At 40.9% G+C, this 56,434-nt stretch overlaps 2 protein-coding genes across 2 annotated transcripts; one reads left to right on the plus strand and one right to left on the minus strand.

Moving 5' to 3' along the window:
* Positions 1-4,018: 4,018 nt before the first annotated feature.
* LOC137236410 (uncharacterized) lies at positions 4,019-31,412 on the plus strand. Its single transcript, XM_067758988.1, has 6 exons — positions 4,019-4,226; positions 14,889-15,023; positions 23,669-24,004; positions 24,066-24,266; positions 30,843-30,956; positions 31,022-31,412. The coding sequence occupies exons 2-6, from the start codon at positions 14,895-14,897 to the stop codon at positions 31,139-31,141; spliced, it is 900 nt and encodes a 299-aa protein (XP_067615089.1). The 5' UTR covers positions 4,019-4,226; positions 14,889-14,894; the 3' UTR covers positions 31,142-31,412.
* A 6,475-nt stretch (positions 31,413-37,887) lies between these two features.
* Positions 37,888-56,074, minus strand: LOC137237064 (uncharacterized). The gene is made up of 10 exons (XM_067760258.1): positions 55,928-56,074; positions 52,071-52,271; positions 51,701-52,009; positions 46,689-47,073; positions 46,421-46,603; positions 46,184-46,356; positions 42,607-42,754; positions 42,092-42,333; positions 41,540-42,026; positions 37,888-38,463 (listed from the first exon to the last, which is right to left on the minus strand). Exons 1-10 carry the CDS (start codon positions 56,072-56,074, stop codon positions 38,336-38,338), a joined length of 2,403 nt encoding a protein of 800 aa, XP_067616359.1. The 3' UTR covers positions 37,888-38,335.
* Positions 56,075-56,434: the final 360 nt, after the last annotated feature.

Here is a 56,434-nt window from a genome sequence, read left to right on the forward strand (position 1 = left end):
TCAGCATCGGCATCCCATAAATGGCAATGATGCCGATTTGCGTACAGAATCGTGTGCATGAACATAATAGCCGTGCTTTTTTTTACACGCGTATAAGTTTCGTTTGCGCGTGAAAAAAACGCCTATTCTCGCTTAGATAATGCTTGGGAGACCCATCTAGCGACAGTGGTTAAACAACTAGCTACAGCTACAGGGTGTACCGAAGAGCGGAGACACAGCCCTCTGTTGTATTCCTGTGTATAACATATAGCTGAATCAGTTGTGATAGATAGTGGACGCGCATAGAATACATGAAATTAGTGCAGAGGGTGAAACATGGACACATATTTCAGTTACATCTGACTATAATGCGTATTGAAATTTAGTAGTACACATTTTATGCGTAGCAATTTCAGAGGTGTTTTTAAAGTTTGTCGCTTAGCAGTCCATATAAAGATTAAGCGTAAACGTATAGACTTGAAAAAAAAAAACACAGCTAATATCAATTATTTGCCGAGTACTGACTTTAATTCGTATACTTTGGATAATATCCCCATAAGTAAAGTTATACCACTCCGCCAGTGTGTATGTTTGTAAATAGATCGTATTTTTTGTATTACACCGGCCAGCCGTCTCCCACTTTTCGTATTTTCGAAACATACGCTCAGCGCTGCTGCAACGTTATAACGCAAACGCTACGTTACGTGGTCTACATATTTATAACGGGTGATCCATCCAAGCGAACGGCTGAATCGATTCTGTTAATGGTGATTGTTTGTGTGTTTCGCTGGACCATGTTTTTGCCACTCCGACTCCCTAACGCGCGATTTATAAAATATTTTTGCTTGAGAATATAGTTTGAGAAGCATTAATGTATATAATCTTAGAATGTTTTTCATATTGGCACCGAAGGTGACTTATAACCATATAACCATAACCAGATTAATGGTGCCATACCATAACGCTAACGCCATAACCATACCATAGCCAACCAATTGGTTTTTGGTTTTTCGCCGTATCCATAACCTAAAAATATTTGAGTTGGAGAATTTATTAACTTTTTGTATATTTTGTTTATTGTTTTGGATACGTTACGAATAAGAGACTTATTTTTTGTGGAATATGTTTGTAATTTCTTACGTTTTCTTTATTTTTATGAAATTTTCACGATTTTTAGGTTAAGGCACCATTAATCGATCACATTCCACCATCCCCGGCTATGGATATGGGTACGATTACGACTTTGGCCTGAAATTAGCTATATAGTATTGGCTGTAACAAACTGAGTGGTTGGTTGGTTGCTGTGCCGCCCAGATACCAAAGATCCGCGCCCCGGACGCCATTTTAATGCACATTTCTCCTAGAACCAGTGGCTGCTGATTTCCTATGGCTAGTCGGTTTTCCGTTCGAACCATTTCGAGCGGACGATGAACCTGCTGATATATTTTACAGAGCATTTAGCTATTTTCTTAAGTTTCGGCAGTATATAACTGCCCATAGTTAGAAACCTAGTGTGTGCTAGAGCTGGGCATTCTTACTGGGTATTGCGCGACTATTTCTTTGCTGCCCTAATCGCCGCAACTCCTGCAAATGCTGTTAAAAGGCATCCCCATTCTCTCAGCATGCAGCACAAGAGGCCAGTGGCCCGTTATTGTGTCAGTGATCATAAAGATTTCTTTTCTTGACCTATTTAGCAGGTCCTCTGGTCTCTTACTGTCGTACTTCGGCCAGGTTTAGTTGGTTATCTTTGCAGGTGTCGGAGTAGTACCAGTTGGAGACTGCCCTTTGAATCTGCTGAATCTTGAAAGTTTGTCTGCCTTCTCATTGTCCTCGATGCTCCTGTGACCAGGTACCCATATAAGGGTTATGTTTGCGAAGTTAGCGACCTTGAAGCAAACTCTTGCTGTTATAGAGTAGACAACCATAGCTTTTCTCTCTTGAAGGAGATGATTTGGCTGAAAACTACCTGCACTAGGCCAGGCCCATTCCCTATGCCTTGTGTTGTTGAATGATTATATCTCCGCTGCAAAGACCGTGAAAACTCAAGGATCGTGAAATTAGTTTCGATATTTCAAGCATAAAGTCTCCTTGCTTTCATATTATATATATTACTAGGATTCCGATATACATATGCATTTGGAGGGGGTGAAATCGAATACAAGATCGATTTTCATTTGATGCTGTTAACCTAGATGTTGATATTATTGGCTCAAGATTCGTGCTGAAAGCTTCACCTTGGTTAGAATGGTTAAATAGGCAAATGATCTGGTTGCGAATGATTGCACTATGGAGTCCCGCTCACTATCGCAACATTTGCGCATATGCATATTTACCATTTCCATGTTCAACCTCTGACATTTTTTAGTTCTGGTATGCTCTCGAAAAGGAATTCAACAAACAATTTCATTCTATTTCGGCGATGCACTGAAATGGCGTTCCAAAAGACATGCCGAATCGATAGGTTCATGATCTACTCACTCACTAATCTTGATGGTACCGTTACTATGGAGTCCCGCTCACTATCGCAACATTTGCGCATATGCATATTTACCATTTCCATGTTCAACCTCTGACATTTTTTAGTTCTGGTATGCTCTCGAAAAGGAATTCAACAAACAATTTCATTCTATTTCGGCGATGCACTGAAATGGCGTTCCAAAAGACATGCCGAATCGATAGGTTCATGATCTACTCACTCACTAATCTTGATGGTACCGTTACTATGGAGTCCCGCTCACTATCGCAACATTTGCGCATATGCATATTTACCATTTCCATGTTCAACCTCTGACATTTTCTAGTTCTGGTATGCTCTCGAAAAGGAATTCAACAAACAATTTCATTCTATTTCGGCGATGCACTGAAATGGCGTTCCAAAAGACATGCCGAATCGATAGGTTCATGATCTACTCACTCACTAATCTTGATGGTACCGTTACTTATTCTAAAGCACGAAGAGTCACCTAGTTATCGGAGTAAAAGATTATCCTATTATATAATAGTACAGAGCATATTTTTTCTCCCACTCTACAGACCATTTTTCATCATTAATTGGGGACATGCACAATTCGTCAGCTCCTTTGACTCTACGCTACTTAGCTCTTAAAATCAAGAAAATGTAAGTTAAAATGTGGCATTTTCATACAGTAAATAAAGCTTTCTAGTTGTGTTTCACGCTTAGTTGCACTGCCTACTCCCATCCACTCAGCTATCTCAGTGATGCCGCTCACCATACAATGGCGTAGACCACATACCGATATTAATATGTCATTCGCGTAGGCCAACACTTAAACTATTTCTGTAATGGGAATTTCTATATCACCGAAGTATTATTGAAGGCTCCCTCCATCTCCAATAGTTCTGAGTTAACTTTTTGCTCTCAAGAGATGCCTCCAGCTTGCGAACCACTTTATGTACCGCTCGCTTGAATTTCTCTTGCGACTAGCAGGTTTGACTGCTAAGATGCTCGAGGTATACAAGCTGATGCCAACCTTTGAATTGGAGACTCATACAATGCGATACTTCCCCAGGGTATCACAAGCGAGTAGATTTTCTGTACCACATCTGGGAGAATTCCTCCTCTGTGGATTGTTGGAACTACGGCCTGGGAGGTGTGTTTCTACAAGCACCTAAACTGTCTCTGATGAGCTAACTAGCTGTCCATTATAAATCGTCTTTTCTTAAAACAAAAAGGGCAAACGTTTTTTTGGCTCAGAATTTTTCAATTTCTAGAAGATTCAGACGAGGAAATGTCCTGCCAGCATTTCAATTTAGTCTTTCGAACTGCTTTTTTATAACACATACGGCACAACGCAGGCTTCCTTGTTGTTTTGAATTATCGTCAGTTGTGCTGATGAGGAAATACATTTGGCATTTAGTTCGGTTCTAAGTTTAGAAAAGAGGTTAAAATGGATCACCCTTTATTTATGTACATACATATTTGTGTATGTAAGTATTTACCGAATGTGGCGAAATCGTTTCGGAAAAGTGAACGCTTACGTGATGAATTTTGCCGATCTACACTCGTGCTCGAAATGCTTTGGCAAATTGAAGTTTCTTTTCGAACTGAACGGGTGCTTTTCGGGATCGTCCAAGTGTTCTATTAAAACTGGATACAAAATTTTAAAAGTATATAAATATCAGTTATAGATAAAAAACAAGAAACAAAAAAAAAAAAAAAAAATAACGGAACAAAACAATTGCAGTGAAGTTTGTAAATAAAATTTCTCAAAAACTGTGCAAAAAAAGTGAGTGATATGATAAAATAAGTTAAAAATATAAAATAATGGAATAATATTTATTATTTTTAAAACATAATAAAACAATTTCAAAAGAAATTTAAACACATTTAAATAAACTAAAACAGAATGTCTAAATTTTGGAAAAAAAAAGTTCTAAGAATAGTCTGTGAAATCAGCGGCGCTAACCGCGCAGTAACGCAGAAATTGCGTACACATTGCATTTCCCCCATTGTATTTGTTGTTGCAACTTTACGACACGAAAAAAATAGAGCAAATACCAACGACAGAGCGACGACGAGCAAGTGGACGTTGACAATTTTTCCCACTTTTTCATCTATAAATACAAATTCTATTTTAAGAAATATTCGCTTTTTACTGACGAAATTTATTAAATTTATTCCATAGATGTAGGCGAACTGTGGAATCATACCGTTAGTTGAGAAAGTGGTGAAAGTAAAGTGATGTACTGCATCTGTTACATATATGCATATATGTATGTGTGTATTTTCCACTTGTGGGGAGAGACGCGATCGCTAGTGCTTTTCCATTCTGCTTAACGACTCCCTTCACACGCTACACGGTACACGTTTTCGATGAACTGATGGAGGAGCCGAAGAGCATTTGTTTATACTTGGAATTATTTCCACATTGCAACATCTTCAATTTATCACAATTACCAAAATAAATGCTTGTTACAAATTCGATTACAGTGGCGTGGGAGGGATGCACCAAATTAAATGGGGTTACACTGAAATGACAGCCCTTGTTCGGGGGAAAAAAATCCCGAGTCGCTCCGGTATGAAGAACCGGCTGCCGTGGGAAGCCATTAACACTCAGATTAATTACGGATTAAATCAGCAAAACCCCATTATAGGACGGTGCTCGTGGCACTTGACCTGTCAATAGCTTTTGACACAGTCAACCAGGGCACGCTACTCCAAGGCATAGAAGGCACACACCTTCCTGCTTGTCTAAAAAGATGGATCGCTAATTATCTGAGTGGTCGGCAGGCGTCGGTTGAATTTAGAAACGGAATTTCTAAACCTAGAGAAATTAAACAGGGGGCTCCACAGGGTGGTGTCCTATCCCCGCTTCTGTTTAAATTTACATATCAAAACTCCCTTCCCCACCAGAAGGAGGCACAATTATTTCCTATGCTGACGACAGCTATCTCCCCGATCTTTCCGGGTTCTTCACCTCGCGCAACTTGACATTATCACCAACAAAATCCACGGCCACCCTTTTTACGACGTGGAAGGAACAGATGTCGCAAATATTGGACGTACGCGTTGATGATGTCACACTATTGACTGTCAGTCACCCAAACATCTTAGGAGTAACGTTCGATAATACTCTAACCTTCAAGGCTCATGTTACCGAGATTGTTTCTAAAGTACAAAGTCGCAACAAAATCCTCAAGATAAAGATAAAGAAACGTTGCTAACCACGTACAAAGCAATTGGCCAGCCGCTCATGAGCTACACGTCACCAGTCTGGTCTTAAAAATACACACTGGAGAAGGCTACAGGCCTGTCAAAATGCTGCAATCAGAACTGACATAGGATGTCTCCTTATGATCCCCGCCACCGACATAGTGAGACCAAAGAGCTCAATATTAAAGAGCACAACGAAATGCTGAATAGTCAGTTTTTGCTAAATTGTCACAAACCAGGACATCCTAGCAAACAAAAGCTTGGTCTAGCACCGCCTCCACGGGGATTAAGGGAACATCTCCATAAGCACTATGGCGATATCCGGCACCTGCCAACACAGCCGTTTGAACCATACAACCATAAGCAGGTCCTAAGCCAAATCCACACAGAATCGGTAAACGCTTTTGTCAGGACGAGCCCGGTGAACCCCGTTATTAATATGCAATATCCCACCCTTACAGAAGAAGAAAGCGCACTACTAAGGGAAATACGAGTCACCCTGGCCCAACTTCGTTCTGGATACTGTAACAAGTTAAACTCTTACTTTCCAGAATCAACCCCGACATACGTAATGTATGTCCGCATGTTATGTGTCTCCACATAACACCAACCATCTTTTCAATTGTAATGTGGAACCTACGCCTCTAACACCTATTTCCGTATGGTCCGCCCTTTTGAAACAGCCAGTTTCCTTGGATTCCCGTTAGAGGATTTGTGAGTGATCGTGCCCATTGAATGGGGCGAAGCTCTGTTGATACAACAACAGCAACAACATTATAGTGGCGTGAAAACAATTCTATGAGAAGGAGATTGCGCATGGTTGCTTATTTCGTTGATGGGTGGCGCCAACAATTACCGCTGATGCACCGTTTCGATATCACAACTTATTATAATTATACTGCGACTTTATTTAGCTCTATGGTGCTTGACCTTTCACTCAATTACTGTATTTCGAGGCTTCTTCCCTATATCAAGAAGGGATTAAGAATCATGCCACGAATGTGGGAGAGTCTCTACATTGGCAGAATGACGCAACCGCAGAGAATGCAGACTTGGCGTTTCTAGACTAAAGTGTCTCGTTCTCTTTGCTTAGATAAATTTGGTTGGTAGTATCGTTGCTGGGAGTATACAAAATTTGGCACGCCTTTGCTCTAGGCATTCAATCCAGTGCTGTTTGAACTGCTTTGTTTAACAGTTACTAATGGTGTGTGTGTGTGTGCGCCTTTGTGAATCCACAGGAGTGTTCATAGAATGCTGCTAAAGCACCCTGCTTGGCTAGGTAATCTGCTGTTCATTATCTTCATACCTCTGCTGCCCGGGAACCCATCCTAACAAAATATTGTTTGTGGCTTCCATATCATTTAAGATTACAATGCATCATCCACGAGCATACAAGTCACTATGTAGGACTGCAAGGCAGATAAGGCTGTCTGACATAAGGAGGAAACGCCTCGAGAATATGCTAACTCGTAGAAATTACCGCAAACTTCTATTGAATGGATTTCGGTCTGTAAAATAGTAGGGTAGCATCTGCCATGTACAGTGTATCGGTTTCCTGAAGTCCGTTCCATAGATGGCAGGTCCCGTTTCTCCGTCATAAAAATGTTGATCCATCCGTGAACCGGACCTCTGAGTCAGAGTGACTATATTTAATTCGCAATCCAAGTCAAACACCATAACGCCTTTTAATGCATATGGAAGCACGACAGATTGCTGTTTTCATACTGCGCGTACTTGATTCAGAAATAAGAAGATCCTACAGGCTTCAGACGTAAACTACAGCCGCGAAAAAAGTAGCAGAAATTGTGCGTTCTTAAGCTGCAGTCGCATCGATATATGTACATATATATTGATAGTCAGGCGGCGAAAAGGGCAATTATGTTATTGTTGTAGTGATAAGGACACTCCCCGAAGACCTTGGGGAGTATTATCGATGTTGACGGTCCTTCGCCGGATGCAGATTCGGTACGTTCCGGTACCAAGCCCGACCATCTCGGGAACGATTTGTTAGGACCACATGCGACATACCGCCCTCCCATCCCCTAGATCCATGAGGAGTTCGGGGTCGCCAGAGCCTCGGTTGTTAATGTAACAGGATTCGCCACGGATAGGTGAGGTTGGAGAAGCTATATATTGCGCTGGCAACCTGAAAGGGTTTTAGGGTTTAAGGGTATTTTAGTCGCCTCTTACGACAGGAATACCTACCGCGGGTATATTCTAACACCCTAACCCGCTGGGGGAAAAGGACAATTATCTTAAACAGTACGTCATCAAAAAGTATCCTGAAGGCAAAGAGCATTGGAGACATTTGGCTTAGGCTACACCAGACATCTATACTGGATTCCTGGTTATAAAGGAATAGAAGGTAACGGAGAGGCCAATGAGTTGACAGAAGGTAAAATCAGAAGGAGTTTCATATTGACATTGAAGCTTCATTTCCAAACATGTTGGCAATTTCTTTATCGTTTGCCAACTGGCGTCCCATGAATTTATAATGTGAAACAACGCGAAATATTAAAACTGGTTGTGAAATAAATTAACATAAAATTTGAGGTTAGGTTTTGACCACACACTGTTATATTTGTCATAACTGCCTTTGAATACAAATGACCATTGGATTAGTTTAAGACCGTTTTTATTGTCAGTCATTTTGACCTAAGGAAACCCAAGCACTACGGTATCCAAATTGGATTTCAGCTGCGTGGATGTTTTGCCGCTTACGAAGTCGGCTATCTCCATGATCTTTCTAGTTAGGCCTTTGCAGTCAGTTACACAGCACGTGGGTGCCGGCCCAAGATCGTCGTAGTCTGTTCAGTAGTCTGTTCATGTAGAACACGAAATTACACAGTGCTCTTTCACTTTTGCTGAGGTTTGTACACACAAACAATTTAATTTCCCCTTAGCTGCCCCTAGGAGAATACGTACTTTGATGTGGCTTATTACCCCATTTCCTTCCGCTGAGCCCCTACATATCAGCTTATCAGCTCATCAGCTATCTCATTTCCTTCACTTCCCCTATGACCCGGAACACATATAATGGATATTTCTACAGTGTCGGTTAGTGCAGCTAGAAGTTGGTTCATACCCCTACTAGGTTTGAGCTAGTATAGTGCATGTAGAGTTTTTATTGCTACTTAGTTGTCAGGAAAGATAGATACCTTGTCAATAAATTAAGGATACTACTATGCCCTTTCTGAGCATCCTTTCAGATTACTGGAAGCAGGTTGAATATGGAATGCAAAGCCACCGTGGGCAAGTGCGACAGGCTCCGGTGGCACCAACACACGCAGTGCGTTAAACCTTCTATAGGCTGTTGAGATTGTAGCTTTCACTTAAAGCTTCCCACCTCACCACTGTTCGTATCACTGCCTTATACAGACATAGCTGCACCAGGCGTTGAAAGCGATATAGGCTTTCGGTACTCTCTTCTCAATGCACGCTTTCCAGTTCAGTTTAAAATCGATTGCTAGTTCCAGATACTAGGTACTATTTGACAAGTGTAATTGCTAGCCGTTAAGCTTTGGTAATTCAAAGGTAGGTGATTTGTAGATCCTTGTGAGGAGCAGTAGATCTGTATTCTCCAGGTTAAGGCTAAGGCCACATGTGCCCACCTACTTAGTTCTGCAAACATTCTTTTAACGATCTCACTCATCCCGGAAGGTAATGGACCTTAGATCAGGATCGCTATATTGTTAGCATACGTCACAATCTTCATACTTCATATATTTCTAGGATATTATTTACATATATGATATACCTTGCGGTGTGCCTCTACATACTTGCTTACTAATTTTCGCGGTTAAGAAGAAAAGACAAGGATTCAATTCCTTATAGATTTCTCCACCACCAATTTTCACGCACCACATCAAGTAGCGCTGTCTCTGCGGATTTTCTCCACGGCATATCTAAAACGGGCAGTCCCCTCAAGAAGTTCTCTTACGTGCATATCGGAAATCGGTTGTAATGAGTGTGGCTGTAACGAATGCATGCAGAGAAGGTTTCTTTTACTTCTAAAAGAGAATCCCGACAATTCGTAATCCTGCCAGGACCACATCCCGACCGTTCATAATCCCGAAAGAAATACTGGCAATATTTTAATTGTGAAATCATACATGACGTCATAAAAATACACATCTTCAGTATTGTTATAGTTATTATATTAGACATCACTGCACAATAATACCTAGCCGATCCAACACCGGCACGGCGATCTACAATGTTTATGCGCAGAAAACTTTTCTGTGTAGGCTTAATGTGTAATAACAAAATTTTGGTAAAATTGTATGGATTGTGTGTTGCCGTGATTGAGAATTGTCGGGACTTTGTTATGTTGGGATTTTCTTATGTGTGGATTGTGCTTGTCGTGATTTCTGAAAGTTGTCAGGTATGAACATGTCGCAGCAAATAATGACAGAGAGCAGACAATATTTCTATCGATACCTGAATAAATGATGACTTGATCTTCTTTGATGGTCTCAATGGGCTTTAGTAATCGCTAGAAAGGAAAAAATGACTTTCTTTGTTACGCAACATGTATAATGGCTTATGGTGATGAAGATATGAACTAAGGGTCTCCAAAATTGAAAATGATTGCTCTTTCGCATAAGAAATGAGAGTTCAATTGTGACATGAACAGAGTACACAAGCTGGTTAATGAATCGATTAGACGGGTTTATCGAGCTAAAGAGTCCGGTAGTAGGCAAAGCTTCAACACTCTATATTATGGATTACCAGGGAGGTAGATATATTTACATTAGGCCGGGTCGATTTGTGGGAGGCAAAAAATCGCCCATTGCTCTGTGAAAATCATATTCTAGGGATCAAAATAAGAAACTTTGCCGAAGGAACCATACCTCTAAAACGAACCCCTTTGGGTCGTAGGGGCAAATTTTTAAAAATCCCACTTTGAAATGCCTATGTTTTTTTTTTTTGGAGTTTATTTTTCTCTTTAGAAATTTATTTAGTCAGAACATATGTAAATGAAAAAATGAATTTAACTTAGTAATAGAAAAGAAATTAAAAATAATTATTAGAAATTAGCGTTTTTACAACCCCCTTTTAAAACCAATGCATCACTGTGATGCATTTGCATGTCGTAAACATAGTTGTGTGGGTTTTTTATGCAACCGTTTTAAAAAATGAAGGTATCACTATGACACAATTGCAGATCGTAAAATTGCTTGTGTTATTTTTTTTAAGCCACCACAAGACACAGCAGGTAGAATTGAAATTGGCCCTACCCAAAAGTTCGACCCAAAGGCGGGGGGGGGGGGGGGGCCATCAGAATTCATTTTAGAGGTGTGGTTCCTTCGGATAAGTTTCTTATTTTGATCCCTAGAATACGATTTTCACAGAGCAATGAGCGATTTTTAAATCGACCCGCCCTAATTTACATACATATATGTACATATGTATACAAATACCTTTTGCTGCTTGAACGTAGGAAGCAAAAGGTATTGAAGAAGCCACTAAAAAGGCCAAGTCCCGCCGCTAATGTGCTCTGGTCTTAAAACACACACTGGAAAAGGCGGCAGGACTGCAAAAATACTGCACTCAGAACTGCTACGGATTGTCTATTTATGACCCCTGAACATCACTTACATAGCGAGGCTAAAGAGCTCAATATTAAAGCGTATAACGAAACGCTGAACAGACAGTTTCTACTCAATTGTCACAAACCTGGAGACCCTGCCCTGCCAAAAATGCGATTAAATAAATAAATAAATGTAAGGCGCGATAACCTCCGAAGAGATCTAAGGCCGAGCTTCTCTTCCAATTTGCGTCGTGCTCCACTTGATTTTCCATACAAATTGGCCGGACATGTTTTATGCCGACTCCAAACGGCATCTGCAAGGCAGATGAGTTTTCACTGAGAGCTTTTCATGGCAGAAATACACCCGGAGCGCTTGCCAAACACTGCCGAGGGGCGACCCTGCTTAGAAAAATTTTCTTCTAATTAAAAAACCTTATTTCTAAAATTTTGATGTTGCTTTGCCCGGGGTGCGAACCCAGGGCATACGGTGTGGTAGGCGGAGCACGCTACCATCACACCACGGTGGCCGCGATTGGTCTAGGATGAATCCGGGATGAGTCGCAAAGGAATATGCGACTATAGCTAGTTCTGATCTCTTTATATGGTTTGGAGTGATCCCTTTTGTTTGAGCATGTCCTATGGAGAGACCAATTGTAAATGTTTATGCCTGAACGGGTAGTATCGGACTTTTCCTCTTTATACCCCTACGGATACTGTCGAACAGATCCTTTTTGTACTGTTCGATACTTCCTCTTTGTATCCCTTTGGGTACTGTTCGACACGCCCTCTTTGTAGCCCTACGGGTATTGTCGGACAGATCCTTTTTCTACTCTCCGTTATACCCTTACGGGTACTGTTGGACGCGTCCTCTTTGTACCCCTGCTGGTAATATCGGACAGATTCTCTTTGCTCGCCTATGGGTACTATCGGATAAGTCCTCTTTATACTCGTACAGGAATTCTTACGGATTTTAAAATTTTTTAAAATTTAATACAATATTCTAAATTTTTTTTCGTATTGGTGTTGTACACTAATAAAAAAACAAAAAATATTTCGATACTGGAACATGTGGTCCTAGTATTTTAGGTTCGGTATAGAGCTCAGCATTTTTCTTGAATAATTCTATTCAATCGCATTTAATCTTTTTATTTTATTCATTTTGTTGCTGTTTATTTTTTATTGTTTTTTCTTTTTTAATTTCAATTTCATAAATTTCAAACTGACTGAGGCAAAATATACCCAAAAGGGATAAGAGGGGATCAATTATACCCCAATGTGAACAAAAGAGACCAATCGCAGACCGCTCTCCTCAGGGATTAATCGCACGATTTTTTGCAGGGTAGCAAACAACTGCTTGATCTACCCCGCCTCCAAGAGAGTTAAGGAAATATCTCCATACGCACTAGAGGTTTACGCCGATCACTTAATCGGCGGCGGCGGCGTGGGCTCTTATATATAACGGCGGCGGCGGCGTGAGCGGAGGGATTGTCCCTCGTTCACTTACTCCAGAGAGGCTTCGAACCTAACCCCGGTCTTTGGAATCGGTACTGCTACGTCTGCTGAAAAGAAATAGAGATACATAAAATAGCCACACTTTTGTCGGCATATCTCGTGCAAAGCGTAGTTTCACCTGGGTTTAACTCCTAATAATCGTCGCGACCACAATTTCTTTAAATCATTTGTGGCTCCTTGGCGGTCACGCACAAAGGCGACTTACGGTTGCTATTAATGGTATATTAATACTCATGACTCTCGTGGCACAGGTCGCCTCCAGTTTTTTCGGCTGTTTTTAAGAGCTACAATTCCCGATGTCCGAACAGTAACAATCCCGACCACCAGTTGCTACCACGCGTCCTGACCCTCACACCATATGCCAGCACAGAAGCTATAGGACTGCGACTTCGAACGCATACCTTCGTCGACGTCACTTTCCTAGACGCTCTAAGTGTAGCTCCGAAGACTTTCCAACAGATGCTCTTGTCACGCTATGCTGCCGAGCTACACCAGAGAAACACCTTGAAACGTTAGGGAGTGACTTTTCGGCCAAGGATGCCGCCTTCGAAATCATAAGCAATGTAAGTGGAAGTCATTGCGTAATGGGTGAAAATCGTATAATCTTCGGCGCATTTACATAATTAAAATTTTACAAGGACCCTGGATAAAATTTTTTAAATGTAGACCAAAGCTTGCAGACGTTTGTGTTCACATCATTGATTTCAATAGTCTTCGTTAAATCAAAACGATATTTTAGAATGAAAGTCGACCGATTTTAAATTGAAAGATGTTTACTGCTGTTTTCCGGCCTTATGATATAAGATCTCATTATGGATGACCCCGTAGCTTCAATTTTCAGACTAGTTCGACTGTCCACTACGTTCGGGTAGTAGCACACACGGTCATTAGTTCGACTGTCTTGGGAAAGTTTTTGCTTCACCACTTTGAGTGTTCTTGCGAAGGAAAAAGCCTCATCTGGTAAATACATACATATATTTGTCTACGTATTCACATTTGTAAAAAGAGCCGTAACGTGTAGGTGATATTTAAACTTGGTTGATAGGCTATAATCAATGCGATTCACTCCATGGGACTAGTTTTGGATAGAGCCGCCAACTTTAGGAAACGTCAAACCGGGAGACTTGGGTGTTGAAGGATGAAGTGTGAAAAGCAAAATTAACATTTCAGACGCTATTGTATAGTTTCGCAAATAAACAACAGATTTTTTAATGTAAGCGCAAATGATTTTTCAAAACCTTCTCATACGTACATATATCCTCAACTTAAGTATGAGGTAAGAATCATTTCAAAGGAGTGTTATGCCCCTAGAACCTACTAAAGGATTTTGCATCACTGATTTCGCTTATTCTTTCAGCCAATCGCAATATAAAATTTAAAAAAAAATCGGCACCGTTTTTGTTTTTTTTAACAACTTGAGGACAATTTGAAACGCCTGGCTCATTTTATTTGAATTCATAGTGCTTATTAGAGTTATACGCCGCCGATAAACGCCACCGCCGCCGCCGCCGCGCCGATATATATGACATTTGGCGGCGGCGGCGGCGTTTATCGGCGGCGTATATCTCTAATAAGCACTATTTTAAGATCTGGTAAACGCCTTTGTCAAGACGCGCCCGGTCAACCTTGTTATCAATATTCACTCATCAAGAAGAAAGCACACTGCCAAGGGAGACACGAGTCACCCTGGCATAACTTCGTGCTGGATACTGTAACAGGTTAAACTCTTACTCGTCCAGAATCAACACCGACATACATACGTAATGTACGTGCTGCATGTGAAGTATCTCCACCAATCATCTTTTCAATTGTAATTGTGGAGTCTACGCCTCAAACATCAACTTCCCTATGGTCCACCCCTGATTAAACTGTTAGTTTTTTGTTAGAGGATTTTGATAACAATTTGTGAGTGCTCGCAGCCATTGAATGGGGCGAAGCACTGCTAACACAACAACAACAACAACAATTAAGAGGCAGCCCACATATAATGCGGAGATGTGAGCCCAATAATTTTATTTTATTAATATCGCTTCAACCCATAAATGGCTGTAACGGAAAGTGAAAAGTTTTCCACACAATTTTGTTGTAATTTTTCTTTATGTGCTTTCTTTATGTTGCCAATTATTCCGCACAAGTCTGCATATATTGTTTTTCAATATTTCGGCATTTAAAATTTAATGATATTTTTAGGTTAACATGTCAGATACCAACAGTGAAACGTCCGCCACCCAAGAACAAACACGCGCAAATGGCACAGAACGATCCCAATCAACTGAGGAGAAGGAAATCCCACGCGAACCTGCTTTAGTACACAAAGACATTAATGTAAGTACTTATTATATGGAAATTTATTAAGCGATTATTGCATATACTTATCTTGTACTTATGTATATATGTCGGTATGCACATTAGGGTGGTCGATTTGTATGGACGAAAGCTAACCGATATCGCGCCATCGATTTTTCGATAGGATTTGGGCTCAGGCAAAAAAGTTCCACTACGCATACCCAAAATAATAATTTTCGAGCCTGCGAAATTTCATTTTTTTACTTTTATTCGACTTTGATTTTTAAGGTTTTTTGTACCTTGTAAACATTTGGTTAATTCGTTGTAGTTCTATAAATAGAACAAAAACAACAACAAATACCAAGTTTCTCTGAAAACCGCCTTACAAACAGGCATAACTTCAGCACATAACTACATACGAATTATGTAATGTGTGGAAGATAATATATGCGAAGAAGGCAATTGGGAAAAACTTTACAACAACTAAGGCATGACGTAGCTGAATGCGTTGATAACCATTTCAACTATCGTAGGAGTGTGGATTCGACTCCCATTCCCGGGAGAAAAGGCTTTGAAGAGATTTACAAGGTATAATCGAACAGCTGTCGCCTTGTCTGTCCTGATGTCACGTTGTTTAAAATTTTCCCAAATTATTAAATAAATTATAAAATTAAAAATTGCTTGAAATAAATGTTTTCATACATTTAAAGCGATACGATACATCTCCTCATTTAAAATATCCCTTTCAGATGAATATTTCGATAAGGTACTTGATTCCTCTTTTTGGCCCAAGCATACTGTGGTTCACTTGTTCACGAGAAAGGCGAGGGCCGAACCTGTTTTATTACAGCCAAAAAACGGTATGACGAACACAGTAATAACAACACAAAGGTAATTGCTGATCTGTCCCGTCTTCTCATTAATTATCAAAATGTTCGTGGTTTACGATCAAAACTTGTTCCATTCTTCCTTAATTCTTTCAACTTTTCTGCACAAGTTGTAGCTTTTACGGAGACCTGGCTAAAGCCTGATAATTACAATTCTGAGGTTTTTTCAAATAAATATGCTGTTTATCGGCGTGACCGCATCTCTAGAGCGGGAGGTGTCCTTATTGCTGTTGAATCTAACCTATCGTCTGAGTTGATTTCGCTGGACAATATCTCTCATATCGAATTCATAGCAGTTAGGCTTTCATTCGGTAGCTATAGCGTAATTGTTTGCTGTTCGTATATACCACCTCGTTCGGATATGGATGTTTATGCTAGTCATAGCTCGGCCATCTGTGATTTGCATTCGCAGTTGGGAGATAACGATCGACTTGTTGTTGTTGGTGACTTTAACTTGCCAACAGTTAGTTGGGTTAATATAAGTGATTCAAACTTTTTAACTCCCACTGCTCAACATGAGTTTCTCAATTGCTTGTTAGACTCATCTCTTTTACAGATTAACAATGTTCCAAATAGTGGAAATAAAATGCTGGATTTAGTATTTGTGGATGGCTCGGTGGGTACTGCCCTTACGCAAATACCACCTTTATCCCTTCCAGAAGACCCTCTTCACCCTACGCTAGAGATATCACTTGATATCAGCCTACCCCGTAGGATTCAAGTACAGTCTCGTCCCCGATCAAGATGCTTCTACAAAGCGAATTTCATTATGCTCAATGATCTGTTGGCTTCCCATGATTGGTCGGATCTCTATGCTTGCACTGATGTCGATTCGGCTATCTCTATATTTTACAGTACGCTTGATAGCTTCTTTGATACCTGCATTCCTACTCGCTATACCCTATGTTCGAATAAGCCCCCTTGGTTTTCAAGGCAACTTATCAGACTTAATAACATCAAATCTAGGCTTTATAAGAGGTTCAAGAAATCTGGAGCATCTGCAGACCTCTCTAAATATCTAATAGCTCGTTCTAAATTTCACCGTCTAAATAAGCTTTGTTATAAAAATTACTTGAGTTGTTGTAAAGCCCAATTTTTTAGAAATCCAAAAAAGTTTTACAGTTTCGTAAATTCAAAGCGGAAAACTTCTGGGTATCCTTCCTCATTAACCTTTGGAGGTAAAAAAGCTTGTACTGATGACAAAGTTGCTGAACTATTTTCTGAGTTCTTTAAGTCCACGTATTCATCCAGTGGTTTTCATTCTGGTCAATATCCCTATCGCTTAGATAGCTCGAATTAGATTAGGAATCCTGCTATTGATGGTAATATTGTTCTTCAGAGTCTTCAATCTTTGAAGCCCACCTTTTCTCCGGGACCGGACGGTGTTCCTAGTTGCGTGCTTAGGTACTGCGCCGAAAACATGTATGAGCCTATTTTAAAATTATTTGAGCTATCTCTGGGATCTGCGTCATTCCCGGCACTTTGGAAACAGTCTTTTATTATACCCCTGCATAAAAAAGGTAGTAGGTCACAAGTTGAAAACTACAGGGGTATTGCTAAACTTTCAGTCATTCCTAAAGTCTTTGAACAGATTGTCACCAATCAAATGCAATATCAGTGTTCTAGTCTTTTATCTCCATGTCAACACGGTTTTATTCGTCAAAGGTCTACCACTACAAATTTGCTTGTATTCACCTCTATAGTTATGGAAGGATTTTTAGCGAACAAGCAAACGGATGTCATCTACACGGACTTCAGCAAAGCATTTGATACCGTCAACCACGAGTTGCTTATTCATAAGCTTGATTTACTGGGCTTTCCGTTTCACCTATTAATGTGGCTGAAAAGCTATCTTTCTAACCGGACCCAAAAAGTCCTGTTCAAGTGCAATCTGTCGGAATCGTTCGGAGTTTCCTCCGGCGTACCCCAGGGAAGTCATCTAGGCCCTTTGCTCTTTGCCCTTTTCATTAATGACTTGCCACAGACAATATTATATTCCCATACTATAATGTATGCGGATGATGTAAAACTTTGCTACACTTACTGTCCTACCGATTTGAGTTCCTTGGATCTTCTTCAGGCCGACTTGGACTCGTTCCAATGTTGGTGCACAACAAATTTACTAGCTTTAAATTGCTCTAAATGTAAGCATATGACATTTCACCGAGTGAAGCCAGCATTGAAATCTTATGTAATAGATGGTACGCCTTTGGAGCGTATATCTATTGCAAATGATCTAGGTGTCCTTTTTGATCCGAAATTGAATTTTAACATGCATATTTCATCTATAGCCAACAAAGCGTTGGGTTTACTTGGATATGTTAAAAGATGGGCTAAAGAGTTCGATGATCCGTACCTCACTAAGGTTCTTTACACATCGCTGGTTCGTCCAATACTCGAGTATTGCTCATGCGTTTGGTCCCCTGTTTCTCAAAAGCATATAAAGCGTCTTGAGTCAGTTCAAAAGCAATTTTTGATATTTGCATTGCGCGGCCTTAATTGGGACTCAAGTCTCCACCTTCCTCCATACAGAAGTAGACTTCTTCTTATTAACTTACCCACTCTGGAAAATCGGAGAATATTACCGGGGGTATTGTTCATCCATAAGCTCATTATTGGAGAAATTGATTCCGCGGACCTCCTCAGCCGCTTGTTTTTTGCGGTTCCCCCTAGAGTATCCAGACACTACGTTCCTTTCTATTTACCCCTTTGTCGACGAAACTTTGCTAAAAATAATCCTCTTCTTATCTGGTGCGCGCACTACAATGACTTGTATAGGTGCATCAGTCTTGAATGTACTTTTGCCACTATACGTAATGCAATACTTGCCTATCTAATTTAAGAGATACAAGCTAATTTAATTTGCCGGCATTTTATTACTTCGATAAAAAAACAGGAACTGTCTCGCTTAAGGATGGAGGAACATTTATCAACATGTATCATTAAGAAGGAACAAGACAGTACTGTGTTGATTGGAATCTGGTGCATTCCAACAACGTAAAAAACATGCTTTTTCATGAGTCACTGACCGGAATTGTATGCATTCCGGCAGTATAATCTTATGGGTCAGGCATCGAGCTGATTGGAATCCGGTGCATTCCAACAACACAGGTCATGTTACTTTTTTATGCCTTGTGATGGCGTATCCTCATTACACTACTCTTAGCACTGCCGGATTCCCATGACATGCTGATTGGAATCTTGTTGCATTCCAACAGGGAGATTGGAATCCACTGCATTCCGAAATCATGCTGAGCGGAATCTGATGCATTCCGCCAGTATAAGATTTCGGCATAAGATCTTATTTCTGCTCATATTTCTTATTATTATTATATTCTGAAATTAATTAGTAATGTTCATTAATATTTCTTTGCTTATAATATAACATTGTTGAAAGCTCGATATATCTTAAATTTTATCTTTTGAGTTGTATATTTATATATCTTTTATATTATGCAGTCGACCATAGTTTGTCGTCGACTTTAAATAATAAATAAATAAATAAATAAATAAATCCCCGGTTAACTCATATAAGTAGACAACAAAAACCAATTGGTTGGCTACGATACGGTTACGACCTTGGCGGCACCAATAATCGATTGCATTGATTCTCATAAGGTTGGTTGAATCAGCTGTTATAAGGTTACCGATAAAGTACTAATGTCTGCAGCTTAAAGTTCGAATCGCTGAACTGTCGAATAAATAACTCCAATATTCAGTATTGCAATTATTTAGACTACTTTAGGAGTAGTATTTCACAATTATACTTCACTAATAGCGTGTTTCAAACTGATTCGTTATTCCTCAGCTTGCGCTGCTTTTACACTCTCTGTTGCCTCGTTCGCACAGTTATCCTAAAGTCTAGACTTTTCACAAACATGCCTTATGGAACAGTTGTATCTCATACTTGGTTATTTAGCTATATGCGTGTGTATGTGTGAGTAACAACTGCTGCTCTTAGATGATGATAACGTGATGTGTGATTGTTTCTCTTTCTTCAAGCTGCTGGTTATGCGTATGTGTGGCTGCTTGCTTTATTGTTGTTGTGCATTTATTTAGTAGCAGCATAGTGATGTATAGAACTGCTAATATTCGCAATAATAATATTGCAAACATAAAATTATTACACTCTGAGAAATATTTATTTAAATTTGAAAGCATTTATAGGGTATCCAGCGAATCGCAATAGTAACGAACTATCCTAGAACTATCACAGGGGTGGATCCAGAGGGCCGTATTAGGCGTTTTTGGACAAGGCGTAATGCATTCCTTGGCTGCCAAAACCAGACGGCTGGACAACAGACCCACATGTAATCATTAACACAGTGCGTTTTTGACTACCATCACCTCCTAAGAGGTTGAAGAAGTGATCAACTTCACTTGTTATACCATTTAAAGTAGTAGATCCGGACGGGATTGCCATGCCGATGTTTAAAAGCCTTCGTAATGAGAGATTTTGCCACATTTGTCTTAAACAAGTATCTGCCTACTTCCGTCATGAAGAATGCAAAATGGAGAATCATATCGTCCGATATCTCTCCTATCGCGAGTAGCTAAAATATTTGAAGCCGCCCTGCTCTCTTATTTAACCGCAAACCTGTGACTTGCCAATCACCAGCATGGCTTCTAAAAATTACATAGCACCACCTCGGCGTTAAAAGCCAGCAACACACAAAAAAATTGCGGAGTGAACCAAGTACCGCACCACAGAACAGTGCTTGTAGCGCTAGATTTATCGAAAGCTTTTGACACAGCCAATCACAGGACATTGCTGCAAGGCTGACGAAGTCAGCGGGCTCTTTGTTTACGAGATGGAAGAAACAGATAACGAAAATATTGTACGTTCAAGTCGATGGCGTTACGATACCGTCACCCAAAGATCTAGGTATAACGTTCTACAGCACTCTTACCTTCAGGGCACATGCCTTCGAAATTGTATCTGAAGGACAAAGGCGCAAAAAATACTCAAATCGCTGGCCGCAGCACTTGCTAACAACTTACAAATGAATTGACCGGGCGCTCATGTGCTACGTGTCGCCGTTTTGGTCGCCTGACTTTAAAAACACACACTGGAAAATTAAGCAGGTTTGCCAAAATGCTGCACTCATTACTGCCACAGGATGTCTTCTTATGACCCCTGCACATCATCTTAATAGTGAAGCAGGCGAGCTCAACATTGAAAAGCATAATGAAATGCTGAACAGAGAGTTTTTGCTAAAGTTTCACAAAGCTGGGAATTTCAGCAAACAACTGCTTGATCTAGCCTCCATTCAAGAGGGATAAGGAAGTATCTCTGTACGTACCAACTAAGCCGCTCGATCCAGATAAGCATAAGGAGGTCCAAAGCCTAATCTACACTGAGGCGGTAAATACCTTTGCTACTTCTCCGCCTGTGACCCGTTATCAATATACTTTATTCAACCCTTGCAGAAGAGTAAAGCAGACTACGTATCGAGACACGACTCACTCTGGCCGAACTGAACACTATAACAGGTTAAACTCTTATTAGTCCAGAATCAACCCCGACATATTTACGTTATGTATATGCCCTGCATGCGATGTGTTTTTGTTGTTGTTGTAGCGATGAAGACACTCAACCAAGGTTTTGGGCAGGATTATCGATGTTGATGGCCCTTTGTCGGATTTAGATCCGGTACGTTCCGGTAACAAGCACCATTAAGGTACAAACCCGGCCATCTCGGGAACGTTTTAATATGACCACAATGAACCTGCTAAAGAAACAGCATTTGTCATGGGTAGCTTAGGGCGACATTTGGGTTATAGAAGCTATAAATTGTGCTGGCAACCCCTTGCATCATTTGGCAGACCAGCCGCGGGTATATTCTTAGCCCCCTAACTCAATGACATGGCACCAACCATCGTTCCAATTGTAATGTGGAACCTATGCATCTAACACCAGCATTCCCATCGTCGAACTCTGTTGAAAATGATTGTTTCACTGGACTCCCGTTAGAGGATATCAATGACAATTTATGAATGGTCGCACCTATTGAATGGGGCAAAGCACTGCGAACATAACAACAACTACCTCAGTAAGAATTGAAAAGGACTCCTTCGAGGAGTTCTAAATTATACGGTGTCGCATACAGAGTGACCGGAAATAGAAAACGACTTCATTTATCCGGGAATAAGTATTAACATAAAGAGGAATACCACCCGCCGAGGTGGTGGACACCGAAGATTTTGGGTTGAAGTCCTGGGAAAAGCTACATCGAAATACTTTAATAAAAGTTCTTCTAAAGCTTTATGGAGTTATCGACTATGTTGGCCATGAGAATAGGAGCGCAGGGGCTTCACTGGCTACGAAACGATTTCAGCCGGGTCGTTCGTGGCTGGTAATGTCTAAAAAATAAATATGAAAAATATGTTCCACACGATTTCAGCGTTTTGATTGTCTTGGTAGGGGAACCTCAAAGTGTGGTTTGCCATCTTCCACTCTGTACAGTGCTTGTTCTCACAGTCTGAGAGCTCCAAAAAAATTACGTTAAGCCCTTCCTAAAGAACTGCTTATCCACCCTGTTTCCCTTCGAAAAGTAAGAAGAAAAGTAAAGAAACGCCTTCACCCGTGCCCATCGCAAGTCGCTATTTCCTTCAGCTCACTAATCGTTCTTTAAAGGTTTCTATGATTAAGTTAACTACCATTACCCACTACAACGGCGACATGGCGCCTCCTTGTTAAGGTTTTATGGACCGGAACCGTATCCAAGTTCGCTCCGACAGCTCGTTTACTGAGCATAGTCAATCCAGGCCACGCGTACGGAGTTTCATACCAAGTAACTGCTCTACAGATATCATTCGTTCTAACTTCATTGAAGGCATCTTCAAAATCGATCCTGGCAAGGATTAAGACATTTCTAGATAACTCTAACCAAGGCGAGAAGAGTGCTTTGAAAAGAACTCCCTTTTAGTATTACTTGCATCATCGACGCAAGTAAACACTGAAGTGCGTGAGTAACACTTGAGACCCTGGCGAACATTCTTCATTTCACAAAAGATTGTGCTTGACTTTGTCGCTGCAATGCAGAGGAGAAAGTAAAGATTCGGCTTACGTATTGTGTCGAATGTTGACATCACTAGGCTGTTAGTAAATAATCACGCAACAACAAAAACATGAAGCAGCCACTCTTATATACATGGCAACGTCAAAGCTAGCGACTCTTATGTACAAGGCAACGAAGAGATATCTCACACACACAGGTGTAATCATCAGGCGAAGTAATAACTCACACATACAAACGCAGATGGCTATAAACTACAAATATACACGTATATGGCTGGTAACCAAGCATGAGCTACAAGAGTTCTGGATGGTGAAACGTCTAGACCTTTGGGAAAATATGCGGAAGAGGCAACAGAGAGTATAAAAGCAGCGCAAGCAGAGTAATAACTAGTCAGTTTTGATTTAAACACGCTATTGGTTCTGAATTACTACTCCCAAAGTAATATAAATAAAGACCAGTTTGCAATACTAAATATTGGAGTGATTTATTCAACAGTTTAGCGATTCGAACGTTAGCAGAAGGTTTCAAATAAACGGAATTTCCCTAAATTCGTTACAGTATAATGCACACATCAGAAGAGCTGAAGGGCATACTTAAGGCCGTTTTAACCCTGCCCGGTTAACACTAACTGCCAGTTTAATTTGCAGAAATCGTTCGTAAATCTGCCAGATAAACAGAAGTTAGTGTTAACTGGACATTGTGAAAATGACCCTTAATTTTCTCAAATACTCCCAAAACTCCTAGCCCATCTAATAGCCTACACTTTCTCTTACAGATCAAGACTGAGCTAGAATGCCTTGTCCGGTTGTTGGATGGCAAAATTTGCAAGGAAGAGGAGATCGCCATGGAAGAGTTGCATCAGTATCTTATCGAAGACGAGGGTTCATGGGTTTTAGGTGATAATTTTCTTGTTTTCGTACAACGTGTTTTGCGGGAGGAAAACTTTTCACCAGATACGCGAGTACATTTGATACGTACATTGGCATTTGCAGCGCTGAAAGATGATGTCATCATTATACTACATCAAGATCGGCGAGATCATACGTTAATGAATTTTTCACACGACATCGAAAAGCATACACCGGAAGAACAGCAAGCATGGGCGATGTTTGTAAGTGGATTTTACTAGACAACAAACTACTTCATAAAATAAAACTGTCTTATCTTTTCAGATGTGTAATCTTTTTGAGAACGTAGGACCCTCCGAATGGTTGCTTTATATCTCCGAATGGGAATATTTAGGACAAACGATATCGAATATACGCGTTACAACGAAAGTAGCAGTACATTGCATACTTTCAAATTGTCCACAATTGAAGAATACCGGCTCTATGATACTCTACAACATAGCCATAAAGGAAGTGAAGACTGTGGTAAGTATTCAAGTAGGGCACGTTTGTTGTTGTTGTTGTTGTTGTAGCAATGCTCGCCCCACCCAATAGGCGCGACCGATCACAAATTGTCATCAATATCCTCTAACGGGAGTCCAAGGAAACTTGCCGTTTCAACAGGGGTGGACCATAAGGAAAGGGGTGTTAGAGGCGTTGGTTCCACATTACAATTAAAGAGATGGTTGGTGTCATGTGGGGACACATTGCAAGCAGGGCATACATTTTGTATGTCGGGGTTGATTCTGGATAGGTAAGAGTTTAACCTGTTACAGTATCCAGAACGAAGTTGAGCAAGAGTGACACGCGTTTCCCTGGGGAGTATGCGTTCCTCTTCTGCGAGTTCTGGATATTTTTCTTCAAGTACTGGATTCACCGGGCAATTCCCGACATAAAGGTCCGACGCCTGTCTATGGAGTTCACCAAGGACCTGCTTGTGTTTTTCCGCTTCATACGGCTGGGTTCTCAGGTGCCGTATTTCCTCAAAATGCTTACGGAGATGACTCCTTAGGCCCCTAGGCGGTGCTGGTTCGTCAATCAGATGTCTGTTGGGATGCCCAGGTTTCTGGGTATTCAACAGAAACTGTTTGGTCAGCATCTCATTTCTCCCCCTGATGGGGAGTATTCTCGCCTCATTATGCAGATGGTGTTCTGGGGACATAAGAAGACAGCCCGTGGCGATTCTGAGAGCAGTATTTTGGCAGGCCTGTAGTTTCTTCCGGTGGGTGGTTTTTAGGCTTGGCGACCATATGGGTGACGCGTAGCACGTAATCGGCTGGCTAATTGCTTTGTATGTGGTCAAGAGCGTTTCTTTATCTTTTCCCCAGGTACTGCCAGCAAGGGATTTGAGGATTTTATTACGGCTCTGAATTCTTGGAACAATTGCGGTTGCGTGCGCACCAAAATGTAGATCCTGATCAAACGTCACACCCAAGATTTTGGGGTGTAGGACAGTCGGTAGCGTAGTGCCATCGACGTGGATGTTCAATATGGTCGACATTTGGGGCGTCCATGTTGTAAATAAGGTCGCGGAAGATTTAGTCGGTGACAATGCCAGGTTTCGCGAGGCGAAAAAACTGGAGAGATCAGGGAGATAGCCGTTTATTTTATTGCATAGCTCATCGATCTTTGGGCCTGGGCCTGTGGCCATTATTGTGCAGTCATCGGCGTAGGAAACGATTGTGACTCCTTCCGGTGGTGAAGGTAGCTTAGATATGTAGAAATTAAACAAAAGCGGGGATAGGACACCACCCTGTGGCACCCCTTGTTTAATTCTCCTTTGTTTCGATGTTTCGTTTCTGAATTGCACCGATGCCTGCCGACCACCCAGATAATTTGCGGTCCACCTTTTAAGACATGGGGGAAGGGTGGACCCTTCCAGGTCTTGCAGTAACGAGCCATGGTTGACCGTATCAAAAGCTTTTGATAGGTCTAACGCTACGAGTACTGTTCTATGGTGGGGATATTGATTCAAACCGCAATTTATCTGGGTGCTAATGACATTTAGCGCGGAGGTAGTGCTATGGAGTTTTCTGAAGCCATGCTGATGAGGGGCTAGCTGCAAATGTGCTTGGAAATAAGGGAGCAAAATGGCTTCAAGCGTCTTTGCCACTGGCGATAGGAGAGATATCGGACGATATGACTCACCTACGTTAGCTGGTTTCCCAGGCTTTAGTAGCGGGACCACCTTGGCCATTTTCCATTTCTCGGGTATGACAAAGGTGGAAAGAGACAGGTTGAAGACATGCGCTAAGTATTTGAAACCCTCTTTCCCTAGGTTTTTAAGCATCGGCATGGCTATGCCGTCTGGGCCCACTGCTTTGGATGGTTTAGCGCGACCAATGGCGTCCTCAACCTCTCTAGCGGTGATGGTAATTGGTGACGCGCTGAGTTTGTGTTTATGTGCGTGTCTATTGGCTCTCCGTCTATCTTTGTCGACCGTAGGATGCATTATATATTGTCGGCAGAAAGCGCTCGCGCATTTTTTCGCATCCGACAGCACCTTATCACCAAAGGCGATGGAAACTTTGTCTTTGTGCTTAGTCGGATTCGATAGGGACTTTACGGTGGACCAAAGTTTACCTACACCGGTAGAGAGGTTACAACCTCTTAGGTGCTCTTCCCATTTCGCCCGCTTGTGTTCGTCCACAAGCAATCTGATGCGTTGGTTTATATCCCTTATTTGGGGGTCGCCTGGATCAAGCTGTCTTATAAGGTCGCGTTCCCTCGCTAAGCTCGCGGCATCCGCCGGGAAGTGGGGCCGGATTTCGGGAATTCTCCCGGCGGGAATGAAATGTGCCGAGGCGGATTCAATGACCTTACGGAAGGCACGCTCCCCTTGGCGGGCATCAGTCGGGATAGGGAGGGCAGCAAAGCTGCTGTCTGTTGCAGATTTATATTCTTCCCACTTTCCTTTTTTGAAGTTTATGAAAGTGCGTTTTTCGGTGACGATGAAGTCGGCAGTACGCTCGAACGAAATAAGTATGGGCAGGTGGTCGGATGCCAATGTTACCATCGGCTGCCAGTTGACGCAGTTTATGAGTTCTGCGCTCACGATTGAGATATCTGGCGAGCTATGACAGCTTCCTACCATACGTGTGGGGGCGTCTCCGTTTATTGTGCAGAACGTCGTTTCGTCTATTTGATCCGCCAACATCTCACCCCTACTGTCCGCCCGCAAGTTTGAATGCCATAGGTCGTGATGGGCATTGAAATCGCCTAAGATAATGCGATTGTTGCCAGTGAGTAAGGCCTCGATATTAGGGCGGTATCCACTGGGGCAACAGGTGACAGGAGGGATGTAGATGTTGATTATTTCTAGATTTGCATCGCCTGACCGGACAGATAGGCCTTGACGTTCTAAGACATTGTCACTGCGGTCGATGCCAGGATCAAATATATGATATTGCACAGAGTGGTGTATAATAAACGCGAGGCCGCCTCCATTTCCGCTCTCGCGGTCTTTCCTGTGGACATTATAACCAGAGCAGGTCTGCAATGCAGATCTTGCTGTGAGTTTAGTCTCTTGAAGCGCAGCAATGCGGATGTTGTGCCGCTTCATGAAATCGACTATCTCCGTAATCTTCCCAGTTAGTCCATTACAGTTGAACTGCAGAATTCTGAAGTGCATGAGGGGTGACGCCGCCACTCTAGGGGTAAGTGAGGGGTGACTACGCCTAGGTTGTGGAAGGCCAGGACGCAATTGCTGTTGTGGCCTTGGGACTGGGCGCCCTTGGGCAAGCATTGGGGTACCCGGATGATTTGGGTTTGAGACCTGGCAACATGGCGCGATGAAACCCGTCGGGGGGTTGCCGTCGCGGAGACCAGAACATCTAGGAGAGTGGCACCACCCAAGGCAGGAGCTGCATTGAGCGGATGTCGCAAACCTATATATTCTGTGCTGGCAGACGGTGCAAACGGAGGCAGGGACTAAGAGTCTGTTTCCCTGACCTGTACGATTGCTGCCAGAAAAGAGGGGGGAGAAGAAGACGGGGGCAGGGGCTGATGCTCAGCATTGCTACCAGCTCTACTACGAAGGTAGTAGTCATGAGTGGTATCAGCTGTTTGAGTTGTTGGCGCCGTGGGGCGCGAGCAGCAGCGGGTACTTGTTGTGGCTTGCTGAGCAGCGAAGCTGCTGGAAGGTAGTGGGGATACGCTTAGGCGTAGACTACGGGACGCCCTTGGGCGTGAGCAGCAAGGAGCCACAAAAGATTTATAAAAGTTACGTGGACGTCGGGTTTTGGGATCAAGCCCAGAACAAGCTGTCCGATGCAACCATCCCTTGCACGAGACACACTGAACAGAGTATGACCGTCCTAAAAAGATTCTTTTCTGGCAAATGCAGCAAAACCATTTCTCATGACCGGGGTCAGGAGACGGACCCGGATTGGGTTCGATACCTTCCCGGAGTAAGAGAATATGTAGCAGTCCTGCTGCAAGGAGCTGCTGGGAGGATGACAATTTGTGGGACGGACGAAACAAATTAAATGGGGTCACACTGAAATGACAGTCCTTGGTCGGGAAAAATCCCGAGTCGCTCCGGTACATAGAACCGACTGCCTTGGGAAGCGTAGGGCACGTTTCTTTTTTGAACTTTTACTTGAAGTCTACAAGTGTGGTCGACAAAACTTGTAGATCAGACCTTCGATAGAACCGAATTTATTTGTCTTTTGGTTGCCTTAAGTTCAGTTTAAAACTAAGTACAAGGAAGAATTCGACATAAACTACAGAATCATTTTTTACATTTTGTCAAGAGTTTTGAAATTGTAGTGTTCATGTTCCTTCCGCTTCGTCGGACCACGTGTTCTGTCCGAACGCTTTCGTTTTTTAAAAGGTTGTCCAAAGGCGTCAATGACTTTGAGAATAGTAGGGATTGGAGTTAACCTCCAGTACATAGTTCAAAAAAAGAGTACACTAATGACTTGGCAAAGAGATTGCACTTGTCTAAAAAAATGTCCTAATTTAGCTTGAGTCCTCCAAAGGTCGCATTCCTTAACAGTGATTAAATTTAGTTTAATGTGCTGGTAATGACTAAACATCAATATTCCCTGTAGCAGAAACACTATGCCAGAGACGAAAAACTCAAGTTTCAGAATAAATTCACCTGTGGGAAGCCAAGAGCACTGGGGAATAACGGCCTTTTCATCAATTGGATCTAACAAGGAAGGAGTTGGTTATACAGTTTCAACCAGCAATTTCGACCCTCACAATGTTAGGTCTTTCTGTGTCTATTTAATCACTTGGAGCTTTCATTCTAGTAGGCTCTACCCTACAAGATCAGGGAATATTTAAACTCACCGCCAGAATACATTTATTTTAAACCCCTAAAAAATTAGGAATTTTCTCATCTAGTCGGTTTCTTTTTCTTACGTCCGTGGTTTGGAGCAAGTATACGCTCAACTCTTCTATCTACAGGTTTTGCTCGACTGTTCTTAGTAGGGTATAGCCTTTAGTTTTATAGCTTAAGTTTAGATCTGTGCACTACGTTCGCTGACTTTTTATGAAAGCGTTATTAGCTTTTTCCGTAGGATTTCGGCCTTTTCGAAAATGAACTTCAGCATTTTTACCAACTTCGACTTTAACTCCGGCAAGACAGATAAATGTGTGATTCCCCTCCGCGAGTTCAACATCGTCGAAAGAGTAAACTGGGAGCAACTCAATATGGGCACCGGACCGTTTGAAGTGACTTGCGGATGGGCGCTGTACTGTCTTTCCAGTGCAAATTCTCGCAACTAAGAATGCAGAGGAAGAGTGCTATCCAGTACTAGTAAGTTAAAGAATTTAACAGTTACTGGGACATTCCAGCTTCAATTGAGGCCCTGAAATAAGAATTGTTTTGGTGGCGCTTTAGCTAGTTTGCGAATGCCTCAAAGTATTCTAAGATAAGTATCGTCTGGGTATTGACTCGGATAGGTACAATTGAATCGGATGCGGCGGTCTTTAAGAATTACTTGAAAACGCTTCCAGCCACAACTGCATGGAGGATGACGAGGTGAAGTTTTAGGCAAAAGTATTTTGCCTTATTCGGATCTCCAGGGGATTTATCCAAAGACGAGATCAGTTTTATTAAAAGCTAGCTCGACGATTCTATAAGTAATTTTAGCTGTCGTGAACGTATTTTTATGTGACTTCACAACGGATCTTTAAACGAGCTGGTCCTAAACATGATAGCATCCACTTAAACTAACTCAATCTAAGGACAAAGAAACTAAGTAAACAAAAAATTTAGCTTTAGGTGCTGAAGTCACAGTCCAAGCAATTTCGTGCATAGGCCCGACTGTCATTGCAAGGGTACTCCAAGACAACGATGCAGCGCCCGAGATTGGTTTACTATGTAAGACATGCCTGGTTAATGGTCACATGCAAGAGTGGGATCTTTGCGATGACCAGAAGTACTTAATAATTACATTAGTACTTTCGGAAGTTATATCATTCGTGACTTCCCTCAGATCAGGTTGAAGCAAACTATCAACTCCTTTAAGTATGGCGGAGCGAACCATACCGGTAATGGCAAGGTTAGCAGACATCCAATTCGCATAACCAAAGTAGTTTCTTACATATTGCAAACCACCAGATAATAGTATGAAGGCACGACCATGAGGGCAGAACTTACTGGCTCCGAATGTTTTTTGTTGGCCTCCTCGCTCACTCTGCCTAAACCCTGCGCTTTAACTAACAAATTCACTTGAAAAACACAGAAGCTCACATTTTAAAAATAATTCAGGATCCTTCAGGGCCATCAACTTAAATTTTTTGGCTCTTTTTATTAATAACGATACTAATAAACGATGATTCATCAATCCTGTATAATTAGTTCGAGATCACTTCGGAAATATCTACATTGAAAAATGCCTATTAACATACTCTGATTTGCTTCGCTGAGGCTTAGTCTGGTATTTCGATAGTTGAAAAATAAGCTCAACTATTGCATTTTATTTCTCTCTACCAATCCCATACTTCTGCCTCTCACTTCCTTCTTCTTCCAAGTCCCTCACTAACTCTTCTCCCTTTTCTTTTCCTGGTATTTTTTATTCTCTCTGTTAATAGTTTTTGCATTTTTAGGTTTTCGACGATGTAGCTGTAGAGTTGGCCATGGCTATCTTACAATTCTACCAAAGTAGTCCCAACGAAGAACAAGTTTTTCGAACACTCAAAGCTTTGGCGCGTTTCTTAGAGGTGAGCAGTTTGAATTTAATCGCCAACACCAAGAAGCGCACACCAACATTCTTTCTTCTTTTCAGGTCTCCGCAGATGTAGCTGCCATCATTCAAATGATCGGTCCACATCCAAAACAATTTGCTGGCATGAGCGAGCGTGTCGATGAAATTGTTAGTCAAATAAGTCGTAAGGTACCAGCTTAAAACTGCCAGAGATGTGCACATTTTTATACCGAATAAATTATACAAAAAAAAAAAAAAACATCAATACATATACGTACATATATTTAGAGCTCATAAGTGTCATAACTTTTTATAAATGCAACTGTGTGTTGCTCAAGACACATTTTTCATATTAAACAAAATTTTTTTTATGCGTTTAAAAATGAAAATTTTATTTTATAAGCTCACTTTGTCTAAAGTAATGCAAGCAATTTTTTATATTATGCTATAATAAAAAAAAAGTATTTTAACATAGATTTTAATTTTTGGCGGTTTTTAATTTCATAATTGAAAGCTTGTTTAAAAAAAATTGCAAATAACAGTTACCAGAATCTAAAATTTCTTTGAAGGCCAGGCCACAGCTTGCGACGCAGGCCGACACGGCAAATTGATGTTTTCATGTTTACTTATGGCCGCGTCACTATGAACTTTTTCATATACGTAGTTGCATTTAACGCAATCTTATGCAGGATGAGTAGATTACACGTATTTATATGGAGAACGGCAAATCGAGCAACACCAGCACCATCTAGCATGCAAAAGTTTGCAGTCTTCAACTTTGGCTACACGTAGAGCATAAGAGGAAGAATTCGACATTTGCTTTGTCTATGACTGCTTTCACACTTGACACGCAAGGGACATTATCTTTCCCACACTCGTTGATACATTTCTAACGTTTTTCACAATTAAAAACTGCATTTTAACAAAAGTATAGGAGGCAAAATATGTTAGCAAGTATTTTTCTTGCATAGTGCTTCGCGAAATTTTGTATGTGAATGGAGAGGTCGAAATATGTTTCTTCTGATAAGTCTGAAGTGCTGTTTATATTGTGACGAATATTAGCATCACTAATTGATACTCATATCCCTAAAGTTATTAAATAAAGACACAACAATATTCAAGCAAGCTATATACACACATTAATCATCATTCATACAAGGCAGCAGAGAGATACACACCATCAGCCGAAGTAGTACTCACATATACACACGCATATGGCTATGCGAGGGACTATAAACTACAAATATACATGTACATTAGGGTGGAGTGAAATTTTTTTTTGGTATTTTCGTTTTGGAATACCTGTAAAAAGTTGCCGTTATAAACTTAGAGAAATTCAAAATTTCTTATCGAAAAACACTAAAGTATAATATTGACAAATTAACGCTAAATCATATTCTGTTATTTCCCGTTGGCAACAATTTGACCTTGAATAGTGCGCGTGTTATTGTTATTCTACTTGTGAGGAACATTGATTTTAAACACTGCCGTTAAGGAAATAATGCTCATGTAAGTAATACTTTCAAATTGCTGTTTACAGATAAATACAATTCAGATCGTAATTAAATATTTTCGATGTGAGTTACACCAATTATTTCTCTTTGTTACAGTAAAATGTCGCAAGTCAAAACACGACAAACAACATGTTGTCCTGTGTTTGGTTTGCCAGAGAAGTTACCAGTGTCTCTATTACCAACTTATAATGATGTTATGAAGTATTACTTATTTATTAGATACGAATTAAAACCTGACAAAACAACAAAAGAGCCGACAGTTCATTATATATCCGAAAGATTGGCTACGGAAATTTTAGATATCTGGCGAAAAGCGTCGCCTCCCACTGTCAGCTTTAAGAGAGTACTACAACTTATTCGATCTTACCATGACAAATATAGACGCTTACTAAAACCTTATCAGGGCCGTCAAACGAACAAGAAATATCAAGAAAAGATAACTAAATTTGTTACTGAGTCCCAAAGGTTATTTGATATTTGCAGTTGCAAATGCAAACTTATTAACTCAAAATGTACTTGCTCAAAAGACAGCCGTGTTCCCAAGGAAGAAGTATCTTTCTTAATTGATCAAAGAACTACGAGAAAAATGATGATAGGCGGGGTAGATTTGGTTGTGACAGTAAAAAATATGAAAAAAAATAAAAAGACAAGAAAAAAAATTACTACGTAACAAAGAGATAATGGATCTTAACAAGCCGTCTTGTTCTCCTTCTTTGCCTGATGACTTAATGATCGAAAGTACCAGTTCAAGCAATAATAGCGTAGTTTCTAGCCATCATCAATCGCCAAAACAAATAGCTGCTCCGCCATCAAAGAAAAAGAGATTAAATTTACCATCATTAGCTCTCGCCTGTGATCGTACTGGAGTCTCTGACAGAACAGCTTCTATTATAGCTTCTTCTGTGTTAAAAGATGTTGGAATTATTACATCAAAGGATCCTAGTGCTGTCATTGATCGTTCAAAATTGCGCCGTGAAAGAACGAAAGTCAGATCAGAATTACAAGATGCAGATTGCAATAAAAGTATACGCGGTATTTATTTTGATGGCAGAAAAGATAAAACTTTGGTAAGCATTCAGAAGAAAGACAAAATTTTATAGAAAAAGAACTACAGAAGACCATTATGTGATTTTATCAGAACCAGGAAGTGATTATTTCGGGCATGTTACGTGTGAGTTGGGAACTGCTAAAGGCATTGAAAGTACCATAATAAATTATTTGAAAAAAAAAAAAAATCGGTGAAATTGGATGAATTAGTTGTTGTTGGTTGCGATGGTACAGTCGTGAATACAGGTTTCAAAGGAGGTGTTGTTCGGTTAATGGAAAAAGAACTTAATAAACCATTACAATGGTTTGTCTGCCAGTTACATTCGAATGAGTTATCATTACACCTTTTATTGCATTTGGATGGAAAAACTACAGGGCCTAAATGCTTTTCAAGTCCTATTGGATCTGAATTACGAAAATGTGAATCAATGCCAATTGTCCAATTTACCACCATTTCCTCCTTATTACCTGAAGTCACTAAAAATGAGTTGAGTACCGACCAAAAATATCTTTACGATGTGATGACAGCTATCAGCACTGGCATTTTTTCTCCTGATTTAGCTAGTATTACACCTGGACCTCTTAACCATTCTAGATGGCTTACAACAGCAAATAGAATTTTAAGATTATATGCTACTAAAACAGACCCCGAAGAAAATTTAGTGATATTAGCTACGTTCGTAATGAGAGTTTATGGTCCAATGTGGTTCACAATAAAATGTAATCCCTCATGTACAAACGGAGCTAAGCACCTGTGGCAAACAATAAGCCTAACTCGATATTTGAACGAGCATTTAAAGAAAATCATTGATAAGGTGATCCAAGGAAATGGATATTTCGGTCATCCAGAAAGTATTCTTATTGCTGCTATGCTTGCAGACGACAGAGAAATTATACGTAAGCTGGCTTATCAGCGAATTTTGAAAGCAAGAGCAGATAATACTCAAGACCTTCGTGCATTTAAAGTGCCTGCTTTAAATTTCGATGCCAAAGGTTATACCGACTTAATTACGTGGCAAGACTGTAAGATAACTGAGCCACCTCTGACTTCTAATTTATCTGACGAAACCTTGAAAGAGATTGTCAAAAGTGGTTTGACTACGTGCCAGAATATCAAAGATTTTCCATGCCATACCCAAGCCGTAGAGCCCGTTATCAAATTGGTGACAGAAGCTTCAAGTGCAGTTTGTGGAGAAAATAAACGAGATGGTTTTATAAGGGCAAGACTATTATCACGACAGCAAATGCCTAATTTTGAAACAAAAAACAATTTAATACTAAATAATATACTTATTTCTGAGTTTTTTCATTCCTTTATAAAATAATTTTTGTAATTTTTCTTAATAAAAAACATTAAAACAACTCATCAGGCTTTTATTTAACCTATCACAAAGTAGTTTGTTTTATAATAGACTGGAAAGTCATAAAAATACTTTCGTTAAAAAATAAATCAAAGCTTGTAAAAAAAATATTTTTTCTAATTTTCAATTGGGTTGGGGCACCTCAAAACATCAAGGCAAGTAAACAATCTTTTGAATACTGAATTCACTCATTGAACGACAACTTTGTATCGCTATTCCATTAAAAAAAACGAAAAAAAATTTTTTTTATACAACATCACTCCACCCTAATGTACATATATGCTGGTCACCAAGCATGAAGTTACTAGACCTAAGGAGAAATGGGTGGACGGGGCAACAGAGCGTATAAAAGCAGCGAGAGCTGAGTATTCAGTAATCAGTTTGATTGAAACACGCTATCAGTTGCGAAACGAAGTTTAATTGTACTACTCCCTAAGTAGACTAATAAATACCATTTTGCAATACAGAATATTGGAGTGATTTATTCAACAGTTTAGCGATTCGAACTTTAGTAGAAGGTTGCAAATACGTAAAATATCCTAAAAATCGTTACAATATTTATAAAGGAAAAATCTTGCGTGATGGTGGCGATGTTACTGTCATGCATAAAGGCCAGCCACAATGGGATTTTTCATATAGATGCTTTCAACGCAATTTTATGCATGTCAGTAAGTTTGTAAATATAAACGAACTTCAGGCGTGGCAATTGAAGTTTATTTCGGCTTACCCATTCACATACAATATTTCACCAAACAGTGTTATAAAAATTCGCACTATACGAGAAAAATACTCGCTAACATATCTTGTGTCCTATTCATTCGTTAAATTGCAGTTTTTAACTGTGAAAAATGTTAGAAAAGTACCAACGAGTGGGAAAAATAATTTCACTTGCATAGTGTGAAAGCACCCTTTGCAAAAGCAAATGTCGAATTCTTCATTTTATGCTTTGCTTGCAACAAAATCATCATGCGTATGATTGCGTTGAACGCATCTACATATGTATATGAGAAAGTTCCTTCTGACGCGGCCATTAAGGAGCAATTCCCACCTAGCGGCAGCAGCATCGCACTGCTGTCGCTACGTGTTGCGTTGCAAATGTGCATGCATCTTAATACACTAAGACCCGGTTTTTCAGTAGTTGGTTAAGCTAAGTTTGCTTAAATTCTAGTCAAATTTAAGCTCCAGTTAAAGTTCTGAGCAGTTTTTCAGTGACAGACTAAGGCCGCCTTTGGAGTAAGCTTTTTTGTACGGCAATATTTGTTTTTTTATTATCGATCTTCCCGGAGGTACGGAAATTGTCGGCTATGTACATGATATTGCCGTAGTAGCAGTGGCCCAGAAATTTGATCTGGTCCAAGCACTATGTAATGACTCCGTGGGAAGAATAAAGGGATGGCTGACGAACATGCGGCTGGAGATGGCTAGCAATAAGACAGAAGTGAGAAGTTTTGGTGAGCTCAAAGAAGGATGTGGATGAGTAAGACCTAACCCTGGGAGATTGTCAAATAAATTCAAAGCCGTTCTTGAAATATTTAGGAGTAAACATTGACTCAAAACTAACTTTGAAAGAGCTCTTCAGGGCGGTGGGGGAGAAAAGCCCTAAAGCGAATAATGCCCAACATCGGCGGCCTAGGCGAAGCTACCCGCCAGCTTTTATCCAACCTAATCAGCTCCATAATATTATACGCGGCACCAGTATGGCAGGGATCTAAAATGGCCCACCAAAACGATATACTAGCAGCCTACCGTATTACTGATATACGAATAGCATGTGCTTATCGGACGGTGTCCGACGACGCGATCCATATTTTGTCCCGGCCGATCTGTATGGCATTCTGAGGATTCAAAGAAAAGCGCAGGGTCACGAACAATAGTTAGGTGGCAAGAACGGTGGGAAGAATAGAGAAAAGGACGCTGGACCTTCATGCCAGGTCGGAATATAGCATAATGGTACGAGCGGAAACACGGAGAACTAAACAAACATCTCACACAGATATTAAGCGGACACGGCGGTTTAAACGAATATCTATATAAACGTAGCATAGAGGAAGATCCTTTCTGCCCAACAGAATTGGAAAACGAAGAGCACATCATGTTTCACTGCCCTCGTTTTCACGGCGAAAGACTCCCTGTACACAGAGTTTTGGATAGGAGCCTTCCATTAGGAATTTAGTTTCCTGAGTGTGCAGACAAATAGATTGTTGGACTGCTGTGAGTAAGATGGCTTTTCTGGTTATGATGCATGCTGAAAGGGAGCACAGAGAAATACGCGTGCGAAGCTGTGACGACTAAATCGCCCTTCCCCCCGTGACTTTGTGCATAACGGCGGTCCAACGGGGTTTTATTGGGCCACTTTATGAAAAGGAAACAATTTCTTTCTCTTTCTAACACACTGCAATTTGACACTTCGGTCAGTGTCAAACTATTGTGGAACTCAGTGGAACCTGCGCTGAACATGCGTTTGACACTGAACGAAGTATCAAAATTTTACTGGGGTGAAAGCGACGCAGGGAAACAAAAAAAGGAGCGGAATATCAGATATGGGTTGCCGTGGTTGTAGATTTTTTGAACGAATTTAGTATGAAAATGTAGTGCACCTATATGGGTCCTACAGAAAATTATACAAAAGCCTTGAATTGGGGTATCTGAGGACGCGTATTTCTTCCAGTGTTAAGAGTACAAACACGGGTGCTAAGTTTTTCTACCCGTTCAAAAATTCTCCGCGAAAAACAGTTTGAAACCGAGGTCGACTGCAATAACACGTCCAAAAATGTGTCCTGTTATCAATAGTCCAAAGGCGAAAAAGTATTCGAATTATTGGAAGCGAGGCAAAAACACGTTTATTAATACCTCCCCCGTCGGTTTTGGCCGTGTTTTAGCAATCGTCCCCGGTAATAAAGTTTCACAATTTGTTAATTAAAATTGTCCAAAACATGTGGATTTTAAAGAGAGATGTAATTAAGTGCTCGTTTGAAAGTAAATAAGGATATTTCTTTGTAATTTTACAATAAATATTTTACGCAGTTTTCGTTAGCAGCTACTACCCTTTTCTTGGACCTAAGAAGTACAACAGTTCCAAATAACTTTCACAAAAAAAATCGAACAAGAACAAGCATTTTATCAGGTGAGCGTGGCTGTGTATATGCGTGCTGCTACATATCCTACTTGTAGACCTTTACAATGACTTTGATATTTTTTTTTATTTCGAAGTGGCCCCGAAACTTCCCGCAGACACCAATATGGTGTTAGTTTTGAATGGTTCCAAAAATTATAACGAAATGATCGAAAAATAATGCAGAAATAGTTTCAAGAGAAAATGAACTTTTTCTTAATGGTAACTGTTAAATTTCATCTCTGTTTATATCAACACGAATTGACATTTCTTGCTTTTTTAAGCTGCTCTTTTGCGATTTTCGAAGATACACATTTTGTTGCGTTCAAAAGTTGGATCCCAGATTAATTTCGATTCCAATTTAAACCGCTGAATCGCTACAACACCAACTGAATATGTTTCCTTTACTGGCTCGCAATTGTAACCAATTTTTTTGATTTGACACAAACATTTCCGATGGCAATTGAGTCTCTTGAGCAGCGGCATCGGCTAGAAAAAGAGAATAAGGAGAAGTATAAGCATTGAGTTCAAAATAAATGTAGATGCATTTTTAAGAGGTTATGGAGGTAATACCAAAATTTTGGATGACTTGACGGCAGTGCTGTGACTTTGTCATATAAACCTGGAATGCTCCAACTCATACTAGAGAAGATGCAGCTTTACGGTCTTCGTAAATGCAAAGATTCGCGAAGAACGGATTGGTCAAACTGCGGATGCGATTATTAGTCGACAGTTGACTCATCCGAACGTAGAGCCAAAAGATAGAGGGTTAGAACATCAAGATAGTTAATATATCATGTGATGACTCATCAAATCCGTCCGATAATTATGTCTTGTTACATTACCTGGCTTAAAATAGGAAAACAAGGAGAGTTTTTATGTGTGCCTTGCCCAAAGGCGATCATCTACTAAGAGGAAACTCAGACACCCATGATAACATTCAAGCAGGACTCTCTAGACATTAAAATCATCCACTTCGTTGCTTTGAACAATATGTATGATTACCTTGCAGCTAACCCCATTGTATTTCTCTATTTTGCCTCAAATGTCACCAGGTACTTTCGGCCGGTATTAGTAATAGTGCTAAAGTCGTTCTTTATACTTTCCAAAGCAACGGTATTGTGAGATAAGGCAAATAATTGACCTGCCGTAGTCTGAAGTACTTGCAAGGAAGCCCTATTTCTGTTGCTGTAAAAGCGATAAAGATACTCCTCAGAGGTTTCGGATATAGATCTGACACGGAACTAGCACCTTAAAGTACAAGCCCTGCTATTTTAGGAACGTTTGTCTAATTTTTTAGGTCATTCCGTTCTTCTGGCCGGCATAGCAGCCTCGTAATAGGTTAGACTAGGTCAGAGAGCATACGCGGTATTTGCCAGATTTTGGTTTGAAGGCCAACCGAATTCGGCGCGACTTTCACATATAAATTTGTAGAGCAGCGAAAAACAACTTCCCTTGCCTTCTGCAAACTGCCGGGATAGGATAACTTTACCTTTTCAGGTCATCGACAATGGAAGAGCTGAACTAACTCGTTTTAGTTATTATCCTGACAGGCTCTACATAGGTATCTTGTCGGTTTATGCTATCGTTGGGGTTTTCGAGCTATTTTAATATTAATATCATGTTGGTGGTGGGGCATAGACATGTCAACTGTCACTCGGATCTTGTAGCGTGCATGCGTACAATTTAACAGAACATAGATGGCTGTGGAGTATACGGATTACGCCTGGCCATCTGTGGTCTGCTTCTCTATATAAAGGTCTAGAGTCAGCTAAGCGAACGATCAGCGCACACCACTTCTAGCAGGATAGAGAAATCCTGTTGGCCAGAAGTGGATAGTAAGCGGTCTGCTAAATCTATTGCATTTACCAAGTCTAATCTATCAATGGTGATTGGGATTTTGACTCACTATCCTATGGGAGTTCATGTGGTACGTCTCAACACACTGAAAGACACCCCTTGCTGCAGCTGCATGAAAGATGATGTGTTAGATTAACCGAAACACTTCATACTTGACTGTCCGGCCCACTAATCTCCGAAGTATTTATCCAGATCGGTCTTATTCGAAACTACATCGTTACCACGCAATGCATCCCTAAATAGTTATAGCTCACATCCCCGTTATTTCATGTGGTATCACAACGGACCTTATTATTGTCCAAGTGAAAGCGATGATGATGATCCTTTGCGGGGTATTTATCTTTTACTTTCTCTTCGAGTTTCCTATGGCCGGGTACTCTAAAATTAATTATGAGAATCGAAACTAAATAGCCTAGCCATCGACAACGATCGTCGTATTAATTTGCTGATTTACTTTACTATACTGCAACAGTCTAGTTGCTCTTTCTATAGCATAGACTTTCTGACTACCTGACGTGCCGCTTATTCGACTCGCGCTCAGTTTTCTTTTTCATGTTTGAGCGTAGTTTGTAAATTCTTTACAACTTTCTAAAATATCTTCTATTTCTCGCTTAAAGGGCACTCTCTATTCTGTGTTTTGATTTGCGCAGAATTCAGCCAATTTAACTGTTGTTCAGAGCCGGAGAGGTTATGGCTCCCACAGCGCACCTATGCGGCTTATGTTTGTTAACATACCCCCTAACCTTCGTGCTCACGTCCCTGATGACGGTAAGTCTTAGATGGACATAATGATTTGGTGGGAATGCCTGAGCGACAGGGATGTCTCGCCTCGGGTTTGACCAATACTAAAATCAGCAGAACGCTCATTCGAAAGAATAAAACACATATGCTTGTTCGGACTGTTTCTTTGTTGCAGTCATGGCGGAACCATATAAGGTGGCAGCACGGTGACATACATACAAACTTAAATAAAAATTTCATGCACTTTTTTTTTGTTAATAGATGGACTAATGTCAAAATCGTACTGCGCCGGAAATTCAAGTGTGAAATCATATTGTGACGAATATTAGCATCACTAAGCTGCTACTAAATAAATGCACAACAACAATAAAGCAAGCTGCCACGCGTGTGTACATGGACACATGAAATTAATCCATTTACACACGTACATAAAAGGCGACGAAGAATAACTCACGCACACACACGTATATCGCTGGTAACCAATCAGGAGATTCTAGATGGTGAAAAGTCTAGATCTTTCGAGAAATATGCTGACGAGGCAACAGAGAGTATAACTAAAAGCAGCGCAATTTGAGTAAGAACTAGTCAGTTTGATTTAAACACGCTATTGGTTGAGAAGTATAATTGTCCTACTCCCAAAGTAGTCTAATAAAGACCATTTTGCAATACAGAATATTGGAGTGATTTATTCAAACAGTTTAGCGATTCGAACGTTAGCAGAAGATTTCAAATAAGCGGAGTTTCCCTAAATTCGTAACAATATTAAAAAAAGTACCAATCAGCTTATTGCCGTCCGTCACCTGTTCCTGGTTACCGAGATGGTTGTAGTCAATATAAGTCTGTCTGTAAGGTTGGCCGATTTGCTTATTAGAAAACGATAAGTAAGTTCTTCCACTACACTACATGCCGTTCTTCTTGCACCTCAAAATTTCATCCGCATCTTACGAAACCTCCATCCACTCACCTCCCACTGTCTTCCGATCGTATGGAAATTTTGGCGATTGAACAATCGATATAACGTCCTCCGGCTTACGCAATAATATTTTGCCCACACCTTTGCACATGCGCAATACCTCATGATTACTCAGCTTCTCCAACTGCATAGCATCCAACAGCGGACATTTGACTATCCACTCGCGTACACAATCGAAGTCACTTAGCAGCTGCACTGCACCATTTACGCTAAATTTAATACGTTTCATATAAATATAATCCAGCCAAGCCTCACAAATAATCTTCATAATTAGCTTCAATATAACCAAGTCCTTGGTTGCTTTGATGGCTGGGAGGAAAATTTGATCGAGCACATAGTCGACATAATCGCTTTTCACAGCTTCATCGTAGACGCGTAATTGCCAATGTGAGGGGGGTGGAAAGGCGAGTTTAAAATAAGCCAAACTTAGTATACGACAAACTTCAGACATAATTTGAACGCATTCTTCATTTGTATTCTGTAGAATAAGATTAGAAATTAAGACGTGACAATCGATCGATTTCAAGAAGAAACCCCATTTACCTCTAGCTTATCGATATTTATATTAACCTCCAGTATTAACTTGGCGCGCAAAGCAACGTTGACCAACATTAGAATATCTGTGAGATCGGCAGTTAATTTTGGCAGCTTATGGGCGGCAAAACCAGCCAAGCAAACACGTACATCATGTTCCATAATGCGAAAGAAACGATCCATTTGCCATTCACAACATAGCTGTTTCGCTTGCTCTTTGACCCACAAACGCATCGAGTGTACAGAGTGATCTGCATGAGAGAGAAGAAAAATAAATATTGTTATTCAGAGTTTGCATTATGGAGCCACTTGTTTGCAAGACTCGCTTATTGACAGTAAAACATTTTATCGAGCCCAAACTCACAAGAACATATATTGAATGAGTTCCGGGTACGTTTCCTCCATCTCCTGTTTCCGCTAACCGCCAATTTATTTGACAGTTATCGTTCGGTAATCTGCCAATTAAAATACCGGCTAGCGTTAACCGGAAATTCTCGTCCTTTACACTCTACGCGACTACTAACCAATGCGATGCAAAATTGGTATTTGCTCGGCTACGGGCAGCGTACTAATTTGAATGTGTGCTTCACTAATTGGAAAATAACTATTGCTAAACTCTATCAAATTTTTGAAGACCAGTTCCCAAAAACCACCAGTATAAGTGCCCATATGCTGAAAATAAACGAAAGGAGGGATGTTGTTAGTACTAATAATCGTCTAGCTAGATGGGTGAAAATGTAATCATATATATTATTTCTAATTGCTATTTTTATGTACGGGTCCCTTTTTCGCTCTTATTTGGAATTCAAATCTATAAATAAAGTTTTGGTTGTAAAGATGGAGATTCGGGCTATTAGCGAGCTTTGGGTCGTAGAGCTTTTGTTTAGCTATATTTTATTAAAATAATTTGTTAAAAATAAACGATTGTGAGCACACAAATAAATCTATTTGTACTATGCCACTATTGTGAATATTTGCACTGGGGTCCGGCTCGTTTTATTTTATTTCCGGTAGCTATAACCAAGCCATGAATTTAACAGCAGTAGCAGCAATGGACGTTACAGGGATTGTGTGCAGAACCTTGACCACTAATGTGACTGAAGGCTAGGTTAGGGTGATCTCAGACATAGCAATTGGGTACCTAGTGTTGCCAGTTGTTTGTTTGACGACCAAACTAAAAACCCCTATCATGTTCCAGTATTTAGTCTATGAAGTGTTTCCTTCCTCTGGACAAATACTACAAGCATTTTTCGGAGCTTCCCGTATGCTTCAAGACCTGAAAACTGTGTCTCGTCCTATAGTTGAGGTGCTAATATGGCGAGTGTAGTGCAAACACACAGAACGTGCCCAGCCGTATCTTACTGCAACCGGCAACTACGATTACTAACTATGACCATCATAGTGCCAATAACCGAAGTAGTGACTACAGCTCTGATCGTTACAGTGTCAGTGATGGAAGGGGTGAATACAACTATTACTGTCACTGCAATTGCTCAACAACAACAGAAGTCTTGACAACTGAAACCCCTGACTGTTACAACATTTATAAACGTATCAACGTCCGTGACCGTGACCTGAACCATATACGTAACTATAACCATAAACGTAGCCATAGCGGTAAGTGTAAGCGTATGAGGAATTTATTTATTTATTTATTTATTTATTATTTAAAGTCGACGACAAACTATGGTCGACTGCATAATATAAAAGATATATAAATATACAACTCAAAAGATAAAATTTAAGATATATCGATCTTTCAACAATGTTATATTACAAACAAAGAAATATTAATGAACATTACTAATTAATTTCAGAATATAATAATAATAAGAAATATGAGCAGAAATAAGATCTTATGCCGAAATCTTATACTGGCGGAATGCATCAGATTCCGCTCAGCATGATTTCGGAATGCAGTGGATTCCAATCTCCCTGTTGGAATGCAACAAGATTCCAATCAGCATGTCATGGGAATCCGGCAGTGCTAAGAGTAGTGTAATGAGGATACGCCATCACAAGGCATAAAAAAGTAACATGACCTGTATTGTTGGAATGCACCGGATTCCAATCAGCTCGATGCCTGACCCATAAGATTATACTGCCGGAATGCATACGATTCCGGTCAGTGACTCATGAAAAAGCATGTTTTTTACGTTGTTGGAATGCACCAGATTCCAATCAACACAGTACTGTCTTGTTCCTTCTTAATGATACATGTTGATAAATGTTCCTCCATCCTTAAGCGAGATAGTTCCTGTTTTTTATCGAAGGACTAAAATGCCGGAAAATTAAATTAGCTTGTTTCTCTTAAATTAGATAGGCAAGTATTGCATTACGTATAGTCGTCCTTATCGCAAATTTAGCCGTAACCACAACCGTAGCCTCAAACTCAGTCGTAACAATAATGACCGCAGCCGTAGTTGTGAATGTTACCGTTACTGAAACTGTAAAGATATTTTAAGGCACTTCGGTATTTTAGACTTCGTCGTCATCCTTAACTTTGTATACTTATCATTTCCATCTACTCTTCTTCTTATAGCGTTAAAGACACTCCCAGAAGGCTTCGCGAATTATTATCGATGATATGTAGCCTATCGATGACAATGACCCTTTGTCGGGTATTGATACTTTACAATCCGAAAATTAACATTTTAAGTTACTAGCCCGCCTACCTCGGGAAGCATTTGATATGACCTCGTCGAGATTTCCAGTTCTATGGGTTTAAGTCACCTCCGACTACCCGTTGGAGTCAATTCATTTCTAGCATTACCTTCTCTTCATCATATTCATCAACATCCTCGCAGTTATGATCAGTTTCACTTTCATTCTTGTACTACTTAACAGTCTTCCATCTTTCTTGAACTTTCTTTTTGCTCCATTTCCCATGTCCTTACCCTTCTCCATTCACTTTCTTTTATCCTTCTCTTATCCCTCTCCCCAATTTTAGAGTTAGTTGCTCTGATCTTTCATCTACCATTTGCCGGGTTATCAGTGCTGAGAGAAATGGCCCTTGATAAGAACCTCCGAAGTTCCTGCGTTACAAAAACAAAACATCGCAGTACTTCCTCAGCGACTAATTCCTGCGAGTAACGGTTCCCCGGCTGTTAAATCAGGCAAACAGTATATCGATTCGGAAAGCCTATGGTTCAATCTTTCAGATACTTCATCAGGCTTGATGCTATCGTTGTTGATCCGAGCGTTCGGAGTGTTACAATGAGTGCCCCACCGCAAGCTATTTTAAACCAGATCAGTGACGAGAACCAAGCCTGCAATGATCGCAGATTTTCCCCGTGAGTGATGGCAATGAAGCTAATGGAGGGATAACAGTTTATTTTGGAGCATGCTCTATGCTGATTAAATAAATGTAAGGAGCTAACCTGCTGAAAAGATTTTAGACGGAGATTCTCTTCCAATTTGCGTCGTGCTCCCTTTAATTTTCCTACAAATTGGCGGGACGGGACCTACTTGTTCTTTATGCTGACGCCGAACGGTATCCGCAAGACAGATAAGTTTTCACTGAGAGCTCTTCATGGCAGAAATACACTCGGAGTGCACTACCGAGGCGCAACACCGCTTAGACAAATTTTCTTCTAATTCAAATAACTTGTTTCTAAAATTTTGATGGTGCTATTCCTATGGCGTGAACCCAGGATCTTCAGTGTGGTAGGCGTATCATGCTGCCATCACAACACGGCAGCCGCCAGTGGTAAAATGCAACATATTTTTGAATAATTGAGATTCCTGATTTGGGGTTATTCATTGTGAGACTGGTGTTCTTAATCACCATCTCTGCAGAAAATTGTCGGCTGGAAAACAGAAGCAAATATATGGACACGTAGTAAAAGCAATGACTTTGTTGACGTTTCGTTCTCCGTGCAGGTCATTCGTGGAGACATGGCTTTCAGGGAAGTAGCTCTCCTGCAGTTCCAATAACATGTCTCAGTCATTGTTATTGAACTCTCCGTAGAAGCTTCGCTATGCAGTAATAAAGTGGATCGGATTTTCGATCGAAATTTTAAGTCTAATCAGAGAGTTTTGACGTTCTTCCCTTCTGCCAGGCTAAACAGGGACATGTAGATCTCACAAAATAAATTTTACCTCCTCCTGTCCTACTGGTCTATATAACTGTAAAGCGCGCTGCATTGTATTTGGTTGACAATTAGTGGACAACAATGTATATCGAAAAAGCTGATCCCACATATTATTCGATACAAAGTTTGTTAGACTTTCAGCAACACCATGCAACGTTGAGTAAACGGGTTCGGGAAGGTCTGAAATTAATTGACATTAATCAACATCGACAATAAGCCCAATGAAGGCCCCAAAACAATAAACCTTTTTCCGTGTGATTCTTCAACCAGTTTCTCATAGTTTCCACATGCGTAAGCGGATAGCAAGCAAGCGGTGTATCAATCCACCATAAAATTATGTGATCCAATATTAAACTAACATTTGACCATGTGAGACGCATGCCGCGCATAACAAAATCACACAACTCTTCACGGCTGCAAGATTTGCCTATGCAAAAGGATAAAAAAAAGTTTTAGTAAACAATAAAATGTTTTTCTCTCGTATGAAATCTCCTCATCATGGATCAACTTACCAAATATACTGGGACAGTAGTCGTAAGCTTTGGCAATGAGCTGAGTGAGGTAAGCTCGCTCGCGTTGCAAGAAATGCTCAGCATATTTGCGACAGTTGCTCTTTTCCATACCGAAATCCTCTGCATAATTGTAGCTATTGAACTCATTGTCCAGATGTGTGTTAAGCGTGAGAATGCGCAAAATTTCCAAACTGGACGCTGTTGACTCATAATTTTCCTCAACTGGCATATTAGCAGTTAGAACTGTCGTATTCGATACAGCTGTGGGACCGCAGGAGGTGCGTGCTGCTACAACTGCTGCTTCGGCTTGTTCTTCTTCGCTAATGTTAAAGAGCCCAAAGAGTAAATCGAATGAGTTTTGTTCGATGCGTGTTTGAGAGGCGTGCTGAAAAGAAGGTGCATGATAATCAGTTTTTGTATAGGTTACCCAGAAGAAGTTCATTTAAACAACATGAAGGTCCGGTGTGATACCACATAAGAAAACTGAGACGTGAGTGATGGCTATTTAGAGAACCATTTCTTAGATCCTTCTAAGCCGAGACCGAAATACAGTCGCCTAGTTCTGGCAAAAGCTGGACGGTCAAGCATGAAACGTCTGGATGATTCCACGTCATCATCCTCGCTGTAGCTGCATCAAGAAGGCTTTTCCAGTATGTTAAGAAGTACCACATGGACTACAATTGGACAGTGACCCATCAAAGCTCCAATCAACCTCGATAGATGAGCCTCGGTGATCCCAATAATTTCCTTACAAGAGACAGTGTCTGCCACCCCAGGGGGTTGGGGTGGTTAGAATATACCCGCGGTAGGTATGTCTGTCGTAAGAGGCGACTAAAATACTGGATTCAAGGGGTTTGTGTAGCGCAGCCCTTTCAGGATGCCAGCGCAATACATAGCTTCTCCAAACCCAATCGTCAACCTCTCCTATCCGTGGCGAATCCTGTTTCACTAACAGCCGAGGCTCTGATGACCCCGTACTCCTCATGGATCTAGGAGGTGGGAGATCGGGATGTCCTTGAAGGTCGCATGTGGTCATAACAAATCGTTCCCGAGATGGTCGGGCTTGGTACAGGAACGTACCGGATCTGCATCCCGCAAAGGACCATCAACTCGATAACACTCCCCAAGGCCTCCGGGGAGTGTCCTTATCGCTATAACAATAACAACAACGCAGTGTCTGCCCAGCTCCCGTGAGGCAAAGTGTGCTAAGCGTTGGACTAACTGAAAAATTGTACATCCACCTCAACAACATTGGGCTACAACCCCAACACTTATCTGCAATTCGACTGCACACCATAAGTTCCTTCAACAGTAAGATCAACAAAAGAGGCTACAATACTTCTTGTGGGCATCCTTTTATGGTCCCTAATTGTACTCTGTAGCCCTAAATTGTGGTTCCGCTTATTTTATCTCAAGCTCGACTTTCAACAATGTTATCAGTACCTGAAAAGGTGTGAAGTACTATGTGAGTTCTTTATTCAACGGCCAGTTCAACTACCTCAGCATAGTCGAAGGCGCCCTGAGTCTCCGTGATCAGTTGATCCACCAATCATTTACCTATGCTCTCTTGAGTTCAATAGTACTTGTCTCAGGATATTTGTTTAATTCTCATCGTCTATAACTTTCACCATTTATTTGCGTGATCAAAACGGTTGGCCCAATCGGCCTGAAGGACTTCGCAACCGAATTTTCCTTGTTTCTTGCCTTGCGTGAAAAAAGCAGGTTAGCTTGTCTTCGCACCTCTCAACGAGAAGGAGGATAATCGGCAGTGGTAGAATACATCAGCGGGTTGTTGAGTGACAGAATTGTAGTTGCAGAGTCGGGGGAGCGACGGTTCCGTTAAAGGTGAAAAGGTGCACGCCACAGGAGAGTGTTCTACCTCCCCTGCTTTACGTGGTGCTTCAGGACCTTGAACTTAGGGGCTGCTAATTCTCCTCCGGGGTATATTCCTAAATAATACAAATACACCGAAAGACATTTTACAGGTTTACCTGAGTGTTGTGACCAGGTAGCCTCATTCATGCCGATTAGCTGTCAACCCTAGCAAGCTGGAGCTCGTAGGTACACGGATGCACAAGATTCCTGAATTAAGACCACACTATACTGGGAGAACCTGGAATCCTCAAGGGACACGATGCAGGGGCCGACCAAAGATGACTTGGAGGAGAACAGTTCTTCAGGAAACTGGCAAATCGTTTACCGAATTAAGGCAAATAGCACGAAATAGAGATAATTGGAAAACTTTTGTTGAATCCTTAAGCTCCTAATGGAGTATGGAATAATAATAATACTGGGAGAGTACCGCTGGAGCTGATAAGTTAATAATCTGGGGACTGTTTTTGAAAGCAATCTGTCATCAAAGCTTATGTGGATGATATAGCAAGGAAGGCTTCCATTGATTGTACTTCTGTCGAGGAGCAATTTGCAAATACTGGGTCCGAGCGTGGTACATTGACTTGTATGATGGTCAAGGAGATTCTCGTCTACCGCGTTCTGATTTGGTGAAGCGCACTACACTTCTTTCTTGATCAAAAGATTGCAAGCAACGCAGCGATTGGCGATGGTTGGAATAACAGAGCCCTTCGTCCAACACCTACGCTGGCACTAATCGCAATGCAGCCCGGGCTGCAACGCGGTTTATGACGCGGGTTATAGCTTGTGAATTACCGGCATTCCAGCATTATGGCCGATTTTGACTTTATCCTAACCAGGACATACTACTGTACGTCGGCTTCCGTTCCTGTTGCTAAATTCAACACTCAAATTTCCTCAAGGGAGGATTGGAGAGGACGCTGATAAGGATATCCCTGGCAAGCTGATCTCCCGGCCCGATGCACAATGAACGTGTTTGGCAGTGGAGACTTTGGACTCAGCTGGCCGCTTGCTCTATGCTTCTATGGGTCGACCTCGAGCCATCTAAGCAAACGGTGGGCTGGCACCACCTCTTACCATTTGGTATTTGGGGCCGGTGCTGACTCCAAGAACTTGGTGGAGCTATTAGGGAAAGCTTATCTATCCATGGTTTTTGGAGTGTTAGTAGGACACTGCCCAATGGGAGTACATGCGTCCCACTTTAATATACTGGACAAACCCAGCTGTGTTAGCTGAGTGCAAGAACGAGGAGTATATATTTCGATCGGGGTGTAGTAGGCACTTCGGAAGAAATTTCCCAAATATATTTGTGCCTTATTCGTAGCTCTATCTTGCCAGACTCCTCAGTGAAAACCCATCTGCCTTGCAGATGCCGTTCGGAATCGGCATAAAACAAGTAGATCCCGCCCTGCAAATTTGTAGGAAAAACTAAAAGGAGCACGACGCAAATTGGAAAAGAGAAGCTCGGCCTTAAATCTCTTCGGAGGTTATCGTACCTTACATTTATTTAATTACTTATCTTTGCCACGCAGCGATTCTGGTATTTGTGGATCTGGCACCCAACATTGTCTCAACAACGTCGGATGTAGGCCAACGCTTAGCTGAGCTTCCGACTGGATCATTTGAGCTAATTGTTTAAGGTACTTCAATTTCAACCTTATTAAACAATTTGTATAGTCGAGGCCTTGCTTTAAATTAGTTCAAGTTATGTATTGTTTTATGGTACATCAGTAGACGTAAGCGCCCAAAATTTGTGGGGTCGAAATTAGACCTGATAAAGATTGTGAGAAGTGCATAGTGAATGTGTGTTGAGGGCTTCAAAACCCCACCTAAGCTCAAGGCAGCTTGCTCGACTTCGAAGTCTGCGAGACTTAAATGCTGGTCCTGAAAAACAAGGGTCGCCTTAGAGTTTACTCCAAGCTATTTAATGGGAGTGGCCCCTCGAAATAAACGTGATGGTTGTGGTATATATGACCAATAGAATGGCTTAGATTTAGATTGGCTTAGAGCACCACGACCTTGTACTAAAGTCAGCGAGCTTTGAAAGTTGATCAAACGTTTCTTTGATTCATGTGTTTGAGATTAGACGGCGACAAAATACTAGATGGCTAGCCAACAAATATTAAACCTTTCGTCTATCACTTACAATCTCTTGCTTTCCTTTTCGTTAGTTGTCACTGTTAATCCGCAAATATGTTTTAGAAAATAGATAAGCAGGGTGAGTGGACAAAGATAAAGATTTAGGGGTTGTCGCTGTTGATAGTCCTTTGTCGAATATGATTCGACACGTTCCGTTAGCTTCCACCGTTAAATAGCCAGTCCGCCCATCTCGAGAACAAATCAATATGACCAAGTTGAACCTTCTACGTCGAACCCAGCGTCCTTTAATATTGTGACGAATATTAGCATCACTAAGCTGCTACTAAATAAATGCACAACAATAAAGCAGCCACTCTTATGTAGAAGACGACAAAAAGATATCTCACACACACAAATATGTAGTCATCAACCGAAGTAGTTACTCACACATTCACACGCATATGGCTATAAACTACAAATATAAACGTATGTATATAGTTGGTAACCAAGCATCAGGTACAATTGTTCTCGAACTGTTCGCGAAATGACTAGACCTTAGGAGAAATGGGTGAACGAGAAAACCGAGAGTATAAAAGCAGCGCAAGCTGAGGAATCAATAATCAGTTTGATTTAAACACGATTTTAGTTGAGACGTGAAGTATAATTGTACTACTCACAAAGTAGGCTAATAAAGCGCAGTTTGCAATACTGAATATTGGAGTGATTTATTCAACAGTTTAGAGTTTCGAACGTTAGCAGAAGTGCATAAATAACCAGGATTCCCCTAAATTCGTTACAATATTATCCCATGTACATAGAAGAGATGAAAAAATGCAATATCAAACTATTTTAAGTCTCATCAATAACGAAGTCATAGCGACTCTAGTTCCTCACCTGGCCGAACAGTCTTTCCTATGGTAAATTTTTAGGAAGGAGGAAGAATTATTAGGGTCTATCTCATCCACAACATTGAGGCGTCGTGGAGTTGAGCGCATCATGAGTGAAGGGCTAAGCTAGAATTGTCGGAACTTTCTTATTCTTTCTTTCTTTTTGGATCTTACCTGTAAAACACAAGAAAAATCAATGAGTTTCTGTGGTAACAATAAAGCCGGATACATATTGCTGCAAATATTCGCATTCCACTCTGTGTTAGAGTCGCCCAAGCCAACAATCTCATTCTTTGCATTGTTCTCTTTCTGCTTGTTTTCGCCGGTCGCACTTAAACTCTCTGGATTTTTAGACAAACTCTCGAGTTCAACAGCACCTTTTGATTTCTCTCGACGACACCATTTATTATAGATGCTCGTTATTTTCAGTGCCCAACGTAGCCACATATCGGATTGTGAGGACTTGCGTAGCAGTTGCGTAACCTAATAAGCCTTTTTTAAGCCATCATGTTTTCCAAATTATAGAAAAATTAAATTAACTTACCGTCTTCTTAAGCACGAACATTAGCTGACAAAAACGTCGATCGTTTATGTCCATGAGAGTATTATACTTCTGCAATAGCAAGGCATTGTAAGGACTACGTTTTATTTTCTTGTTCAGCGAGAGTATATCCTTATTTTGTGATTCGTCCTTCAGGTTCCAGTAGAGCTCACAAACATTTTCCACTTCTTCCAAAAGTGTATTCTAGAAGTTGGATATACAATTTTTGATTACAAGCCTATTATTTCAGGGCGCCAATGGCCAAAACCTTAAGTCTATGTACCGTCTTTAAGGCAACCCCAGAAGTCTATGGAAATCTAATATGGCCTAAGTGCCTTCCAGATAAAGAAGGTGTCACATGATGTCCGATCCCATGACACCTTTTACTCTAACTATCTACTTCCAGGTTCATCTTTCTTTCCTTCTGAATGGCACAAGTAAGCAAGATCAATGTAGTCACATCATGTTAGAAAATTCGGGCTAGTAGCTCAAATCGTCCGATCATATTTAACCTCTCTCACTCCGTTTTCACTAATTAAAGATATTTATCGAGTGTTTGTAACGAGGTGAGCTATGCACTCTTGTGCCAGGAGCAGCCCAAGATACGATAACTAACACGGGCTAAGTTTTGGATCATTGCAAAAAGTTTAAAAGAATATTCCAATATGTCCGACTTAAGCATGCTCGAAGGTCATCTCTTTGATTCGCACATCATGCTCAAGCCAGCTAGCACTTTGGGCTTTTAATCGTTAAACTTCTACCAATTAATCTTCCGGAGAACTTTTCTCTCAAATATTTCAGAGGCCATCACATTTTCTCTCGACGACCTCGTCCGTGATTTCGAGCCATACTTTAAGGATTGAGAGAATTATAAGACGTGACTTTTTTCCATCCAGAGGACTTTACTGTTCAATTGGCTACTCCTGTTATCCATCTTCATTGCAAGATCCATATTTTTCTTGTCTTTATCCAATCCGGGAAAGACAGAACTTGCGGCGCATTTGTTAGGAACAATGATATAACCACAGGACCCACTATCGAAAGTCAGAAGCACATTTTCACCATAAGGTAGACGGCAAGTTGACTCAAGTCTTATCAAGCGGCTCCGTGGTATCGTATCAGTAAAAAAAAACAACAAGCTTCGAATGCGCTCACCTATTTTTGTGGCGGCATCACAAACATTTTGAAGGCTACGCTTTGAAGGGCACACTAAAAATTACTGAAATACGTACTTGAGTAGGAGAGATTGATGTGCCGGGCCAATTGTCAACCTCACATACATGTGACGACTTCTGCTTATTTAGCAGACTCGACACCAATTTCCTCACGAAAAGGGAGGGTAGAATAACCTACGAGGCTCACGTTCTGGAGATGGTACAGAGATGGTACCTTAACGGTGCTACTTTCCGGAACGCATCGCAATGTCCAGCATGGGCATCAATATTGATAAAACTTACAAAACTCTCTCGGAGACTCTTTATCGCTACAAGAGGAAGAAGACGTTAACAAGGAAGCCTAGTAGGGATACCCTAATCTGGCCTGGCTAGGATAAAGAGTAGAAATAATTAGGTCTTAATGTGAACGAGGACAAAACAAACAGCTTGCTATTAATAAAATCATCGGAGCACTCACGCCCTGGCAACTGTGCCACTCTTTACGGAGTTATATTCGAAATGGTGTTGGAGTACTTATCTATCTTGGAAATAGCGTAAGCGGCGAAAACAAAGTCAGCCTCAAAATCCAAAGGTATGATGACGTTCTCGCTCAATGGGCAAAGATCTTGATCTGTATGCTTTATAACATACCTGCCCTGACGGTGTCGAAACAAGATGGGAAGCTCTTGGAGTATTCGTGAAAATAGTTATCCCGAAGATTTATGACCCTTCCCATGATGTCAACGCATATCGAAGAAACAGCATAAACTGATTAGCAAATAAAAATCCAAAACATTCTCTGAATAGATCATATAATGCGAACGTATAAGAACTCCAGCTCAGATAGTATTAAAACATTTGCCGTCAGATCCTGGAGAAGACTCACGATAAGAGAATCTCTTCGTCGAATTCAAAGCAGCATTTCACAGCGCGAAAAGAAGCTATGTCTGAATTAAAGTTACATGCAAACTCAATAACGCTCTCCCAAATGACGAGCAACACCACTAGCTCCGTAAGGATTGGAAGGACCTCTCCGAGCCATTCGAAAAAAGAGCCTTCAGAGAAGGCGACTCCCTTTTGTGCGATTCCTTTAACCAAATGCTGGAAAAGATAGTTTTAGCAGCAGAACTAAACCTAGACAAGAATAAGTACTTTCTGTCGTCCAGGAAAGAATCGGCTCATTTGTACCTTGGCAGCCACGTCACTGTTGATGGAAATAATTTCGAGACTGTGAAGGATTTCGCCTATTTGGGAACCAGCATTAACAGCATCAATGCCAGTTAGAAATCAAACGGAAAATAACTCTTGCCACTAAGTGTTACTTTGGACTGATTAGGCAGTTAAAAAGTAAAGTCCTCTCTCGACGAACAAAAATCACGGGATGCAAGGAGTTGATAAGCGAAATACAAAGCTGTATAGCTTCAGAGCTTCTGCAACGCAATTTTCAACCTCACCTGCGCGAGGGGAAACTGTAACAAATATGAATGTATCATACACATATTTTGCAGGAGAGGCTCTGACGACCCCAAGTTCCTCATGGAACTAGGGGTAGGGGCGGTATGGCCTAGAAGGTTTAATGTGGTCATATTAACCATTCCCGAGATGCTCGGGCTAGTACCTCAATGTTGCTTGCTACCGGAACGTACCGGATCTATATCCCGCAAAGGGCTATCAACATCGATAACACTCGCCAGAACCTTCACTCGCCAGAATTACGCTCTACAAGTCATTCATCATACCTGTCCTGAATTATGGGTCGGAATCATGGACGTTGTCGAGACAAGATGAGATGGCTTTTGGAGTGCTCGAGGGATGCCGATGACGAGTATCGAAGGAGGTATAATGATAAGCAGTATGTGTTTTACGCACCCAAAGGCTTGGCTAGGTCATGTTATGCGAATGGACGACGGCGCTTAGTGCTCCCAATTGGCGGTAGTTATCGCGAAACAGGATAAGCTTGCGTCACTTGTTATGAAACGGCCAAAATCGCTTAGGCGGTTCAGCGCCAATTAATGATGATGACAATGATCCCTACCCAGTAATGTCTAACACTCTTTTTGGATAGCGAAGCATTCGGATATCTTTGGATCGGTACTTTCAGATACACAAGTCTTCCAAAGAAATGACGCCTTAAAGCTACAAGGCTGAAAGCTAGGGATGTGAGTCACCAATAGTCGGTTTGACTGAAAGGTATGTATGTTATTCCTAATAGCATTTACTAATTTTCAGAAATAGACGAATCTCTTCCTTGACAAAAAAATACCTAATGCTCTAATTCGCCTCATCTCTCAAGTTGCTTAAAATTATAAAAAAAAAATAAATGCAAGGCGCGATAACGTTCGAAGAGATTTTAGGCCGAGCTTCTCTCCAATTTGCGTCGTGCTCCTCTTGATTTTCCCTACAAATTGGCCGGACGGGACTTACATGTTTTATGCCGACTCCGAACGGCATCTCCAAGGCAGATGAGTTTTCACTCAAAGCTTTTCATGGCAGAAATACACTCGGAGCTCTTGCCAAACACTGCCGAAAGGCGACCCCGCTTAGAAAAAGTTTCTTCTAATTGAAAAACCTTATTTCTAAAATTTTGATGTTGCCTTGCCCGGGGTGCGAACCCAGGGCATACGGTGTGGTAGGCGGAGCACGCTACCATCACACCACGGTGGCCGCCGCTTAAAATTATCTGCCCTCATTTCCATTCTCACTTACATGTTCATCAAAAACATCAACCTTGATATCAACGGCAATTCGATATGTAACACGTCTTAGCTCCTGACCCAATTTTGTGATCTTCGTAAAAGTTTGTATTGGTGGCGTTGATTTATTGCGACAATACCATTTTGGCGTTGAGCTCATCTAGAAGAGTTGGCGCGTCCAAATTGTAACTCAGTTTTCGAAATAATAAATTCAATCTTTAACTAAGTCAAAACCCCAATATCTTCCACAGCATTGAATACTTGCGAAACACTAAGTAAACACTGATTATGTTGTTGGATCGATGTTCAATTGGCTGCCTATTTATTTAGCCCTCAATTGGCTGCATGGCAACGCAGAATATAACAAACTCGTCGTTGTTTTTGTTGCGCCAATTTTAGTTCTTTTTAATACAAATATGGGTAAGTGTGTTGTTGTTGTTTCAAGGATACACCTCACGTGCTCGCTGGCGCTCATTGGGCGATTATGCGGCGAGAAAAGATGCCTTAACGGTAGTGGGGT

This window comes from Eurosta solidaginis, chromosome 1 (genome assembly GCF_040869045.1).
Source record: "Eurosta solidaginis isolate ZX-2024a chromosome 1, ASM4086904v1, whole genome shotgun sequence".
Taxonomy (NCBI): domain Eukaryota; kingdom Metazoa; phylum Arthropoda; class Insecta; order Diptera; family Tephritidae; genus Eurosta; species Eurosta solidaginis.

Excerpts from the sequence above, each read along its gene's own strand:
- LOC137237064 (XM_067760258.1), bottom strand. The coding sequence starts at position 56,074 with ATGAGCTCAACGCCAAAATGGTATTGTCGCAATAAATCAACGCCACCA. Across the intron at positions 52,272-55,927 it reads TTGATGTTTTTGATGAACAT|AATACACTTTTGGAAGAAGT; the intron begins GTAAGTGAGAAT and ends TCCAACTTCTAG. Across the intron at positions 42,027-42,091 it reads TAAATATCGATAAGCTAGAG|AATACAAATGAAGAATGCGT; the intron begins GTAAATGGGGTT and ends CTTATTCTACAG.
- LOC137236410 (XM_067758988.1), top strand. The coding sequence starts at position 14,895 with ATGTCAGATACCAACAGTGAAACGTCCGCCACCCAAGAACAAACACGC. Across the intron at positions 24,005-24,065 it reads AGCAAGCATGGGCGATGTTT|ATGTGTAATCTTTTTGAGAA; the intron begins GTAAGTGGATTT and ends TTATCTTTTCAG. Across the intron at positions 24,267-30,842 it reads TAAAGGAAGTGAAGACTGTG|GTTTTCGACGATGTAGCTGT; the intron begins GTAAGTATTCAA and ends TTGCATTTTTAG.